At 46.3% G+C, this 70,895-nt stretch overlaps 2 protein-coding genes and 1 long non-coding RNA gene across 16 annotated transcripts; 1 reads left to right on the top strand and 2 right to left on the bottom strand.

The window, feature by feature from the left end:
* Window positions 1–7,662: 7,662 nt before the first annotated feature.
* GJA4 (gap junction protein alpha 4) lies at window positions 7,663–16,388 on the bottom strand. Of its 13 annotated transcripts, none has more exons than XM_077337500.1 (3): window positions 16,212–16,388; window positions 14,102–14,164; window positions 7,663–11,146 (listed from the first exon to the last, which is right to left on the bottom strand). In XM_077337500.1, exon 3 carries the CDS (start codon window positions 11,138–11,140, stop codon window positions 10,085–10,087), a length of 1,056 nt encoding a protein of 351 aa, XP_077193615.1. In that variant the 5' UTR covers window positions 11,141–11,146; window positions 14,102–14,164; window positions 16,212–16,388; the 3' UTR covers window positions 7,663–10,084. The 13 variants fall into 13 exon arrangements, with proteins under 13 accessions (XP_077193615.1, XP_077193621.1, XP_077193614.1 ...); XM_077337506.1 differs by lacking the exon at window positions 16,212–16,388 and adding an exon at window positions 15,937–16,168 and having other exon boundaries at window positions 7,663–11,143; XM_077337499.1 differs by lacking the exon at window positions 16,212–16,388 and adding an exon at window positions 15,937–16,167.
* Window positions 16,389–33,812: 17,424 nt separating this feature from the next.
* Window positions 33,813–66,386, bottom strand: GJB3 (gap junction protein beta 3). 2 transcript variants are annotated; one of them, XM_077337495.1, is made up of 3 exons: window positions 66,161–66,386; window positions 39,940–40,723; window positions 33,813–39,319 (listed from the first exon to the last, which is right to left on the bottom strand). In XM_077337495.1, exons 2-3 carry the CDS (start codon window positions 40,684–40,686, stop codon window positions 39,185–39,187), a joined length of 882 nt encoding a protein of 293 aa, XP_077193610.1. In that variant the 5' UTR covers window positions 40,687–40,723; window positions 66,161–66,386; the 3' UTR covers window positions 33,813–39,184. The 2 variants fall into 2 exon arrangements, with proteins under 2 accessions (XP_077193610.1, XP_077193611.1); XM_077337496.1 differs by lacking the exon at window positions 66,161–66,386 and adding an exon at window positions 64,660–64,745.
* On the top strand, window positions 40,630–43,904 carry LOC143837542 (uncharacterized). The gene is made up of 3 exons (XR_013231008.1): window positions 40,630–40,749; window positions 40,830–40,894; window positions 42,197–43,904. It is a non-coding gene; the product is annotated as an uncharacterized LOC143837542 (long non-coding RNA).
* Window positions 66,387–70,895: the final 4,509 nt, after the last annotated feature.

The raw sequence follows: 70,895 nt of genomic DNA, 5'->3' as shown, positions 1-70,895 counted from the left end.
TAGGCTCAGGAAAAGGACAAAACCATAGGCCTGGAAGGGAAGAATCAAGGAAATTGATTTTTAGAGTGCAATATCTGCTGTAATGCCAGCCTATTTATTCATTTTATTTTTAATCTCCTCCCCCACTGGTAGATTACGCAGTGCCAGTCGATATAATCAACAGGATGAGACATTCAATAAGTGCTGTAATAGGATTAGGATTGCGGTGATCTGAAACAATGGTTGAAGCAAAGCCGAAGTATTAGCATGACGTTAAATGATGATGCAAAATGATACAAAAATGATGCAAAACCAGTACAGAAGTGAGAAATGACGTAGAAGTCCTTCTTTTGCCATGCTTCCAAAAATGTTAACAGTGTGGAAATACATAGAGGAGGATGTATACAAGTGTGTGTGTGTGTGTGGGGGGGGAATCATGTGGTTCAATAAATCTTACAGTTAACAGGACACACCCTATGTTCCTACTAGAGGTTAACATTAAACACAAAGAGAAATCCTTGTCTTCGGAGTCTTTAATTAATTAATTAAATGTATATCCTGCCATTCCCACATAGTGGCCCATGGCAGGTCACAAATGTCTTACAAAACCCGGTAAATATATAAAATCGTAGCCCTCGTTAAAAGCTAATTAACCCCTCTCAGTGGTGACTAAACTCCCTCCCCCTCACTCAGGAGGATTGCCAAACAGCCTGTTATTTATTTATTTATTTATTTATTTATTTATTTATTTATACTGCCCTTCCCTACGGCTGTGGGCAGTTTACATAAAACATTCTGAAACATTTACATAGAACATTCTCAAAATCAATATAACAATATAACAATAACAATAACACACCAAAGACCTCATTCCAGCTACCTCAGGGTGGGGCCCAGATCATACCCACCTTGGCCTCAACCAAAGACCTGGCGGAAGAGCTCCATTTTACAGGCCCTGTGGAACTGAGAGGTCTGACAGGGCCCACAACACAACCTCATTCCACCAAGTTGGGTCCAGGACCGATAAGGCCCAGGCCTGGGTCGCGGTCAGGCACACCTCCTTTGGGCCAGGGATCTCCAACAGATTTGCACCCGCCAAACATAAAGCCCGGCAAGGGGCACAAGGAAGTGGATGGTTCCGAAGATATGTGGGGCCCAGACTGCAGATAGCCTTAAAGGTTAAACCTTGAACCAAAACCTTGAACCTGATCCAAGCTGCAACCAGCAACCAATGCAGTTGCCTCAGCACAGGCTGGATATGGGCCCCCCAAGATATTCCAGTGAGGACTCTAGAAGCCGTGTTTTGCACCAGTTGCAATTTTCGGGTCAGGGACAAAGACAGGAACTCATAGAGCGAGTTACAGAAGTCCAATCTGGGGATGGCCATTGCATGGATAACTGTAGCTGAGCAATCTGAGGACAGATTGGGTGCTAGTCGCCTTGCCTGGCAAAGATGGAAAAACACAATACGGGCTATTCCTGTGACCTGTGAGCTTCCATTGAGAGGGGAATATCCAGGATCCCACCCAGATTCCTGGCCGAGGATGAGATATTACGTTGCACCTGCCCAGCCACAGGACTTCTGTCTTGGAGGGGTTGAGTTTCAGGTGACTCTGCTCTAACCATCCAGCTGCAGCTTCCAAACATGTGGCAAATGTATCTGGGGGGGGGGGGAACCTCTATTCAGATCCCTTGTGCTCTGTTTGAATTTTTTGGCCACATGCAATCCTTATTACAAAGCTGAAGAAGTCTCACAATGAAACTAGACGTAATCTAGTCTTGTTTCGATGTCTGTTAGCTGTAAGATTTACTGAGCCACCCCCGCTGCTTGTATCCAAAAACATCAAGGCAATTCAAAGAACAATTAGAATAAAACTAAACGGAGCAAGTGAAGACGGCCTATGAAACAATGAGGAACGAGGGAATCCATCCGTTTCATCCAAATATTAATAAAGAGAAAATCAGAAATGGGGAAGGATTCTTATTTGGCATTTACAGACTGAGTGAAAGCTTTTTGACAGCCTTGGCTAAAATAAAATGTTCAGTATATTGCAGAAGGAATGAACAGACCATGAGAACAGGACAGTTATCCTTGATTTATACACAAAGTAGGAAGCTATAACTATAGTCAATGACAGGGCACAACGACACCAGATTGGCTGAGAAGTCCATCAAGGCAGCTCACTGTTGCTGTACCATTTAAGATATTTATAAAGGATCCAATTAATAAACCAAGTAGCAGACTCAGGTGTTAAAAGTCAATGGAAAGGAAACGAATTAACTATGCTTTGCTGATGGTGGAGCAGTAATGGGAGATGAGCTGCAGAGCATATTTAATGCAACACAATTCATTTTTCAGAACGATCATGGGGGAAAGACAGATTGGTGGTAAGTCCCCCCCCCCCACCTCCCAAAAAAAGCTTCTTTTATAACTGTTGTAAGCACACAAGAAGTAAATGGAGCAGCTGCAGAAATTTAAATATCTGGGCAGCAAAACTACTTTTATAGAAGTAAAACCAGAATAGCATGACAAAACAGGTCTTTGAAAGCCTATGCGGACTAGCGGTTAGAGGAAACTCAGGCTCGAATATCTATTCTTCCCAGAGGCCTGCTAGTAGACTTCGGGCTAGCCACTTTTGCTCAGCTTAATCTACCTTACAGGATGGTTGTGAGGACAGAATGGATTAAGGGAGATTCACACATGCTACCCTGAGCAAGACAAAAATGTATTGGATAGAAGAAGAAGAGGAGAGATCAAAAGGTGAAAGAAGTTTGCCTCGCAAGCAGAAATGTATCAAAGCATTCACACAGGTGCAGCTATTTATTTATTTAGAATAATGTATATGCCACTTTTGCAGAACCTGCTCGAGGGTGCATACGTCTCACCTCACGTAGCCCTTGTGGAACCAGAAGTTCTGTCGCACTGGATAACTTGAGTCCTTTATCCATGTCCATAACTATTTGCATCTCAGTGAATATCACAGAAGAAGGTGAATACACCGAAACTTTTCATACTCCAACAAGCAAAATAAATAAGAACTTCAAGAGAGAAAGAAAAAGTTTTCTTTATTCCTATTTCCATATAAATGCAGTTTTTCCTCATTGTATTTACTGTAGAGATTTCCAGGCAAGAGATGATTCTAGGTGGTTTGCCATTGCCTACCTCTGCCTTGCAGCCCCGGACTTCCTCAATGGTTTTCATCCAAAGACTAACCTGGGCCTACCCTGCTCAGCTTCCAAGAGATTGGGCTAGCCTGGGCCATCTTGTGCAGGACCAATAAAATATGCCAGGGCTCAGAAGAATGAAACAAGCAGAGCCGTCTAAAAAGATACTGTTCAGAATGGATGGTTAGTAAAATGGAAGGAACCAACGTGGAGGCACGTGAAATATGTTGTTGGAGAAGAATGTGTCCAGAGAGTGGGAGAGGAAGGCTGTTAACAGAAAGCAAATTAAAGAAGCAGAATATGTGGTTACCTTTGCATGCCTGAAAAGGCCTGCAGAAATCCAGAGTTATAAATTCAAGAGAACGTAAAACACTATGGTGACAGGAAGGAGCAGACTTTTTCTTACTACAGGTGGTGGATCACATATTACAACGTCCCGTGGCACAATACACTCCCAGGAAACAGAAAAACAAGCACAGACAAGGGAGGGGACAGATGTTTTGTCCCTGTTGTGCTTGATTTCTACCTGGCATCCACGTTTTTGATGCAAAGGAGCGCTCGGAGCCGGAATTTGCCACTGCTGAGCACAGTTAAAAAGCCTTTTAAAGGGGGAAGGGGCAAGAGGGTGGGGGGTGTTGCCCTGTGCCAATTTAAGACTGGAGCATAGTTCCATCCCCCTCTCTTTACATCTGCAGGGGAGCTCCACTCTCAGCCAGCTCATGGTTTTTCTAATGAGTTGGGTAAAACAGTTTGTTAATGAGTTGGGTAAAACTGAATGAATGAATGAATGAATGAATGAATGAATGAATGAATGAATGAATGAATCTCGTAGGGCAGCCCCGCTATGTGGGTGCTTTCATATACAGCAGTGTTTCCCCCACTGTCCACACTGGATAACATCCTCATGTGGATGCAACTGCTGAATCCTGTGTGACAAAATGCTCCCCAACCGTTGGAACTGTATCAAGGCCCTCTGTCACTGATGAGCATTAAGTTGTCACGGAAGACCATCTTTATTTCTGAGGAGATTCCCAAACATCCGCCAAGCTACCCTGACTGACATTTTTGAGTCGCTGGAGCACTGAATTTGTCAGCTCTTTTAATAGCCCAAGCTAAACGGAGGGGAAAAAATGCACTCAAACGGAACAATTTATGCTTGGAGATTTTCCATTTGATTAGTTTTATGTTCATTTGAGTATTTCTACCCTGTACTTCTCTCTCCCACGGATACTCAGAACAGCTTACTCTTGAGGCGATGGGCCAAGGAGACCCCTCTGCCCCCTCCTCTTCAGCTTGGGCAGAAGGACTGCATCTCTGGCCATGCAGAGACTTAACTACTCAGAAGGGGAAAGAAAACAGATTCTTCTGCGAGATACATTCTCCTGACAGATACGTTCCCAAAATTCTCTTTTCCTGGTTGGTCAGAATACATTTGTTAACTTTAGATCACTTTCTGCCTTTTTTTTTTTTTGCAGTATAAAGTCTATATTCTTATTATTATTTGAATTTATTTCCTGCCACTCCCAGACTAGCTAGCTTGTGGTGGGTTATAAATGAAAAGCCCCACAACGAGACCCCGATAAAAACCCACCCAATCCACCTGGTGACAAAATAATGTAAAGCTCCAAGCCTCCCCCTCCCCACAGCTCCATGAGCCTCCTGACCAGCACCTCGATTGGGGGCTATTAGTAAGGGGTTAGCCCTATATGTTTGCTAGCCTAAGGAGATGCCCTCTGATTTGTGCTGGCCTCTACTAAATGCCTGGTGGAAGAGCTCCATTGTGCAGGCCCTGCAGAACAGTGTAAGCTCCGACAGGGCCCTCAGCTCTTCCAGGAGCTCATTCCACCAGGTTGGGGCTAGGACTGAGAAGGCCCTGGTCCTGGTCAAGGCTAGCCACACTTCCCACAGGCTGGGAACCACCAACAAATTTGCACCCACAGAGCGGAGCACCCTCCAGTGGTGGTGGGAGGGCAGAAGGTGATAGGCAGTCCCTCAGATGTGTGGGGCCCAGACTGCAGATGGCGTTAAAGGTTAGTACTGAAACCTTGAACTTGATCTGGAATAAAATTGGCAAACGATGCAGCTGCCACAGCACAGGATGGATGTGGCCCCTCCAAGATGTTCCTGTGAGGACCCTTACAGCACTAGCTGCAATTTCCAGGTTCAGGACAAGGGATGGCCCATGCGAGTTACAGAAGTCAAGCCTAGAGATGACTGTTGCATGAATTACCATGGCTAGATGTTCAGAGGCCAGGTAGGATGCTAGTTGCCTCTCTTGTTGTAGGTTGTAGGTGGAAAAACGACTCTGGTGACCTGCACCTCCATCAATAGGGAAGCTTACCCCCCCCCCCCCTTAGTTGCAGCCCCATCAAACCCTTTCTCTGGACTTTCATAGAATCATAGATTTGGAAGGGGCCATACAGGCCATCTAGTCCAACACCCTGCTCTATGCAGGATCAGCCCTAAGCATCCTAAAGCATCCAAGAAAAGTGTGTATCCAACCTTTGCTTGAAGACTGCAGTGAGGGAGAATTCACTTTGCCAAGGATCCCCTGTGGCTGTACATTCCCAGGAGAGATCAGTGCAAATCAGCTTGTACAAGAAGCGTGTCCACTATTACTGGTCGGTTTATTGAAGCTGGAAAACCTCTGTTGTAGGTTTTAGAAGTGTAGAACTTAGTATGGGGGCACATTAAACAGTAACATGTTTATCAGCTAAGGTAGCTAGAAGGTGCAGAGGCGGGGCATGGGTTAGCCTGCTAAAGTTGATAGGCGAAGTCCAGGCCCGAGTGTTGCTTTCCTCAAGGAATGACTGTCCAAGTAGACTGGGAACTAGTTTATACATTCTAATAGGGAAAGCTTTCTTTGGAGATGAACAGGGAAGGGGGTACGGGGCTGTTGTTTTAGTGCTCTCCCTAAAATGTACCCTACCCTTCACAGGTTTGACTGAAATCCTCTACTTGACCTTTCATTGCATGCCATGTGCAACAATGTGGACCTTTGGATAAAGAAAGTTGTAACAAAAATGTGATTACCTACCAGGGGGTTGGAAAGATACAGACCAAAGAAGGCTTTGCTGCTTGGGTTTGTAGAAGTGAACTGATCCTCAAAAATATTTCTATGGCTACCTTAGGGGCCTAGTGGCAGAAATGCTTAAAAGGGCCTGTCCAAAGGAAATGTTTACATTGACAGGACCAAGCTGGACATTGGACACATGCAAAGGAACTTCTGGAGGATCTCATAAATAACCTCATTTGAAAACTAGTCGATCCTTTCTTTAAAGTTGGTGCACGTGGCTTCTTCTCTTATTTCTTCTGCACAGTGAACCTAGGTTGAACCAAAAACCAGCTTGGTGTAGTGATTCGGAGCACTAACTTTTAATCTGGCAAGCAAGGTTTGATTCCCTGCCCCCCTCTCCACATGCAGCCAAGCTGGGTGATTTTGGACTCGCCATAGCACTGAGAAATTGGCACTCACTGCAGAAGGTTATTACTTGAAAGGGTATAACCTCCTGTATCTAAGAGCCAGCTTGGTTAATGGTTAGGAATGCGGACTTCTAATCTGGTGAGCTGAGTTTGATTCCCTGCTTCTCCCCCATATGCAGCCAGCTGGGTCAACTTGGGATTGCCACAGCACTGAGAAAACTGTTCTGATTGAGCAGTAATCCCAGGGCTCTCTCAGCCTCACCTACTTCACAGGGCGTCTGTTGTGGGGAGAGGAAGGGAAGGTGACTGTAAGCTGCTTTGAGACACCTTCTGATAGAGAAAAGCAGAATATAAGAACCAACTCTTCTTCTTCAAAGGTTTCACAGTCCAATGGGATTTGAACTTAGGTCTTCTCCCTCACCTACCAGATTAAACATAACATCTTCCTTGCTTTAAACAAAAATATATCTTGGTGACAGAAACAAGACAATGTGTTTACAGCCTTGGTAGAAGTGACTGATATATCTTCTAGTATTCTGTAGCTTCCAACATTGCGAGATAGTAGAAGTGGCAGAGGCTGAGAAAAAGAAACAGAATCTGCAGATTTGGGTCTAGGCAAGAAGGCCAAACTATAAGAGCATCTTCCCTAATAAAATCTCCTTTCATAGCATGGTGAGAGTAAACTCCTTGTGTGATTTTTCTCATTATTATCCTGGTGGATATAAGAAAGTTGCTAAACTGACCCTAATTAATTTGGGTGAAGCTACCCCTTTTTTCCCCACCTTGACCCATTATGCACGGGGGGAATAACGCACATTCGGGGTGGAATGGCGGCGACTAAAATAACCGATAACGCACAGTGCCGGCTGCAACTGGCCGCAGCTTCGGTGCATGCCGCCGAAAAAGCCGCGTTAGCGAAACGTGGAAGAAAGCACAGCTTCCGGGTGACCGGGGTGCAACCAAAAGCGGCGCCAGGATCGCCGTGTGCATAATTGGTTCTTATGGAACCTGCTGCCTCCATTCCCACCCAAAACATGCAGAGAACAAGTGTTCACATCCCAAACTAGAACTTAAGCACCACTCAACAGCATCAAGCATTATCAATTTTTTTTATTTTGAAAACACAACCCAACTTTTAAATATCAGACCCCTCCCCAGAATTCCATGCTGTGGAACTCCACCCACCCCCTGATACAATCTGGCTGGATTAGAGGTTTCACAGCTTCGGTCAAAAACAATTAACTAGAGATTCTTGGGGGAGCAGAACCATCAGTTTACCCCAAAAGAAACAGATTCCTCTCCCTGCACCACAGTATCCAAAGCTACATAACAGGTGAACTGCCCCATATTTCAAGAGTCCCAAACATACAACAGCATTCCTGTAGAAATGAACATTTTAAATCAAAGTGTCTCCCATTGATTTTATCCAGAGATTTCCAGGTGCTCCTACTAAAGAATCTAGAAGGTCAAAGGCCAACTTATACTGGGAGGCAATTTCAGGAGAGCTTTTTTACATTTTAAGATGATATCCCAACAATCAATGTCAAAGGCCCAATGTATCTTCATTTACTGATAAACCTTGGCTCTTAATGAACAAAAATGGACCACAAGCACAACATTACAAGACTTCCACAAACATGCTTGGTGGCACCTCCAACACATAGTATGTTCTGCTTTATGGCATTGTTGTGATCTGTAATAGGGATACACAACATGGACCAGGGCCCATTTGAACTGTATCCTCCAGGCACATCACAGGCATTGGAAGAGATGGATGAGATTCTGTGGATACATTCCATGCTTGGAAATGCTTTTCTCTGACCCAAGACATCTTCCATTGACCTAAGAGGGGCTCCTTCATTGAAGGGCAGGTGCTACCATTTGCTGAACAGATCAGCGTTCATGACAGCGGCAGGGTCTATAACTCAGTTATGAAGCTCCCAACCATGGCTAGGAAGATATGAAAAAGGGAAAGACAAACTACTGGATATTTATTACCTGGAAGCAGAAGAAATTTGAGAAAGCAGAAGAAATCAGATGAGCTGAATGGAACAAAGAAGGCAATGATGAAAGACTAGAGAGGGGGGGGGGGAGATGTTTTGGAAGGAAAGACCTCTTGACTTTTAAACTAGCATTGTAAGTTCCTAGACAGTGACCAGAACTAGCAAACTGCGCTACCAGCCTTGAAGAAAACCCCAATGTGTTATCCCATTACAAAACCCAATGAAGGAGTGAAAACATCTCACGAAGAACTGAGTGAGAATTTGTTTTAAATTTAAGGAGAAGGGTAACTTCCACAGTTGCCAAATCTGCCAATTGTGAGCAGGCATCTGAGAGAAACCTGTTTCGAGATATTAAGTCTAGTTTAAGTCAATTCCTGCTAGACTTGGTTGCAAACATATTGTGAGAAGCATCTAGCTGCCCTGTAAACCAGGAGGTTGGAGAACAAGCAAGGAGGCACTTAAACCAATGTATGGCTTCCCCCCCCACACACACACACATTTACACAGCCCCCCCAAGCAGACAAAACCACACCTGGAATTGTGACTTTTTAGGAAAAAGAATTTGTGTTTAGAATCCCTTTTAAAAATGTATTCACTGCAGGAAGTTAGAATGTGGGTAGTAATTGCTGGTATTAACAAGTACATATTTCAAAATATGAACAAGGGCAAGCTCTTGAGAAGATCTTGGAGAAGAGGCTTCCCTTTACAATTAACACAACATAGAAGAAACGTGCTTAAAGGAAGCGACCGGTTTTGCGGCCTGAGCAACCCACATTTCCTTCCACAAACCAGCCATGGTAGGAAAGTCACAGAAGGATGGAACTGGGATCGCCCTGCCTCTTAGCATCAGGGATGAGTTCACATCCAGATGTGCGCTCAGCATCTCTGCTCAGTCCCGTGCTGTAGAAATGCATGCGTGTTTGCTTAGGGGTGCTTCCATCCCCTGGAAAAGTTCAAGAAAAGCAACTTCTACCATCCAAAGCACCTCAGAGTCTCAAGACTTGTGAGACAGACCAAGAAGTACGTATCCTCCAGTGGGTTTCTTGATACGAACACATGCCCCAGATTGTTCTTCTGCCATCTAACCCACAAGCAGGCATCCCAAAGAAAAGCCAGCTCTTATAGGGAGTTACAAAGAGAGATGTGGTTTCCCCTCTACCCGTTGGGGGCTGTTGTTTCCCCCTTGCCTCCTCCCAAGTCTATGATAACTTTTCAAGAATCACCACGTAGCCTCCCACCTGAGTGATGGTTAAATGCCCATTAAGCACCCATTCTGCTGGCTTGCAAGAGCTGGTAGCCCAGTGTCCATCTGACACAGTGGTCCATGCCCATAAAGAAGTCTTAGCTACCGCTTATATAGCAGGATAGCAGGATCTAATGTAGGCAGCACCCCAACAAGAGTGTAACATTTCACTAGAGCCTCTAGAAACTGTTGGCAAGAAGGTCCATTGGAGAACACTAACTAGAAACAGTTGCCGTCAAGGCAGCAGAATTGGATCGAGATGGCTTGTTCACTAGACATACTGTTTTTTGGATGCGCTGCTGCTCGGCCGACTGGACTGTCTTTCCTGAGAGAGGTGGACTTCAGGGCCTTGTGTTGCAAAGACGTCAGGGGGCTTCCTCCCATCTTGTAAGGCCAAAGTTTCTTCAGTATTGAAATTGGCCCAGTTCTGCTCACTGGACAGCTTGTTATAGGCCGGGTAGGGTGGGTTATGCCTTTCAGCCATGGGGAGGTAGAAGAAGGACTTGTCCTGATATGGCCCATTGGGTATTTCACAAAACTTGGTTGAGTAGCTGTTGGCATCACAAGGGAGTGGTGGAGCAGACGAAGAACAACAGTCTCCTTCCTTCACGGTGTGGAGTAGGCTCTTGCCACAAAGATGGAAGAGCTCTAGAAGGTTGAGGACAAGGGAGATCAGGCCCACCACAAGCATAAAGATGATGAAGATGGTCTTTTCGGTGGGGCGGGAGACAAAACAGTCCACCAGGTGTGGGCATGGGTACCCCTCACACACAAAGCGTGAGTTCATAAAGAAGCCATACAGGTACCACTGTCCAACCAGAAATCCAGCCTCAAAGATGCTCTTGAACACCACACTGATGGTGTAAGTCCACATCAGAGGCCCACGGATTTTAATCCTCCCATCCTCTGCCACAGAGATCTTGGCCATCTTCTTCTCGACCACCACCAGGGCGTCGGCCACCTTGTAATCTTTAGACTGTAGAGCCCGTAGCTCATTTGCCCGCTCCTTCAGCTTCTCCTCTCTCCGGGAGAGGTAGATGACGTGCCCCAGGTAGACCAAGGTGGGGGTGCTGACAAAGAGGAACTGAAGCACCCAGTAACGGACATGAGAAATGGGGAAGGCGTTGTCATAGCAGACGTTGGTGCAGCCAGGCTGCTTGGTGTTGCACACAAAGTCTGATTGCTCATCCCCCCAGACGGACTCCCCAGCAAGGCCCAGGATCAGAATGCGGAAGATGAAGAGGACCGTCAGCCAAATCTTCCCAATGACCGTTGAGTGCTCCTGCACCTGGTCCAGTAACTTCTCCAGGAAGCCCCAGTCACCCATCTTCTGCTAGCAAGAGCAACGAGACAAGAGGACAAGAGTCAGTCTTCCTGAAAACCTGTTATCTATCTAATAACTTGGGATTTGGAATGGTATGGCCTGATCTTGTTAGGTCTTGGAAGCTAAGCAGAGTCAGTACCTGGATGGGAGACCACCAAGGACAGCTCTGCTGAGGTACGCAATGGCAGACCACTTCTGCTTCTCACTTGCCTTGGAAGTGCTTGGCTGGGGTTGCAATTAGTCGATTGTGACTTGGTAGCACAAGATACATGCTTGTTAACTTATCATGAAAGTAGTGGTGGAGTTTCCGTCACCCATTTCCTGAACTCATGTCCCAGAGTAAAGGAGAGGCAGAAGAAGGGACTGAGGAGAGGCAGAGAAGAAGTAAGGGAATTGGTAGAAGAATGCTGATGGAAGGAGACAGCCATACGTGACTGAGGATTGCAGAGGTGAAGAGAAGTTCAGATTAGTGTCGTGTTTAGAGACAGTGTGGTGTTGTTGTCAGGATGTTGTAGAACCTGGGAGGACTATGTTCTGATCTCCCACACTGCTGTGAAGCTCGCTAGGGTGTATGTGTGTGTGCCTGTGGGGTGACAATACATTCCAGAATTAGTTCCATCTCATTCTTTCTCACTCATATTTAAACTCTTTTTCTATTATGTTTCTATCTTGTACCACTGTTACTGAGTTCTCAGTGATTCAGTGAGTAGCTTTTTGTACTATTTTTTTTTAATTTAATTTTTGGGGGACAGGTATCCCTCCCATCTCCTCCCTCTTGGGCACGGCGATGAAGATTACATTTATTTTCTGCCCTATCTCATAAGCCTCAAGGCAGATTACAATCAGATAAAAACATATACAATTATATCCAAGATAGAGATTTAAAATAAACACATTAAATAAATAATAAATACATTAAATAAATTTATTAAATTTAAATGAATTTAAATAAATTAATTAAATAATAAATAATAAATAAATAAATCATAAATATTAAAATAAGAATTAAGCTAATTGCCCAGGCTTTTAACAGGGGAAAGAAGGGGGGATCATAAAGACAGTGGCTTGAGTTGGTTGGTAGATTCTGACAGGGAGGCCAATCATATGGTTTTTAGGCCTCAGCCATAGGCCTGGTGGAATAGCTCTGTCCTACAAGCCCTGAAGAACTGTCTGAAGTCCCACAGGGCTCTGATATCCGTTGGCAGAACATTCCACCTGGCTGGGGCCAGGACTGAAAAGGCCCTGTCTCTGGTTGCAGCCAATCTGATCACTTTGGGTCTCAGGATTCTGAGCCGGTTCTGCTGACTAGATTTTAATGTTGTCTGGGTAGGGATGCCAGTTCTCAGGTTGGATCTGGGGATCTGGAACTCGACTCCCCTGCATTTTTTTTTCCTGGCTACTTATGGAGCACAAGTGAATTGGGGACTTTAAAAGCAGGAACTTGGACTTGCAATCCCTACTCAGACAGCATTAAGAGCTGGTCAACAGAAAATGAATGTCGAGTCCCAAATAGATCGATTTTCCACAGGAAAAATGGCTACCTTGAAGGCTGGACCCTGACAAGGTCCCTCCCCAGATTTCACACCTAAATGTCTTACACGAGAACCAGCCAGACCCAGAGTTTGGGGAAAGGTTAGACACATAGAGATCCAGGTTTCATGTATTGTTTATAAGTTTAATGTAAACCGCCCTGAGCCTCCGGGGAGGGCGGTATAGAAATATAATCAATCAATCAATCAATCTCCAAATATTTTCCCCCATTGGAGCTGCTGGCAGCCTGATTAATCACTGACTGGTAAGGGTAATGCTTTTCAGACAGCTGTCAACAAGGCACAATCGGACATGCAGACCAATGGGAATTTGGATTGGAGGGTGGCAGTTAGCCAGTTAAGTGCATCACTTAAAAAAGAAGAGTCTAGCCTCATTGTTTTCAAGTTTAACAGGGCTGAGGCACAGCCTGCTGAAGGTTCAGAGCAGCATATAGAAAAGCATAGGAAGAAGAGTTCAGAATTCCTTCTAAAAGAGGTGCATGTTGGGCTTCTTCACATTGTCTTTTCCAAAGGCTTAATAGTCAGGGTGCTTCCAATTAATATGAAGCTTTCAGGAGTTGGTCAGAAGGATTAGGGCTTCTACTAGACCAGCCATTCTCAACCTTTTCTTGCCCATGGCCCTTTTAGGAGCTCTACTCAGGTCCAGGGCCCCCTGCAGTAGGCTGGCCCCTTGCACAATGAGCTAGGCTAAAAAAGGCCTAGGTTAAGAGTGAACAAATTATACTCAATGTACTTTGTCTTATATATACTTGAGACAGATTTCTAGAACCATGTGCATTTATTTATTCCCCCTTGAATGCATTAATTCAAGCACAGACAAAGGAATGGACTGCATATTTTCTGTTGGTTTCATGATGTCATATGGGACACAAAAAGGGCAGTTCATTGGTTTATTTGCCAGGCTCCCCTTCTCACATTTTGCAGTCTACAGCCCCCTTCAGATGTGCCAGAGACCCCCAGGGAGCCATATGCCCCCTGTTGAGAATGGCCGGTCTAGACAGTCAGTCCTCCTATGAAATCATAGCAGCCAAGATTAACAGGAACTCCTTTACACATCAAAAAACTCTAAATACTAGGAAACAAGTTACTCTTTGGAAAGCTTGCCAAGGGAGACTTTATGGCGTTTCATTCTTTTCAGATTTTTCCAAGAGCGGGGGAAGCAAAAGAATTTTAGGACTACTGCAAGGGCACAAACCCCTGGTCAACTTGGGCTGGCCACAGTTAAAATATCCAAACAATGCCCTTGTTAGGAGAACAGGCCAAGAGAAAGCAGGAGAGAAAGCAAAAGGAAAAAACAAGTCAGAGTGGTGCCATACTTAGACCATCGGATGATGATCTGAGAGACCCAGATCATCTCTGCTCTGCCATGGAAACTCACTGGATGACTTAGGGTCAGTCATATATACTAGCCTACCTCACAGGGCTGTTTTGAGGATAAAATAGAGGACTGGAGAGTGTGTTAAGCCTCTTTAGGATCCTGTTAGGGAGAAAGGGAAAGTGTAAATGAAGTAAACAAGAAAAAAATTTACACAGGTTGGACTTAAAGAAAGGGCCCTTGGTTTAGGGGCCAGAGCAACACAGACTCCCTGGCTGGTCTGAATCACCATCATTTTGCTTCATTCACCAGGAGAAATAATTTAAAAAAAAACCAATATTGCAAAATACTTCAGCATCTTAAAGGGCATTTGTGATCCTCTAGCAGAAGGGTATTGGTTATAAGCCTTGAGGTGCTGTAAATTAGGGTTCAAACAATCTCCCAATCTCTCAGGAACACCTTTCTAGGACATTCTGTATCTACAAGCAATAAGAAGTGATCAAACTCACCCTTAAATTGTTTATCGTATACTTAATTCAAGTGTTGGATCTCTACCAAGTTTCCTTACGAGATCTGCATTGTCCAGATATTTCTGTTGCTTCTTTTTAAACATGAAGCCAAGTGGATGAATGAACTCGGATGAATGAGCTAACATAATTTTTTTTAAAGGTCTACAGCCCCTTTAAGGTCTTAACCCCTCTCCCCCTTTGAAAAACTGCAATAAGGAGGGATGGCAGGTTCCAGGAGGATCCCCTGGAATTGCAGCTCATCTCCAGATGAGGGAGATTCCCTGGAAGAAATGAATGCATTGGAGGGTGGGCTCCACAGCATGGTACCCCACTGAGTTCCTAGTCCTTTCTGGGCTCCACCTGGATCTGGCAACCCTCAAACAAATATAAGGCCAGCCAGAGTTATCGCAGCCCCCTGCAGCCTCCTGCAGCCCCCTTTAAATTCCCTATCCCCTTTTTCTCACCTTAAAAGCATTTCTTCTTTAACCCTTCCCCACAACTTAAAAAACTCCAGTTTCTTTCTCTGGCTTCCTGTTCTTTATAACATCAGGAGCAATTAACAAAGGATCCCTTCCAGGCTTGGCTCTTAAAGTGCTAGCTGTTAAAGAGAGGTACATGCTGGGACCAGAAAAGCCAAGAAAGAAAGCAGGGTCAGCCAGGAATGAAATGATGCCAGAGGAAACATGCAAGTGTGCATTTTGCAAAAAGCTTTCTCCCCAAAGCAACTCCAAGAAAACCTCAGTTTAGCATTGCCAAAGAAATAAAACTTTTGCCTGATCTGGTGCCTCCAGATGTTCATGGACTACAATTCCCATGAACCCCTGCCAGCAAATGCAAATGGGAATTGTAGTCCATGAACATCTGGAGGACCACAGGTTGATTACCCCTGCTTTAGACAGCCCTTTGACTTTCAGGGAGCAACAGGTGAAGATTTTCATACAGTAGATGAATGTTTTCACCTGCTGTTCTGTGGTTGTTAAAGCTGTAGCGCTGATGAAGGATCTGGCAACTTTGTCCAAATTCAGAGCATGGAATCCTAGTTTATTTATTTTTTGCATTTAAACTCTGCCCTTTCCTAGAGGCTTGGGGAGGGGGGGGGTTACAGAACTTTAAAATGCAGGAAACCTAGGGCTTTCCTTGAGGAGAGATTGCTAGCCTTAGAGCTTGCATTTCATATCAAGGCTAGGCATGGGGCCATGTTTGTAGGCATGACTCTGAACATGTGCAGAGTGCCTTTCTTTTCTCCATGTAGTAAATAATTTAGTCCATTAAGGGGCAGGGGAAATCCCTGCAGGGGCACAAAGCTATGCAAAACAATTTTGAATCCCAGGATTTTTCCTTTGTGACCCCCCAAGGACCTGACCTCAGACAGGGAGCTCCTGGGATTGGAAGCCCTCTGCAAATTGAGACAATTGCAGTACTCACCAGCCAGGCAGTTTCTCAGGTTGCAAGTCCTAATTCCTGCTTTTAAAGGTCTCAATTCACTTCTGTTCCAAAAGTGGCCAGAAAAAAAATGTTGCAGGGGAGGCGAGTTCCAGATCTGTGCCAGCACAGAGACCTTTTGCTGGGAGCCAGGAAACTCCAGCGATGTTATGAAGAGATGACCATAATAACTTTTGGATGAGTTCAGAGGGGAGGAGCTGGAGGAAATGGGAGGGGGGGAAAGAGAGGTGGAGATTGGGGGGAGGGTTGGTACAGACCTTGGCTGGTTCTTTTTCAGTGTGCAGCAGCTGTTCAGGCAGGTGGACTGTGGGGTCAAGAAGGGAAGCTGGGGTGGCATCACCTGCTTCCGGGCTAGATCCTGAAAGAAGCCCTAAACGAAAGGACGTGGAGGGAAGGCAAGAACTTGGCGAGGAGAAGCTGAGGCTTCGAGGCGGGATGCGGCCTTGCAAGCTCTGCTAACAGCTTTCCTAAAGCAAGAGGAGGGCTGTCGGGGATGTCAGGGAAATAGGAAGTGTCGGAAAAGAGCCCAGACTGAAATAACAAACGTTGCAGGTTGGGAGGCCTTTTTGGCGGAGAGCAACGAGAGGGGAAATCCTGGACAAAAAGGCCTTTGCAAAGCGTGAGAATCTCGACTGGGCAAGTCCTGGTTGCAGAAAGAGGTACACAGGCTTGGGTGTACACAGGCTTGCCACTTCTTTGCTCCAAAGGGAACCCCACGTGCATGTGGGATTCCCAAAGGTGGCCTTTCCAGCTCTTTTTACCCTGTTCCCTCCTTTCTGTGGAAGTGAGGTTGAAAACCTGTGCTTGCCCACCCGGGCATAAATGTCCAATCCTAAACTGAGCTACGAGCGTCTAAATCCATAGAAGGCAATGGGGCTTACAAAGATTGCATTGTGCAATCCTGTTTAGGATCTCACAAGCCAATGAGATGTGGTGAACTTCAAGTGGAACAGTCTTACATAGGATTGCACTATGGGCCATTCAGCTTTGTGGGTTGCTTCTGAGTCAACGTGTATAGGATCAGATGCCAAGGTTTATAGATGCTTGGGATGGAATTAGTTTTACAGCTGGAATACTGCTATGGGATGCTGGCATCCCCGCCTGAAAGTCTACACCAGGGGTAGTCAAACTGCGGCCCTCCAGATGTCCATGGACTACAATTCCCAGGAGCATTCGCTGGCAGGGGCTCCTGGGAATTGTAGTTCATGGACATCTGGAGGGCCGCAGTTTGACTACCCCTGGTCTACACCTTAGACCAGGGGTGGCCAAACTGTGGCTTTCCAGATGTCCATGGACTACAATACCCATGAGCCTCTGCTAGCAGTGGCAGGGCTCACAGGAACTGTAGTCTATAGACACATGGAGAGTCACAGTTTGACTATCCCTGCCTTAAATAAACTCTCTTAAGAACTCCATATGGTCCCCCTCAGTTCAGTAACCATTTAAAAGTTCCTTGCAAAGATGTGGTGGCCATAGGTTTTGAACCAATTTGATTAATTTTTAATTTATTATTATATTAATAATAACAACAATAATGTAATTTATATACCGCCCTCTCATGCAACTCAGGGGAACCTAAATTAATATTTATGTTTACTATGTATTTTGGACTATTCTGTACGGCTGTCCTGACCCTCCTGGGAAAGGTAGGGTATGAATCTAAAAATAAATAAAATAAAATAAAAAATAAAATAAATAGGAGGCCCAGCTCCTGTTCTGACCCCAGTAAGGGTTACTGTGCTCTTTCTCCAGCCGCCATTTTGTCCTCTCACACATGCCTTCTTACCTCAAGCAGACCCACAGTTCCGTGAGGGAATCTGTGCTTTGCGATGCAGCAGGCCCCCTTCGTTCTGCATCTGACCCTGACTTGGGAAAGTCCTCAAGATTTGGGGGGTAGAAAAGGATGGAGATGGGCTTCATCTGGAATGTGATGTCCTACAATCCACCTTCCTAAACTGCTACAGGGGGACCCAGCTCTATGGTCTGGAGATCAATTGCTATTCTGTGAGAGTTGAGTTCTCAATCCCAGTCCTCAGAAGGACTTTACCCAATGGCTTGAGGCCTTACTGAGGTCCAAACAGTGTGAGACTTAAAAAAAAACCCTTGTTGTGTCTAGGTCCCCAGGCCTGACTTGCTTTCCTCACAGCCACTCAGTAGCTGTAGAGAACAACATTTTAAAAGATTCTGAGGGGCTGATTTGGCTACGGACTGTGGTATGGGGAGCAGGGGGGCCTCTATCCAGCATGGTGCAGTGGTTCAGAGCACTGGCCACTAATCTGGAGAACAGGTTTTGATTCCCCAGTTCTCCTCCACATGCAGCTAGCTGGGTGACCATGAGCTGCTCACAGTTCTCTCAGAGCTCTCTCAGTATCACCTACCTCACAGGGTGTCTGTTGCGGGGAGAGGAAGGAAGGTACTTGAAAGGTGTTTTGAGATTCCTTCAGGTAGTGAAAAGTGGGGTATGAAAACCAAACCTTCTCCCTCCTTCCTTCCTCATTTCCTGTGACAAAACCTGCCCAATGGGGGCTGGGGGCGTGGCATTAACTGTCCCATTTTGGAGCCGGGTGTGCTGCGTTTCCGTATCAAAAATGTATTGTGCACTTTGGCCCAGATTCACTCCGAGTCACAGCAGGCAGTTCCGTAAGTTGGACAGCTGTGGGTATTTTGAAGAGCAGGCAACAGACCAGGAACCTCAGGATGGATCCTTGGACTGAATCAACTGCTAGCAAGAACCCAGGTGGATCTGAGGATAATGCAGAGTTCTCTGGAACACCTGCTGCCAAACTTGCTGCGTTCTAAAGTAGGTATCAGATGCCCCCCCCCCCCCATCACTCTGGTCCATTCATGCCTGGCTGCTGAGCTGATTTGTGTGGGGTTCCCTAAAACTGCCTGTGAAAAGATGCTGCCAATTCAGGTTGATCAGTGGCCATTAGCTCCTCCGAGGACTACAAGTCAGCACCAGGTAGGCTTTTATTGAATCGCAGCAGTCACTGATGACTGATTGATAGGATTTCTGAGTGGTCTAATTGTTTGTTTAAACAATTGCCTGCTCAGCGTGGCAGCATTGCAGGCAGGATGGGAAGGGGCTGCAGAAGTCAGTCTGCCTGTAGGAGCACATGCATGTTTGAAAATTCATTGGTGGCCAAATTGCAATCTGGGGATGAGACCACAATTTGGCCAGCTTAAAATTCTCTCTCCCCCTCCCCTCCTCAGGCAGCAGAGAGCATCTCTGATCCCTAAGAAGGTGATTGGGGGAAAGTGCCCGCCAAACTGCTGACCTGTTATAATAAGCTGTTTGGTGGGCCTCCCGCCTAGACTTCTCAGGCATGGGGACACTCTCCATTGCCTAAGAAGGCTGCGACAAGAGGAGAGCATGTGATCTTGTACCCTTTAAAGGTCACGCCCCTGCCTTCACAGCTGAGACTCCTTTAAAGGGTATGATGCGTCTGTCATTATCAGCTGTTTAGTAGTGTGTTACCCTTTAAATGCCCCCCCAAGCCTTCATAGGCGGTTCTGCCACTTAATGCATATGTAGAGATGAACTGGTCCTGGATTCATGACGGAGGTGGGGGAAGGAAGAGGGAGGCTGATCCACGATGACAGCTTGAGATTGCCAAGAAAATATGCCAAGGAGACAGTTTACTGTGTCCAGGAACTGCTGAGGTGAGAAATGGAACGTTTCTTTGAAATAACCAGCCAGATCCTTGGCTGCAGATTTTGAGTTTGTTTTTACAAGGTGAAATCAAAAGGTTTGGGGGATTCTTGTGGTTGCTCCTGGACACTTGGTGTTTTGGCCTGACTACATTAATTAGTGTCTTCTTAGCTAAGGCAAGACACTGTACATTTAATTTGGAAGCAGATCCCATAGATTTTGGTGGGATTTATTCCAAAACATGGCAATCCGCATTAGAGCGGACAGGATGATTTGCTTCTTTATCACCCAATGAGAACTCATGGCTTTATTCATTATGTTTTTGCTAGACGTCATCCACCGTGAGGTCATTGTATCAAAAAAGAGCAGTCATGGAAATTATAAGAACACTCACTTTCTTTCTCAGAGCCATTCAGTGAATGGCCTTTTGATGACTCAGCAGATGGCCTGACTTTATTTGAGCAGATCCTACAGGAGAGGAAATACAAACGTAGCATTAGTGAGTCAGCGGAAGTCCTATTTTGCAATGAAACAGGTCCCATTTCCTGTTCTACCTGAACCTACTTATGTGAAACTCTTTGTTCTTTCAGCAGGGCTCAATCTGCACTGGTCTTTTTAGCCCCAGTGACCTTGAATTTAAAAAGTAATCTACACATTATTGGATTTCCATTCTGATAGTTAGCGCTTAAAATTTTCCCTCTGCAACGTCTATGATTGATCTGTGGTTTCCCTCATGATATCCAGCAGCAGATATAAGTTGTTACATTTGAGGAAACTGCTCCAAAAGCCTCAGCAATAAGTGTAGATGTTCTGCATTTTGCTGGATTAACTTCCTCCCTGGTGCCTCCAATGCTGACGTAGTGAAGCAGTCTGCCGCTGATTGGTCAGGATGTCAGTTCAAAGATTGCCTGGTTCCCAGTTGCCATTCCCTCTCAAGACTTATTTTTGGCCTCACTTCTAAAGTAACTGTGCTCCAACCCCGCACTTCTATGTGCTGAGATTTGCCTTTTGGATTCTCCCCCCCTTGCTTGCTAAGGAAAAGAAAAATAAACAAGCAGCCTCGTGCTCCATCTCCCCGCGCCCCCTGCTTGTTTTGGCTGTAGAATGGCAGGAAATAAATCCCTCTCCTGCCGTGGTCTCCTTCAATACCGGCTGGAGCTTCGTGACCAGCGCTCCCCTCCCCCTCTGAGCTTCCTAATCAACAGGAAGGAGAGAGCAGCCATAAAAGTGTAGAACACAGTCTGTTTCAATTTGGGAAAAGGAAGGAGGAAGACCCGGGTTCAAACTGATCTGAATTCAGCAGGATCGACAATGAGGGGGGGGGGAGTAAGTACAGAACCAGCCCAGGTTCAGGAGGGGACTTGGCTCCATGGTGGGGCATCTGCTTGGCATGCAGAAGGTCCCAGGTTCAATACTTGGCATATCCAAGTCAAGGATCAGGTGGTCATTTTAGGTGGGTAGCCATGTTGGTCTATATAGTAGAAGAGCAAAATAAGAATTCAGTAGCATTTGGAAGCATTTGGGGGGGGGGGGAAGGGGGGAAGGCCCTGGTTAACTTCATTTTCTGTTTTACCAGGGATGGCTGCCCACATAATGCAATTTGCCCCTGCCACCAAGCAGCGTTCTGTACTTCCTCTACCGTTCTAAGTTCTGCCTCCTCTACCGCCTTTCTCACAGCATGGCCACTCCTCCTTCACATGCAGCCAGCTGGGTGACCTTGGTCCAGCCTCAGTCTTGTCAGAGCTGTTCGCACAGAGCAGTTCTGTCAGAGCTTTCTCGGCCTCACCTACCTCACAGGGTGTCTGTTGTGGGGAGAGGAAGGGAAGGCGATGGTAAGCCACCTTGGGGACTCCTTCAGGTAGTGAAAAGCAGGATAGAAAAACCAAACTCTTCTTCTCTGCTGAGAATATAGTTTGAAAGGCACACTCTCGATTTCAGTTTGGCTGCTATAAAATACTACCTGGATTATGCAATGGTCAAGCACAGTTTACAATAAACAAGCCTGTAACAAACTCAGCATCATTTGCGACATTCATCTCCCAGGGTGGGACCCAAAGGAAGCAGAATATTCTGACACGTAAGGACACAGTGCCACCTTTTGGTGAGCAGCTGCAACAGCAACCCATTGACCAAGGAGTTGCTGCTTTGGGGCTGATTTCAGAAATCCGCAGTGGGTTAGGGTTGCCAACTCTCGCTTGGGAAATTCCTGGAGATGTGTGGGTTGTGCCTGAAGAGGGTGGAGTTTGGAAAGGGGAGGGATCCAAGCAGGCATGTAATACCATAGAGTCACTTCTCAAAGTTGCTGGTTTTTTCCGGGGAATGCACCCAGGAGACCTCCAGGCCCCCCTGGGCTTGTGGCCACCCCAGCAATAATGTCTTTATTAACACTTTTAAAAGTTTCTCCTTCAGTTGTAGAATCTGTTTCTTGGGTGCCTAAACTGGTTATTTTCCAAAATCAGTAAAGACAGGGAGTTGTTACCCAGATCGCTATTCACCTGTAGGTCCTGTAACTAGCAAAAGCCTTTGCTTGCTAGCATGGAACCAAGAGGCACATTGTAGGGCAGTGGTCCCCAACCTTTTTATCACCGGGGACCACTCAACGCCGGGGACCACTCAACGCCTTTTACTGAGGCCCGGTGGGGGGGGGGTAGTTTACTCCTCTACTCTCAACCACTGCCTTAGCGCTGTCCGATCGCTATGGTAATGTTTAAACATCCCTTCAAAATAAGATACAGACACGCCACAACAATGAAGCGTGTTGTAAAGGGCGGGGGGGGGGGATGAAGTAAAGGGCCGGGGGGGAGGGGGAAGGCATCCTTCGGGGCCCACCTCCAATTAGTCGAAGGACCACATGTGGTCCGCGGCCCACAGGTTGGGGATTGCTGTTGTAGGGTATTAAGCACTGAGATCTTTAACCCTATGTAACCCAAGGTCCAGATTCAGACCAACACACAAAAGAATGAGGGAAATAAGCTTTACAAAATAAAATGAGCTTTTATAAAACATGGGGGAAAAAGTAAGTTTAAAAAGGTTAAGTGGCTTTTGCAAAGTAAACAGCAATCTTACAGAATGGACAAGCAAGAGTGTTGGTGAAACTGAAACCGTTGGAATTGCAATCAACAAGTAATGTGCTGAAAACAACCCTGAAGGGCTGTTGTTAAGCTGTTTAAGATCCAGTTTGGTGTAGTGGTTAGGAGTGCAGACTTCTAATCTGGTGAACTGGGTTTGATTCCCCACTCCTCCTCCACATGCAACCAGCTGGGTGACCTTGGGATTGCCACAGCACTGAGAAAGCTGTTCTGACCGAGCAGTAATTTCAGGGCTCTCTCAGCCTCACCTACCTCACAGGGTGTGTGTTGTGGGGAGAGGAAAGGGAAGGTGATTGCAAGTCGTGTTGAGATGCCTGGTAGAGAAAAGTGGCATATAAGAACCAACTCCTCCTCCTTCTTTGCACCTGTGTGCTCACTAGTGGTGTGGATGATCAGTGCTGTGAATTGTAGCAATGAGAGGTAGAAAGGTCCCCAGCATGGGCTTTGGGGATTCCTTTGTTTAAGGAGGGCTCCTGCCCACTTCCTCTTTCTCCAGGAAGAGCAGCTCAGTGTGTGTGCTTTTACCAAAGCAAGTAGCCCTCATTAGGCTCTCTGTTCTCTCCATCTAGTGATGTGTGGCATGTAGTCTGCTTGCTGCCTAGCCATAGGGGGTTTGCAATGCATTTATTTTGTAACTACTTTTTGTTACTACTCATTAAGCTTTTGTGCTCTGCTGAAACAGATGGATATGCTATATGCTTGCAAATAATCTTTCCCAGTAAAGATTATTCTCTCTTAAACCTCAAAGCTCTGTTAGTCTGGATCTGTGCCTCAGCCACAAAGCTAACTAATAACTGCATACTTTCAAAGTGCTCTGTTACCCTGCAGCTCTGTTTCTCTGCAGGGACTCAGGACCAAGCCAAGTCTAAAAGTCCCAACAGTAACGTCCTAATGAACTAACTGCCTTATTGCAGAGGTGGGGGGGGGTAAAAAAAGGTGGAGAAAACCAAAAAAACCTACACGCCTGCTTTTGGAAGTTTGCCATGCATCTCTGAAGAGGGAAATTGGCCAGAAAGGAGAAGCTCAGAAAAAATAGAGTGGAGGGTGGAGCTCAGGGTAGAAAAGCAGTCAAGCCAAATATATACTTGGGGTAACAGGAAATCATCTGAAATGGCTACAAATTGGCAAGATGCTACTTCCCAGATCTATGTGGGGGGGAAGGCTCTGTGTGGGACCCCTGGAAGCATGGGACCCATAGCACATGCTACATGGATAAACTGCCCCTGATTCTGCACCTGCTATCTGAAATGATGCAATCCATCCGATCATCTGTTGCCCCATTTGCATTGATCTTCATGGATGCTTCTTCCGGTAAACTCTGTCTACAAGTAAACTGGTTGTTCCAGTAGTTGTGTTGATGGGATCTGTCTAGAAACTCCAAATCCTCTTGGAAGAGTTGAATTTTAAGAGAGTAGGAGGAAGGAGGAAATATGGACTTGATCATATCAAGCTGGACTGCTTAGTCCACCCGTCTGGCCGGGTTTAGCAAAGGGCTGGGCAGCACTTGAGGACGGGCTGGTCTATTGCCAAACGAATCTTTGTCAGCATTACTGAAAGGAGTTTCCCATATTTGCCGTTCAGTATTGGAAATATTATTTTGGCGAGACGAAGAGGTTCGAAATCATTAGCATCAATGGCTGGGCGGTTTACATGACTGAGCAAGGAGGACAGAGACCATCTTGCTCTACCAGTTGGACAGCCGTTGCCTGATGCTTTGGATATTTGGGTTGTTGGATGCGATTGTAATTATCAGGGATTGTAATTATCCAGGGTCCAGATGGGCTTTCTGCCCAATGGTTGGAAGAGCTGCTGTCCCGTTCCTTTCATGCACTCAAACATGTCCTTTCGCTATCTGTTCGCTATCTTTAATTCTGAGGCCCATGCTAAGATGTGGATGGGATACAGAGGGATAAAAAATGTGGGCCCTGAGGCATGGTGGAGAGGCTTGAGGACTTGTGGGGGAAAGGATGGCCTCCTCCTCTTCTCTTGATTGGCTTGATCTTCCTGTTCCCCAGTCCACTGAATTGCCTGTTTATCTCCCCATTCCCCTACCCACCTAACTTGTCAGTACCTCCCACTGTCTCTACTGCTATGTTTTTGCATTCTTGTGAAAAAAGGATAACTATGTCCATACCACTTCACAACCTTCTGGTTCTCTCCCATAGGTACATAGGTACAACTGGAAACAGAAGAAGAGTTGGTTTTTATACTCCGCTCTTCACTACCTGAAGGAATCTCAAAGCGGCTTGCAATTGCCTTCCGTTCCTCGCCCCACGACAGACGCCTGCAAGGTAGATGGGGCTGAGAGAGCTCAAAGAGAACTTCTTTCTGAGAACAGCTCTAACAGTACTGTGACTAGCCCAACGTCACCCAGCTGGCTGCATGTGGAAGAGAAGGGAATCAAATCTGGCTCTCCAGATTAGAGGCTGCCTCTCTTACCCACTACACCACGCAGGCTTGGGAGGAAATAACACAACAGTCTGTTTTTTATTGGGGATTTAGGTGTTTCAAGCATATAATTGATGTTCTCTTGCAGCCTTTAATGATAACCCTGTAAGGCAGGTCAAGATTAATACTTCCATATAGCAGAGGGAGGCTGAGCAGGGGGAGCTGGTAGAAGACCACCTTGTGACTTCACTGCAGAGGGAAGTGGTAGGCTTTCTGGATTTGCCACTATGTTTCATTAACTGGGTAAGCAGTGGGCCTGCCAAATAGGGTTGCTATCCTCCAAGTGAAGGGCAGGCTCTCTGGCAGAGGTGGCCAAACTGTGGCTCTCCAGATGTCCATGGACTACAATTGCCATGCGCCTCTGCCACCTTGCAGGGGCTCATGGTAATTGTTGTCCATGGACATCCGGAGAGTCACCGTTTGCCTACCCCTGCTCTATGATATTATAGCCTGCTGAGGTTCCTCTCCCCCAACCTCATCATGCTCAAACTTTCTGTATGCAGAAGGCTAAGCATTCCCAAAAACATTGTTGCACAGACCAGACCCAGACTGGCTTTGTGGTTTTCTCCCTGAGGTGCTACCTTTCTGCTTGCAGGGAGTTTTTAATTGTCAGAAGCTTTAATTAAATAAAGGTATCCTGCACCTGCCATCTGATGTAATTCATCCTTCCATCTAGTGCCCTATTTGCATTGCTCTTCACTAATGCTTCTTCCCTACTCCATGGACGTGATCACCTATTCCAGTAACCCCTGTCTATAAGCACACTGGCTGTTTCTGAACAAACTTGGGGAAATGGGACTCTCGAGAGCATTTTGCAATGGTTGAAAATGCCTTCAGACTCTCAGAAGGCGAGATTCCGCCCAGCTTTCCACTGGGTGGTGCTAGAACAGCAAAAATTTGCTTTTTAAATAATAAAAAAAAGATTTCACTTTCCAAATGGTGGTGTCCAAAAAAAATTAGTGCGTCTGCTGTTTTAAATAGACAGCACTCGCTCTGTCAGTCTGACTCATAAATAAACCTTTTTTGCTGAGTTTAGGGAACAGACTGATGCGAAGGCTGCTATGCAATTAAATATGGAGAGAGCCATAAGACACCATTAAACTTTTACATCAGGCTGTTCCCAGGTTGGATCGTTGGGAGCTTCTGCTTGAAAGCATTGTTGCACCTGCAGAGCTCCTTTGCCTTTGAAAAGTGGGAAAGGGTCTGTGGGGGGGAATGATTTGCATGAAGCAAAGGCTCAAGGGCATGCCAGAGGAAAAGTGCAAAGACCAAATTGCCTAACAGAGATATTCTAGGTTTCCAAACTGGGCTGGAAGGCGATGTTTCAACCTCCGGAAGACTTTCTTGTAAACAGGGAACCTCCATGTGCAGAGGCAGTACACCTCTGCATATCTGAGGCAGAAGGCAAACAGTAGGAGAAACGTGTCATTGTCCTGAAGTCCCAGTGAGAAAGCCATGCTATAAACAGATACAATAAAACACTTGGATTAAACCCCAGTCATATCAAGCATAACAGTTCTTATGATCTTGTGTGTTGATGTTGCAGCCGGTTACAGTTGCTTGGTGGTGAAAGGAAAATACTCTGCACATGGTCGGAGATATATTTCCCTAATTAATGGTGGTTAAGAGTACCATTGAATTGTCGCTGACCTATGGCAATCCCATAGGGTTTTCAGGGCGAAAGGTGACCAGAGGTGAGATTTGCTATTGCTTGCCTCTTTATAGCTACTCTGGTATTCCTTGGAGGTCTCCCATCCAAATACCAGCCAGGCCCGACCCTCCTTGGCCTCCAAGAGCTGATGAGATTGGGCTAGCCTGGGCTATGTTGAGCCCTAACAAATGTTAAAATAGGTTCCAAAGGACAGCTCTGTTCAAACAGGGCAGCATCACGACAAGTGGTGTTCGAATGTTTCTGGATGGATGTGCTGAGGATGGAATTAGGGAGCTGTGGGCTGGGTTCTATGCAGAACGAAACAAGCCCATGGAGCCGTCAGGGGTGTGGTGCTCAATCTTACACTGCTCAGAAGGACAGTGTGAGGTATTTTGCAGGCCTAAGCAGATGCATTCTGTGATCTGAACTGTGTGGCCAAGTTTTCTTGCGGTGTCGCAGAGAACGCTGGGTAGAGTTGTCAAAGAAATCCAGCAAACTGAATCATTGTTCTTGAACTGTTAGTCTGAAGTAACAGAAAAAAATTGAGTCCAATGGCACCTTTAAGACCGACAAAGTTTTATTCAAGGTGTGCACTTTTGTGTGCAATTGTCTGAGGAAGTGTGCATGCACACGAAAGCGCGCACTTCGGATAAAAATTTGTTGGTCTTAAAGGTGCCATTGGACTCAAATTTTGTTCTGTGAAATCCAGGTTTGTGAAAGGTGCTGTACTGTTTATATTTCAGAGCTCTTTAACTGTGTAATGCAGTTTTATTTCATGGTTGGCCATCAGTATTATACTGGTCGTTATTGCATTGCTTGTATAACTCTGTAATCTGCCTTAAGCCTCAAAGAAAAAGTCAATAAAGAAGATAAATAAATGTTTCCATTGGTTCCTGCAGCCACTTGACATTCCTATGGTATTTCTTTATGTAAACTTTATATCCCTCATGGTGAAATATCTTCTCAAAGCAGCTGTCCAAAAGCATTAAAAAATCCCACCACCATTACATCAAAATACTGCATTGCAGATGATACAGCTTGAAGTCTCTTAGAGCAGGGGTCCCCCACTTTTTGGAGCCTGCAGGCACCTTTGAAATTCTGACACAGTGTGGTGAGCACAGCCACAAAATGGCTGCCATAAAATATCTCCCGCAACAGTTAGAGCCAGCTATAAAATGGCTCCCGCAACAGAAATAGCCAGCCACAAAATGGCTGCCATAAAATGGCTCCCACAACTGACAAAGCCAGCCACAAAATGGCTGCCATAAAATGGCTCCCACAACTGACAAAGCCAGCCACAAAATGGCTGCCATAAAATGGCTCCCACAACTGACAAAGCCAGCCACAAAATGGCTTCCACAACTTACCTCCAGTCAGACAGTAAAGAGACTTGTGCTGCTGTGGCAGTTGCTGATGAAATAACCTTTAAAAAAAAGTTTGCACAGTGGCTAATGACCAATCAGAACCCTTGCTGAGCAAAAGATCCACCTACCACTGGCCACTCTAAAAATACTTGGCAGGCTCCAGGTAAGGTGCTAACAGGCGGAAGGTGTCTCTTCCTTGGGTCCCTCTTTGTCATCATTTTCTTTGCAAACCGCAGCACAGATGCCCAGATACATTCAAAAGAAACAGCACCACTTGGGGTTTGCATAAGGCTTCATGAATTTTAATTTTGTTGTGAACTTTACGACAATCCTGTCAAGGAGGCCAGTGGAAGAACTGAGGATAATAGGGCTGTGTCTTGAAGTCATCTGGTGAGTTCCTCGTGAAGATGTGATTCTAGCCAGGGACTGTATTTAACTTGGTAGGGTTCACAGAGAAAGCCTCTTTGGGAATTTATTTTATTTAGTGCATTTTAAAATCCTATCTTCCAGGGAGCTCAGGGGGGCATACATGGTGCCCCCTTTCCCATTTTATCCTCCCAACAATCCTGTGAGTTAGGTTAGCTGGCAGACTGACTGGCTCAAGGTCACATGGCACACTTCATGGCCGTGGGTGGGGGTGGGATATGATTTGATGGGGAGGAGCCATGGCTCAGTGGTAGAGCATCTGCTCAGATGCAGAAGGTCCCAGGTTCAATCCCCAGATTCTCCTGTTCAAATTATAGGGTAGCAGGTGATGTGAAGTACCTTTAGTGGACCCTGGAGAGCCACTGCCAGTCAGAGAAGACAGTAGTGACCGGGATGGCCCAATCAGGTCTGATTCGGTATAAGGCAGCTTCAAGGGGCTTTCCGCACCGGGATCCTTATAGCAAATTGTTTGCTGAATGAAAAATCGCCATTTAAAATAGTGGAATTCGTCATTATGCATACCTGACTTTGTAGTGGAATCCAGTTGCGTTTCTATCGTTTCCCAAAGGCTTCCGGTCTCAGCAAAAATCGCTAGAAAGGAAGCACTATTGCCAAGCTCGTCCCGCCCCTGGCCGTCAAGCAGCCAATGGGCAGCCGTTAGCATGCTCCCAAACAGCCCCTTTCCCTTTAAGAAAGGTTTTTTTTTTTTAAACACACCCATTGCAACGAATCTGTGTTGATTCGTTGCAACGGAGAGACCCATCCAGCTGGCAGGTGTGTTTGAGCTGTCATTTCATCGTTGCCACGCTCCTCCCGAGTAAAAAAAAAAATCCCCCCCCTCACGGGCCCGATTTTCGGCCGAAAACAGTGTAAAAAATAAAGGGAAAATACATCAGCAAACGGGCTTCTCTGTGCTTAGTGACTAAACAGCTCTGGGGAGGGACTGAAGTCGGGGAAGCCTCTAAACAGAGGCTCGCTGGTGGGTTGAGCCCCGCTCGCTCGGAGAAAAAAAAATGGCTATCGCTTTGCCGGAAGATCAGAGGAGAGAGCCAGGGGGAGGGACTTTGTAGAAACCACAACAATGGTAATGCACAGAACTTTCCCGCTAGTGTTGCAGATTGGTTGCAGGAGTGTAGCGCTTTCCGGAGGGTGAATCCACTTTTGGGGATTTCCCTGAAAGCGCTACAAGGAAGCGCTTTTTGCGGATCGGTTTCAGGTGTGTGGCAGATTGTCAACGACGTTGTGCATAATGGCAAATCAGTAGCGTTTTCAATTGGCAACCATTGTGCGATTTTGAAGGCGTGCGAAAAGCCCCCAAGTATTCCTGTGTGAATCTGGGTCTTTCCCACATCTAACCACGATAGCCCATTGGCTATCATGTTGTTCCTTCAGAGAATCCAGAGTCTCTCAGTTTAAGGAGAGGATGGTCTGCCTGTGTTTCCTTTAGTCTATTATGAAGTTTTTTTAATGGTGTAAATGAATGGCCCAGGTGTGTCCAATCTCTTCAGCCCTCAGAAGCTAAGCAGGATCAACCCTAGTTAGTATTTGGATGGGAGGCCACCAAGGAAGTCCTGGGTTGCTTTGCAGAGGCAAACGATGGCAAGCCACCTCTGAACATCTCTTGCCTTGGAAACCCCATGGGGGGTCACCAGAGGTCAGCTGCAATTTGACACCAGTTTCCACCAAGACCATCTGGAAACCAGTGAGAAGTTCTCTCTGGCTGAGTTGAGAATTATAAGTCATCTCCAGGCAGCAGAGATCAGTTCCCCCAGAGAAAATGGCCGCTTTGGAGGGTGGGCTCCATAGCATCATATTTCACTGAGGTCCCTCCCTGGCCCAAATCCCACCTACTTCTGGCTCCACCCCAAATATCTCCTGGTATTTCCCAACCTAGAGTTGGCAACCTTAGTTGAGAAGAGATAATTGATGTCCATGGGTGTATTCGCTCCTTGACCTGAAGCAAGATAAGATCTTGGAGGGGAAGGGTTAATGCCTGAGCCATTCCAGACCCTGCAAAGAGGTGAGGAGGAGGAGGGGAAGGCAACCTGCCCTTCCCAAGTATGGAAGAGTCTTCAAGCCCTCTTTCAGAGTCAATGAAATGGAAATCTTTTCCACTTATTGTAATATTTATTAAGGGCTTAGTAAATTATTGATGCTGCTCCGGACTGGAGTTCCTGGGACAGGTTGGCACTTGGTTTGACGGAATGAAAACTTAATGAAGCTTAGCAACCGGGCAAGCCCTAAAGAAAGATGTGGGTGCTAGGTGTGGCCTTGAAACTGTGGGATGGTGAGTGCTGAGTGGCCCAGAGAGTTGGAGGTAATCTGATGGAGCTGGTCTTATCCCGCTGGAAGTGAAGTATTAGCTACTAAATGAACCACAAAACTTTTGGGGGTCAGAAACAGCTTTCCAGGTGAAGCAGAAAAGATTCTGATGGTAAAAATTCATGTCTCCCTTCTCATTTGGTGCTATTACTTTCTCTTGGTTATTTAAAAATATTTCATACATTAATTCTCTACAAAAATGTGCTTAAAGTGTTGTACAATAATACAAATCAGTATTAAAAGTAGACCAAAGATTTAATCCCATAACCAACCATATACACAACATGCAATCAACAGCCAAAAAGGTGGGAAAAAACCAGCAGCAACAATACCTTAAAGAAGAGAACAAATAAAGGATATCCAACAAGGGAAACCAGCTGTGGCTCAGGGGTAGAGCATTGTTCCTGCAGCATTCAGAATTTCTCAGATTCAGTCCTGGAATTTGCTCCAGTTTCAAGGATCAAGTTATAGGAGACATAAAAGACTTCCTTCTGAGACCCTGGAGAACTTACTTGGGGAAACAAGGTAGATCTTGATAGGCCAAAGATCTGACATTATAAAGCAACTTTATATGTGGATTGCTAAATCTGTGCATTGGGGACACACAGAGGCTATAAGAGATTTTTCTCCAAACTTGGGGGACCTCCTAGGTTTGCAGAAAAAATTGAAAATTAAAAAAAATGCACTTGGGGATTCAGTTCAGCTGGACCTTGCATTGGCAGTATGGCTGCCTAGGAGCTGCTGCACTAGGCATGGCAGCCGAAGAAGAGGCTGCTGGGCTTAGGAATCACACCGGACTTGGCATGGGGTGGTGGTGGTATGGGATTTCCCCACTCCAGCTTGGATGCCTGGTGGAGGAGGACACTGGGCCCAGGAGCTAAGCCTGGGTCTGTCCTCCTTCCTGCAAAGATTTCCCCCCTGCAAGTATAGGGACTGTAAGTAGTGCGGGTTGCCTCTTGGGTGTTCACATTCCTGTGAAAGGGATTGCTGCTTGCAGTAGAACATCTCCTTTGTATGCAGTTGGTCTCAGGTTCAATCCCCAGCCTCTCCAGGGACAGGATCAGGAGGCTCTGCAGAGCTGGTCCCAGTCCGAAGAAGCAAGAATGACTTTTACAGTCTGACTCGGCATAAGGCGGCTCCGAGTGTTCAACCTTAAGTAATAAAAAAGAAAGTGGGTTCCTCTTTGCGTGACATTCAAATGCCCTTCTTCCCCTTTGGAGGATTGCTCCCTTCCCTTTCCTGGATCAGCCATACGAACAACCTCAGCCGCCAATCAGGGTTTATGTGGTAGGCAAGATAATCTCCTAGTCCTAGGGAGACAATCAGGTGTGGCTGTACAAGACTACCTGCATAGTTAGTGGAGACAGACTCTTGAGACAAGGCAAACAAACAAGGAGATCCTTCTCAAGAAGGAATGCTGTCAAAATACTCGTGGGAAATGCAGCATTGGGGATTAGCAGCCCTCTGTTCAAATCATTCCTCATGGCACAGGCTTATTTGGGGGTAGAACATAATGTCAAGTCACGCCTGATGTATGGTGATACCGGTGGTGGCCAGTCAGTGCTGGCCTTTGTGTAGGCCATTCGACTCTGAGCAGGGCTGATCCGGCATGGTTTTTGAGATCTGATGAAATCTGGCAATCCTGGTCTGCGTACAGGTTTCCTTACGCTCCCAGTAAACCATTTGTCTTTTTCACTACATGCACCATTGCTCTCCATATACCCAATTATTGTTCATCTGTCAGACCTTCCCAGCAATTCCTTGGCTGCAACCCTGGGAAGCAATTTATATGGGTACAGTTCCTACCGTTTACAAGGTAAGAAGCTATTTGGCCCATCCAACCACTCCCCCTTCTTTCCCACAAGCAAGCAAAGTATGTGTGTTGAGGGATACCTTTTTCTTTCTGTCTTTGGGAACTGTTTTCAAAGAACTGGGCTTTGCCTAGACCAAGGTATCCTCAGGTTGAGGTGGCATTTGAACCAGAATCCTTGCCCTTATTTTATGCTACAGGAGGGCTCCAGTCCTCAAACTCTTTCCTGGGAGTAAGCCTGATTCAATAACAAGAGACTTGTTTGTGGCTAGACCTGACCTGCTTAGGATCATCCCCTAACTCAGTGGTTCTCAATCTTCCTAATGCCGCGACTCTTTAATACAGTTCCTCATGTTGTGGTGACCCCCAACCATAACATTATACAAGTGTTCTTTCACAGAAATTAAACCGAAACTGACCAATGGCGTGAAGATCCATTGTTCAGGATTTCTGGCTCTTGAACATCCGGGAGAAAGGGTATAAATCTACTGGGCCAGACCTACATCCATAGCTGGCTTCCAAAGTTAACAGCCTCCGGCATGAAAGAGCAATACTGGGCACTTGGGAAGATGAATTGGTAACTTTGGGATAAGGATTGACACTGATGGCTGGGCTGGTTGAGCTGGTGTGCAAAAGGGTGTGCAATGTGGGTACAATTCACTGCTGGGAGAAATGACAATACCCCCCCCCCATAACTCTGAATGGGAGCGAATCCCCACCCCCACCCCATGATGAGTGTTCCCTGTCCCCTCCTCTGCTTTTGTGCAGGTGTTCTGTCTAGGGTTACTAACCTGTCAGTGCTGGCTGGAGATTTTCTCAGATTAAGGCTGTAGCCCTTCAGGATTTACAATGTTCTAGAAGGAGAGGGGGATTTGGGCTGGGCACTGGAATTTCCCAGTCATTCCCCGCCAATCGAACATAAACCTCCAATTCCCTCCTCCCCAGGCTCCATTCCTGTCCCCCCCTCCCCATCATTTTAATAACTTGACATGCTTCTGTACAAACAAAGTAACATTTATTTGACCTTTCGCATTACATAGTTCACCATGTTCACCCCCCCCTCTGGAGTGGTATATAGAAGTAATTAAAAAAAATGTTCGTCATAATTTTTTTTTAATTAAAGCTTTGAGTTTTTACATTGCATGTCCCCCCAAAAGGATACTGAGTAACTGGACTGGTTTCCATTTCTCTGAATGTGCTTCGGGAATGCTCTTTGTGCTTTAGGGCAGGGGTGGGCAAACTGTGGCCCTCCAGATGTCCGTGGACTACAATTCCCATGGGCTCATGGGAATTGTAGTCCATGGACATCTGGAAGGCCACAGTTTGCCCATTTCCTGCTTTAGGGAGTACACAGCTGGGGTGTGAATCTCTACCTGGTGCCAGCCTCAACCACAAGTTGAGGATTCTCTTCAGTTCCTTGATTCAGATCAGGATTACAGAGCATTTGGAGAAGGGGCTTCTGCCTTTCCCTGCTCCATTTGCCCAGCCTGAGACCACCCCGGGGTGGCAGAGCAATGGGCATGTTGCGGAAACTCACCTGTATCCCAGGGGACTCAGGTTCAGCAAACAGCACAGACTGGAAACCTGAAGCCCCTTCTCTATGTATTCCATAATCTTGATCCTAATCATGCATCACAACTTGTTTGATTTGGGAGTCCACAGACCCAGTAGGTGTATTAGGGTTGCCAGCCTTCAGGTGGGGCCTGGAGACCTTCTGGATTTCCCACTGATCCCCAGATTGCAGAGCTCAGTTCCCCTGGAGAAAATGGCAGCTCCTGAAAGTGGTTTTTTATGGCACGATACTCCACTGAGGCCCCCAAAGTCCAACCTCCCCAGTCTCCACTCCCAAATCTCCAGGGATTTCCTAACCCAGAATTGGCAAGCGTTAGGAACATTTTTTGAAGATGAAGAATGTGCTATCAAGTTGCAACTGATTCCTGGCTAGCCTCCCAGACCTCCGCAAAGCAATTCCCATCTTCCTTGGAGGTCTCCCATCCAAGTACTAACCAGGGCTGACCCTGCCTAGTATCCCAACCCTGACAAGTTCGACCTAACTGTGCTAATCAGGATACTAGTGCGCCTTACTCTCTTGCAAGTAGTTCCTTGAGCTGCCCCCAAATTGACACCCCCCCATCCCTATTGACAGGCTGTTGAATTCCTGCACCTCATCTGGTTCAGCTTCTGCTCTCAGCCATTCCTTGCCTCCGACCTGATTCATCTGAATTTTTTCTCCCTGAGCTTGTCCCTTCTGCCTTCTGCCTTTGCATTCCATATGCTTCTGCAGATTAGAAAGCATTTAAACAAACAAACAAAGCCGCATTGATTGATGGTCTCTCCCCCAACCGTCTTATGGAGAAGTCACAACCTGTTTTTACCCCCTTTGAAGAACAGGTCTCATCAGTGCTCTCTTTGTTCTCAGCAGGGAATGAGCCCAGCCAGAGCAACAAAGAGAGAAAGCATGAACTTCCTGGACCCAGAAATTGCCAAATACACCACAGTGTTTACCTGGGAGGGTGGGGACAGTCCAGGACAAATGGATGATAGACTCAGGTATGGGCTTAATCACTGCTTTTTCTATCCCTTCAGGCTAAATTTCCTTCAGCACCGGGAATGTGAGCTCATTTTAGTTCATTCATAGCACAGCAAATGACTAGGGTTATCAGGTTCTCTGCAGCTCCCTTCTCCTATCTATTGCATTGTTCTACTAGTCTTCTCCCAAGCAGCTCAGGGCGGCATATGTGGTGCTCTGTTTTCTGTTTTATCCATAACAACTCTGTGAGGTAGATTAAGTTGGGAGGGTATGAGAGGCCCAAGGTCTTGGCAGAGAGAGGTTTCAAACCCCCATTTTCCCTTAGACCAGTATTCTTACCGCTGTGCCCCCCTGTCTCCTCACTGATGTATGGAACTCTGGCAGGTGAAACTTCCTCTCACTGAACTGCATCTACTTCAGGCTGATCACCGAAGGTACAGGAATAGCGGGGAATGTTGGCAGTTTTACTCAGAGAATTAGGTGTCGAGATTTAGGTGGTGTACGCAGAGTTGTAGAGAGCCAGCAGGCTGTAGTGGTTAAGAGCGGTGGCTGCTTCTCTGGGGAACCGGGTTTGATTCCCCAATCCTCCTTCCTCCAGTTTGGCGTAGTGGTTAGGAGAGCCAGTTTGGTGTACTGGTTAGCAGACTTCTAATCTGGCAGGCCGGGTTCGATTCTGCACTTCCCCACATGCAACTGGCTGGATGACCTTGGGCTCCCCATGGCACTGATAAAACTGTTCTGACTGAGCCGTGATATCAGGGCTCTCTCAGCCTCACCCACCTCACAGGGTGTCTGTTGTGGGGAGAGGAAAGAGAAGGCGACTGTAAGCCTCTTTGAGCCTCCTTCGGGTAAAAAAAGCGGCATGTAAGAACCAACTCTTCTTCTCTTCTTCTTGTCCACATGCAGCTAGTCTGGACCAGTCCCAGTTATCTCAGCCTCCCTTCCCTCACAGGGTGTCTGTTGTGAGGGGAGGAAGGGAAGGCAATCGTAAGCTGCTTCGAGACTCCTTCAGGGTATTCAAAAAGCAGGATATAAAAGCCAGCTCTTCTTCTTCCATTCTGGGCAGCATTCATAGGGTTGCCAGCCTCCAGGCTGGTCTCCCGGAATTACAACAGATCTCCAGGCTACAGAGATCCCTGGAGAGAACGGTAGCTTCTGAGATTTGATTCAGTGGCATCACATCACTGCTGAGCTCCCCCCTTCCTTCTCCAGACTCTCCTCCCCCCCACAAAAAAAAAATCCCCAGGATTTTTCCAGTCCAGGACTGGCAACCGTATTCTTCTTTTTGCAAGTAGATCCTGTTTTTGTCCTGCCGAAATGGAGCATGCATTCTTATTCTACAGGTCCTTAAAAAAAACCACCCTGTTAATCATTATTCTGCACCTATTAGAAGGAGCTCACGAAAGGTTGCGGTACGTTCAGATGGGGATTTTGGGGAGCTCAAGTGGTTAGTGATTACGGAAACAATTGCCACGGTGCATGTTGCTGTTTGGCTACGAGCACTGATAGCAAGCTGACTGACTGAGTGCTTTCAGTGCGGAAAGATAAGCTTTCCTTTACGTGGTTGCAGAAAGCATGTTTACAAAGCATGAAATCTAGATTAAACAAAGTTTAACAGCTGGGCACGGTTTCCTTGCTGTCTGAGGAACGATTGGTCCACTGGCTCTCTCAGATACTAAGAACATCACCAAGGCTGTGGGTAAGTGCTGGTTCTTCTTGGCCAGACGAGAGCCCCGTGCCTCGGACATTGAGGAGAGACCCACAATGCATGTAGATGCCTCTGCTCCAGATGCAGAAAACCCCTTTGGCATCTCCAGACACAGATAACAGGGATGAAAGACCCTATTAGCCTAATGATGGGGAGCAGAACTTCTTTTTCCAGAATTCAATAATTCCTCTTATTCTCTTTCCATAGAAGAATGTCTCATTCGTTTCTCCCTGGGGTTTTCTGCTATGCTTCTATGCACCCCTTTGGGATTTAATCCTTTCCAGGGGCGCTGCATTCCATAGGTGCTCTAACAGGAGAAGGTTTTGGAAGACGCTGCCTGCCTCCGAGCAACTGCGGAATGAAAATAAGACATTTTGTGGAATCTCCCCTCCTTCCTGCTTCCCTTCTTTTCAGATTTCTCTTGATTAGAAAGGAATGGATCTGAAACAGAACCGAATGTCTTTAAAAAGAGAAGAAGAAACAGGTTGTTGGATTGCAGAGGGAAAATGGGTAAGGAGAATGTCTCTTAGCAGCTCTACTAGCCCTAGAATGCAGCCCTCGGCTAGACAGACTAGTGGTCTGACTCAATATCAGTTGGCTTCCATTTAAGAACATAGAGTTGGGCAGGCCAACTCATTCAGTGCATTGCCATCTGTTGCCCTGGTTAATCTCATGGCAGAACACCTAGAACAGAGAACCTTCTGGTAGTCTGGGTAGAAAGGAGCTCAGGAGTTAGGAACTAATACCATAGGCTCTCCCCTGAAAGCTTATACTCAGAATGAAACTTAGTACCACAGGTCTTAAACTTCATTCTAACATCCCCTTGCTATTCTAGCCCTTTGCCGTGATCAAGGTTGAAGGACCACCGGGTGACTGCTAACATGGGAGGCCGTAAGCAACCACTAAATTTTTGCTGCATTGTGGATCCAAAGAAAGTATTCAAGATGCCGGAAGAAAAACATGGCCATTCTCTCCCAGAGAAGGAGCTTCTTTTGAATACCTTTTTAGAATGGCATATATAGCTCCTTTCAGATGCACCGTTGCTGTGTGGTTTAACCTGGTCATAAAAGATGATTGATTTGCATGTTAGAATGTGTAAATCTGATCCCTCCCCCCAATGCCCTATACAAATAAAAGAAAATTGCCCTGGGCAGACTCCTGTGTAAAAGATTCTACTAGCGAGATAGTGAGGCAAATAATGTCTATTTGCTAGGGACATTACTAGGGCTTCTGCTTTGCCTGCTACCCTTGAATGATGGTGGGAGAGGGAAAAAAAACAATGTAGGTTTCTATAGTTTGATCAAAACTTTTTTTTTTTTTTTTGCCTTCCTGCCCTGTTCCTCAGATGTTTGGCATCCATATTTCACTTTAGGACCACTCTTTTTGCTGCCTCATGATGCGCACAATCCCCCTGCCCTCAGAATGTTCCTATCCTTATAAGAAGTCTTTCAGCTTCCACTGAAACTCTTCCTAGGGTATGCCAACACAGTTGCCAGATGGCAACTCTATGGTTTTATCAGAGATTCTGTCAATTCCTAGAGAGGACTCCTATCACTTCTGGGTTTTCCCCTAGAAGTGATGTCAAGCTGTTGGCCATTTTTATTTGTCTTCCACCACTGCTCCGAGGTGGGGAGCAGGTCAGCCCCTGCACCCACTGGTGGGTGGGTGGGGGGAGGACTGGAAACCCTGGAAGAATGTCCAGTAACCTTAACTATGGCTCAATGGGTGAAAATTGGCAGTGGAAGCTTTTCATGGTGTAGAGGTAAATGACATCACCAGATAAATCACATCCAATTAAACCTGTATTAAAAAGATAAAACATTCTCCGAATACTTGGTAACCTTATCTCCCCTGAAGTGGAACATCCCAAATCTTTTTGAAATTTCACTGTAGGTCCTGAGGTGAGTTTCCAGAGGTGAGTTTAACCGCTACTAGAGTAAATCCCTCTTCATTCCTTTCCAGGGTGCTCCTGTTCTACCACGGGAAATGGAATTTGCTTCCTCCCAAGAAAGCATAGCAAAGACGTAACTCATAAGCCTTCCTTTAGGTGAAACATGGTCTTGCGTATAAACAGTGTGTAGCCAGTTCAGAAATAAGGTGCTTGCTCTTGGATAGTCCCCTCAACAGAGGCATCTACTGCTGTTACACTCGTGTGAACACAAGGGTAGTGATGAAACAGCCCTTTCCTTCCTGCAAAAAGTTTGGCTTATGGCATCTTGGGTGGCTTCTGTCAAACTGTCTCAGATCCTTTGTCTCTTTTTGAATCGCCTTCAGGTGAAAGTTTGGTGGCAGATCCACAGGCATGTCCAGTTGATTTGTGTGGCTTTGAGTTTTGGACATCAAGGTTGTCTTGGAGAAGGCTGGCCTGCGGGGGAAGGAAAGCCAAATGAGGTTTGCTCCATCAATCTCTCTTAATTAGCCAACTAAGCCCTGTCTTAGCAGCCCCGTGCAGCACTCTATAAACATTTATATGAGTCAGAAGAAGGAACCGAAGCTCAGTCCCATCTTCTACGGGGTCTTCTGAAGACCGCAACACATGTTAGGCAGATGTAGCTCTCTTGGCAACTATCTATTAGTCATATCTTTACAAGCCAGGGACATAAAACCATTTGGAATGCAAATATATATATATTTTAGGATTTAAAAGGGTTGCAACATCCTCCAGAGGCACACAAACAACATTTTGTGCTGGAATGTCTGAGCCGTGCGTGCGCTTCCTCTCAAGAGCAGCCGCGGCTTCATGTAAACAGAATGAAAGGACCATGTCCTAGTCTTAAAGCTTTAGCAACATGGTGGTGCTGCTCCCTGGTGGAAGAGCCAGTTGGCAATGTTTTGTGGAGGGGTGGCCTCCGTTCCAAACCATCTTTCCCTAGTCTACATTTCTGAAAATGGAACCGTCAGCCATCTGGGGCTCCTCCCATCCCCTCAAATTAAAGTCAAGTTAGGGGCAGAGGCTCTGAGGGCCTCCGGGGGTGTCAGCTTTACTTTTCCATCCAGCGGTTGCTCCAGCCGCAAATGGCACTGGCAGGTGGATGCCTTGCTGTACGAGAGGGACTTCTTGTTCTTCTTCCACTTCTGCGCTGACCGGACCACCCGCTTGAAGATGAGGTAGAAGATCTCGCACACGGTGAGGACAATGCAGATAGCAGAGGCTCCTACCATGAAGTACGTGAACACCCTCTTCTCCGTGGGCCGTGCAATATAGCAGTCCACGGTATTTGGGCACGGGGGCAAGTTTTGACATTTGACCAGACGTGGCAGGTCAAAACTGTTCCATATGCTGTGAAGAATGTAGAGGAAGACAATCTCAATGGCTAACTTGAAGAAGAGGGTGAGGAGGTAAGTCCACCAAAGGCCACCGTGCTTCTTGCCTGTGTTGCTATAGAGCTTGGGACAGTTTTCTCCATTCTTCTGCCTATTCTTCCTCTCCCGGTCCTCGCGATAGGCCACGTGCATGATGACCAGCAGCGAGGGGCAGGTGACAAAGATGAGCTGCAGGGCCCACAGGCGGATGTGAGAGATGGGGAAGAAGTGGTCATAGCAGACGTTGGTGCAACCAGGCTGCCGGTGGTTGCAGTCAAAGTCCTTCTGCTCGTCTCCCCATACCCGTTCAGCGGCCACTACGAAAACCAGGACCCGGAATACAAAGACGACAGAGAGCCAGATACGGCCAAAGGCTGTGGAATACTTGTTCACCCCGCTCAGCAGGCCCTGCAAGGTCTTCCAGTCCATGGCAGCAGAAGTCTATGGAGGCCCTGCTCACGTGAGCCTGGGGAAAGAAATGAGAAACAGCAGGTCAGTGCCTTCAGACAGACCATAAAAACAGAAATGGGCAGTGAATAACTTGTGATTGGCTGCTTTGTTTGTTTTCATAGAGTGACTTATGGAATGGAATGTACTGGTGCAAGAAGACTTTCTTGGCTACCTTTGATAGTTTCAGGTGGGTCGACATGTTGGTCTGAAGTAGAAGAACAAGTTCTGAGTCCAGTGGCTCCTTAAAGACCAACAAAATTTCCAGGCATAAGCTTTTGGGAGTCAAAGCTTCCTTCGTCAGACTCTGGATATCTGTAAGGTGCCACTGGACTCAAATCACTCCCAGGCCATTTTTCTGGGGTACCTTTTGTACCTTTTGGATTGTCCACTATACCTGGACCCGAGAACCAAATATATTGAGAGATTTTTGAATGACCAGAACTTCCCTGCGAATTTAGACAAAATGATATTTTTATTATCAGATACCAACCCCCTAATCAGTTATTATTTGCACTAGCAGCAAGGAAAATTCGAGCCAAATTTACGCCACCAGAAAGGTAGAGACCCGAATTCTTATCGTCTTTCATTATCTATGGACCACTGCATATATTGTTTTAATTGTTCTATTGCTTTTTTTTATATCAGCTGCTATGATATTGCTAACATTGTAATGTCCTGTGGCTGGAAACAATAAAGTCTTATACATACATACACTGGACTCAAATCCTGCCACAAGGGGCCTATCCCCCCTGGGCGGCCAGGTCCACAGGTCTGGGTTGGGGTCCCCCACTTTCTAGATGCACCTCACCCCCTCAGCTCCACCTCAAATTGGAAGAGTGCCGCATTTAACGCAACATGCTAATGTAACCCGGAAGTGATGTTGGCACATCGGGGGTTGTGGTGTGTGTGTGTGTGTAAGAAGGTCTGATTTCTGGACAAAACATTATGGTTCAAAGCAAAGCTTCTCAACGTCATCCCCCAACATCACATGGCTCCCTGAGAGCCCCCCATCCCCCACCAGCCACGTTGGTCGATCCGGCCCCCTGCCCCCCAAATTACAAGTGATCTGCAGACTAGAGAGATAAGCTCCTCTGGAGGAAATGGCCACTTTGGAGGGTGGACCCGATGGCATTATCCCCTGTGAATGTCCCTCTTCTCCCTAAGCCCTGCCTTCCACATGCTGTACCCCCAAATCTCCAGGAATTTCCTAACCTAGAGTTGGCATCCTATCTTTAGGGATTTTGATGAGTCCTGCTTCTCATGCCTCACACTTCACTGGATTGAATCGGTATATCTTACTCTACTCATCTGTCCACAGCTAGGAGTGGCCCTCAGCCACTCTGAATGGACTAATTTCTCTTTGATCAGGCATTGTTTGTTACAGGCCTCCCTTCGTAGTGCCTTCTTTCTCTGTTGCCTGTGCCCTGATATATGCAGTATATCTGCTATGGACTTATTTATCTAGCAATTTTTTACGCTGTCTCTCCAGGGAACCTGCCCAAGGTGGCTTCTAAAATAAAAACAAATGACCATGCCAGACTCAAAGCAAACAAGAGGGTTGTTAAAAGCCTGGCTGAACAGGCACGTTTTGACTTGGTGCTGGAGAAAAGCCATGCTGGTGCCAAGAAAGCCCCAAGCAAGGTGACTGCTGATGTCTGGCTGCCATCCACCTCACCACTGAAGACAGGAGCACAGAGGGCAAGGCTGGTGAGGCAGATGTTAACTGGAGCTCTGGGCAATATGGGAGAAGAAGACGATGATGACGAAGAAGAGCCACTGCCCGAAGGAGCCTCAAAGCAGCTTACAATCGCCTTTCCTTACTCTCCCCACAACAGGCACCCTGTGAGGCAGGTGAGGCTGAGACTCTGGTGCTATGGGCCCCACAAATGCTTAAACTGGTTTGGAGAAGAAACCACCATCATAAACAATGTCAGGTGCTGTGGGGGACTGAACCCAGAGTCCATCAGCACCAGAACCAATGCTCGGTGCATGTGCACCATTTATTTATTACATTTGTATACCGCCCTCTCCTAAGGCTCAGTTTGATGCCGGAAGAGTTTCTGGAGCCATCTCCTCTGCACCGTGGCATCCTCCAGTGTCAGCAAAGAAGAACACCTGGAGTGGTGATGGTGGAAAGAAGCTTGCAAGACCCAGAACTGCTTTCTTTTGCCTGTCCTCTTGGCTTACTCTGAAGATCCTGACTTCTGTTTTGACTGCTGGCTGACTCTGACTTTCTGCTTAGCTTTGAACTTCTGTTCTTTGGAGGTCTGCCCCCAGCATTGTGGACCTGTTATTGACCCTTTTTTGCCAAGATGCAAGTTGGGTTACAGAATAAAAGCATAAGACATCCAGTGAATGATGCAGCAGTACAGAATTAATTGACAATGGGAACAACAAACTACCCAAAGGCAGGATTTACTATAAAGGTGTATCAGAGGTGGGGCATGTGTTTAAAACAGCCTCTGGTCAAGGCAAGCACTTTCAGTGTCCAATAAGTGTCTTGTAATCAGGAGCCAAGCTTCTTCCAGTCTGCTACAGCAGACTCTGGATGAAGGATGGCTCCTGTTTTTTGAAATATTAGAGGTCTCAAATAGTTTTATCTGGCCTTCAGGTCCACAGAATTGACTATAGGTCCATAGGGTTCTGAATATATCTTTTAGTGTAAAGGAGCCAACTCGCTGTAAAAATTATTGTATATTTTATGTATGCTGGCTTTATTTGATGCCTGACCATTGATAAAGATGGTAATGCCGAAACGTGTCTGGTCTGTGGAGGCATTAGTATGCATGTATGTATTGATTTTATTGAGGCCATGCTCAAAGCATTGGGTTTTTAACTTGATCAATGAATACTGGTATTATATTTTTATAATGGTGTTCCATCCTGTATAAGCTTAAGTTCATTTCCTTGGTGTTGATCTTTTTAGGTTCTTGACTGTCAAGATATTTTCTCCTTTTTGTTTCGGGATGTAAGACATGACAGGGTAAGCACCGCTGCTATTAACAATACAGTTAGTGGAATTAGAAGGGAAGGTAATGCAGGATAAGCCCTAGAATAATCATTGCAGTTCTACTTTGGACTGTCCCATTCTGTCTAAGCCAGCCTTCCTCAACTTTGAATCATTCTTCAGGCTTTGAGAAAGCCCAGAAGTGGCACAATCATGCAGAATATGGTTTGGGCAGCATAGCTGTGTACACACCCACCCAGGGCCCCTCCGATTTCCACCCCCTCCAACCCCATAATTGGCCATCAACATGACCATATATGGTCATATCATCTGATAAATGTTTAATAAATGTTAAAAATTAACTAAATAAATTAATCAAATTAATTAACTCCCACCCATTCAGGAAACCCTTCTATGGCTGTCAAGAAACCACAAGCTTTTCCTTTAAAATGTCATCTTGAACCTCAGTGTTTTGCACGTTCTGCATTGTGCGGGTCCATAAACCAGTACAAAGTATTCTTCTTCTACCCTTCTGACAAACAGGAGTTGGGGTTGGACTTCCTTGTACTCAATGGGGAAGGTCTGGCCAGGGGCATTGCCTCAATGTAACTCAGCCATGAAGTGCTCGCCAGTCTGAATAGGACCATGGTTGTATTTACCAAGCTATCCGATGGCCGCACTCAGAGGCTGCCCTGCCAAGACTGCTCTCTGGAAATTGGTCCAGACCCTTGGGTCACTGTCCTCCCCAGCATAAATTGCTCAGTTCTTGATTAGGCTGTTCTGACAGTGTTGGGCCAATTCAACATAAAGATCTATTCATAGCCTGGTGGTACTGTATCTTCCCAGAGGAATGGAATCAGCCCAGATTCTTATTACAAACAGGTCTCCATGGCCTCCCTGAACATATTGACACTGACCAGAGCTCTCAATTTATTGCCAAGGTCTGGAAAGAAATCTGCCATCTGCCAGTAGTTTAGCCTCACGCTGCTACTGTTTATCACCTGAAAAGTGAGCTGTCAGAACAAGCAAACCAGGAGCTTGACAAATAGCTAGGATACTTCCTCAAGCAGTGCTAGAATAACTGGGTCAAGCTACTCCTACAGCAGAATTCGCTTACGACAGTGCAAAAACTCATCCACCTGCTAGGTTTCATCCTTGGCAAGCCACAGGTGTTCTCCTTAGTTCCACCCATCAGTTACAATTCCAAGCAGCATTCCTGGTGGAGCAGAATTGGTCTAGACCATCTTTAACACACAGCCTGCAAGAATACCTAAAGACAGCCAAGGAACAATGTATTTCCTAAATGAGTAATTAACGTCCTTGCAAATATGTTCAGCAGGAGAATGTACCATTTTCAGCAAGGGTTACCTGTCCCCCCCTGCCTCTAATTCCTGTTTCTACTGCTGATCAGAGTGGAAGAATTTTTTTTTTAATGGCCATTGGGCCTATGGCATGATATCACTTACAGATAAAAACCCAGGTGTGTCATCATGCTTCTCTAGGAAATGCCATAAACTCTTATCTATCTATCTATCTATCTATCTATCTATCTATCTATCTATCTATCTATCTATCTATCTATCTATCTATCTATCTATCTATCTATCTATCTATCTATCTATCTATCTATCTATCTATCTATCTATCTATCTATCTATCTATCTATCTATCTATCTATCTATCTATACCGCCCTCCCAGCAAGCCAGCTCAGGGCGGTGTACATCAATTTCTCACAACGTATAGTAAAACATTTAATTAAAATTTAAAGTTATAATTACTGTAAGCTAAAAAATGAAAACAATTAAAACAAACTGAGCAAGAATAACTGCAGCCAACAGTCCCTGTTGTAAAGTGCAATCAGTTTTTCCGGAGCTAGATTACAGTCTGGGGCATCTTACAAGTAGGGAGGGCCCCCATGGATGGCAAGCTATGGCACTCATGGCTGTTTTTGCATCTAAAGAGTAGAAGAAAAAATACCTCTTTACGGTTGCCAGCCTCCAGGTGAATCCTGGAGTTCTCCTGAAATTATAATTGATTTCCAGACTATATTGATCAGTTCCCCTGGAGGAAATGGCATCTATGCAGATAAGTGTCTACGGAATCACATCTCTGCTGAGCTCCCCTCCTCCCCAAATTCTGCCTTCCCTGGCCTCCATCCCCAAATCTCTTGCCAACCCTATTCTTCTTCCAGCATCGTGGATGGCTGTGTTGGGTGATGAAATGGAGGGAAGAAATGCAAATCCCTTAAGGATGCGCAAAAAGCCCTCATGCACAAATTAATCTTGAGACCTCTGATTTAGAATAATACCAAATAATAAGATTTAAAAAAAAGAATAGAAGAAGAGTTGGTTCTTATGTACCGCTTTTCTCTACCTGAAGGTTTCTCAAAGCCAATGCTGTTTTAGAGGAAAATTTAGCAATGTAAAATTACAGCAAGTTGTGGCAACACCAGGCTACCTTGTTCTCCTCCACCCCTTGCCTTTTGGACAGCCCAAACAGCCATGGACATGCTCCATAAAAACATAAGAACCACCCTGCTGGATCAGAACAGTGGTCCATCAAGTCCAGCATCCAATCTCTCACAATGAACAACCATTTCCTTGGGAGGTCCAGGCCTTCCCCTGATGTTGCTTTCCACATCTGGAATTCAGAGATATACACTCTTTGAATGTGGAGATTCCCTTGAGTCGCCATGGCTATCAGCCACTGATAAACCTGTCCTCCATCAATCTCATTCCCTTTAAAGGCACCTAGGCCTGTGGCCAACAAGACATCCTATGGAGCAGATTTTTAGCTGGATACATTTCCTTCAAGCATGGCATCGGAGGCCATGGGATAGTTCAATGGCTGCTGTAATATGTTACTTGGCTCCAGAGTTATGCACCAATACTGGCAAACTGAGGGCCAAACTAGATGTTCAGGTTTTTAACTAGCTGAGTCTTGAGTTCCCCAGGCTCAGCATGCAGTTCTGGGGCAGGGGTGGGGAAACTCCTGCCTCCCCCCCCCAGACATTTTTTCTATACAGAAGCTATACTGTAGGGAGAGTTAATCCCTCATTTTTGCTGCTCCACTTTGAACATTCTGTATGCATAGATCAGCAAAAACTGGCTTGTGGGGAGGGGGGGGGGCAGAAGCAGTGACTGTAGGGAATCTGAGTTTGGTTCAGAGAACCCAGACCAAGCTCATGAAAAATCTGATCGTGTGGCTTGCCTTTGCATGGCTAAAACACCAGTGATACCATCAGTATGCAGGACCCATAGGTCAGTTCCATTCCTTTGGAGCTAGTTGCCAAGGTCCTAGAAAATCCACTAATCTATATCAGATCTCAGTGCACTACGGGCAAGAGGCAAGATAGGAGTAAATATGCATATGTTATTCCAACCAAAAATCAAGAGGCTCCTTGTTTTAATCTCCCCATCCAGCTGATTGTTTTTAGATTATTTTAAATCTTATAGCTGTTTATACATTCATTGTGTTTGTTTTTATGATTATGTGGAAGCCACCCTGAGCCGCAACGCTAGGAGGGGCGGGCTATAAATCCAAAAATAGACAAAAGAAAAAAGAAATAATGCGTCTTCAAAGCAATAAACACATTTCTTTCGATGGGTTCAGGAAAGCCTCACTGGGGCGGAGTTCTGAAAAAGTGGGGGCCACATCAGAAAAGGCTCCGCAATGTTTCTACTCTTACCACCCAAACAAGGAGTACTCTCCATCGTTTTAGAGGACATAAGGCTCACATGGATAGTTAGGATCACATGATGCCAGGAAAAGGTTTCCATTGGACCCCTCATTATAGTTCATGGTCTTTTTAGCTTTTGCAAATGGTCATTTTTGTATTAGTGAGTTTTGAGCACAACCATGTGGATAGTGCTTTCACATCCTTAAAGAATACATCCATGCAACACAGCTTTCCATAAGTCTCACTACAATTTTTTAAAACATTTGTTTCCAGTATCGTGTTTTAGGTGGGATGTTGCAGTGAACTCTGGGCCTATCGTGGCTATAAAGCTACCCCGGTCTCCTTAGAAATAAATTAGGGCATCTTATCTAATCTAAATCAGGGCACCTAGTTAGAAATAAATTAGGGTCCTCACAATGTTTATTAATCTGGGACGAGTGACTTGAGACAACTAATTATTAGGTGATCGTTTCCTGCTGACTCACAGCCTCCCTGGCTGTTTGGAGCATCATTAGCTAACCGGGAAGCACTTTATGAGAATGCAGGTGAAGAGCAGGGGTTTCGCTTGTCACACCCTGTTTCAAATGCAGGATCTGACACTCAGGCAGGGATGCTCAGCAGCCGGGAAGGGGGTGGGGGAGGGAACTAAAGGATGTAAAGTAGGAATTAAATAAAGTAGTTCAGCAGTGGAATAGGCTGCCTAAAGAGGTGGTGAGCTCCCCTTCACTGGCAGTCTTCAAGCAAAGGTTGGATGCACACTTTTCTTGGATGCTTTAGGATGCTTTGGGCTGATCCTGCGTTGAGCAGGGGGTTGGACTAGATGGCCTGTATGGCCCCTTCCAACTCTATGATTCTATGAATTCAGGCTCATTGCCGAAGAACTAGAGTGCTTGCACTCGAAAGCTCACGCCTTGAATAAATCTTTATTGGTCTTAAAGGTGCCACTCTGTTTTTTGTTTTGTTGTTAAAACCAATACATGAGATTCAGAACTCCCGCTGCACTTTTTGGGCCTGCCCTCTTTCCTCTTGCTAGTGGTGTATGTCCTTAGACAATGTGGGCTTTAGGTCTCAGAGGCCCTTCGGCAAGTTGCCATCACTGGCCCTCCTTCTCCACTGCTGTGCCCTCCCACTATGAGCCCAGCTCCTCCTGCTGTCCAGAGACTGTGGAATGAACAGTGGCATCTACTCCTTCTCCTCATTATTGACACCGCATAGCAAATGTGGGCAAACAGGCAGTACTTACAAAGAGAAGCAAAAGAGCCAGGGTTTAGGGCAGCCCTTTTCAATCTTTTGACTGTGGAGGAGCCCCTGAAATGTTTTTCAGACTTTGAACATTTCAGACACTTTTTCAGAAGTGATGTCAGCTGGTCACTCCCTGCCACACCTCTGGAAGTGACATCACTATCCAAACCTTTAGCCCTCCTTTTGTCCCCCCCCCCTCGCCTTTAATACTGCTATGGGGGCTCCGCCTCATGTAGGCTGGAAAGAGAAGACAGCCTGGACCACCCTACTCCAGACGTCCTGCAGCCCCCCTTCAGAGCTCCTGCAGACCCCTGGTTGGGAATCCCTGGTTTAGAGTGTTGGCGTAGCCCCTTGCAGTGTGTGTGTTTTGACTGGAGGCATTTCTGCCCCATATTTACTTTCCAGTTTTTCTTCAGCCCTGCTTCCTTCTTGGCTCATCCTGCATGGTCAAGAGTGGCGGTCTCTAATTTGGATAACCAGGGTTGCTTCCCTACTCCTCCACCTGCACCCAGCTGGCTGACCTTGGGCTAGTCATAGTTCTCTCAGACAGAGCAGTTCTATTAGGGGTCTCTCAGCCCTACCTAACTCATAGCATGTCTGTTGTGGGGAAAGGAAGGGAAAGGTGTTTATAAGCCATGTTGGGATGCCTTTGGGTAGTGAAAAGCAGGATATAAAATAGCTAGCTCTTCCTCCTCCACTTCTTCCTCCCTGTCTCCCCTACCCCTTGTTTGAAACCCCTGCTTGTCAGGCTACTACCTACTTTGTTCCTACTTCTTTTAGCCTTTCTGTCTTTTGACCAAATTTCCTCACACTTGTCTGTCAACAGCATCTGGTTCTTCCTGGTTTTAATCACTATGAATTTTCGCCCAGAGCTTCCTGTCCAGTTCATTTGGTCTTGACCCAGTTCAGGACTGCTGCTACGTTCCAAAAGCCCCATCCCCCTCTAACCCTTTTCCTTACCTGGTTCCTTACCCACAATCTATTGCTTACTCTGCAACTTCTTCTCAGATTCATGCCCTTTACTTTCCTCTTCCCAACCCTCATCTCATTTTCAAGTGAGCTTTCAGTTGAGATTGAACTGATGTTCTCCACTAAGCCTAATTAGGGACCCAAATTGTTTCCCAAATGACACCGCCATATTTCACTGTGCACCTAAACAGTAGTACAGCTCATTAAAAAAAAAAGTTTCAAAACTTGCCTCCTTCATCCTGGCAACAAATGACATCATCATCTAGTAGCCAATGAGATTTGACTTCATGGCAATATCAACAAGAGTAAGAGTAGCTGGTGCTGAGAGTAAATGCCTACTCAGGAGGAATATTCTCAATAAGCATTGTTGGTCTTCTGTGACATTACTCATATAGCGAAATCCAATTGGGTGATAATGCGACATTACTAAAATGAAGTCTGATTTGGAGGGGGAAATTATACTGGAAAATGGAACTGACAAAAGAAATGCTTTACCCATTTAAAAAACCTCTGTTAAAGGTGTTTGATATGTTTCTCCAGGCCTGAGAGCTGCCAATTTAAGTTTGGGAAACCCCTAGAGATGTGGGGAGTGGAACCTGGAGGACTGGGTCTGGGATTAGGGAGGGATCTCACTGGGGCATTTCACCCTCCAAAAAATGCATTTCTTCCGGGGGGAACTGATCTCTGTTGTGTGAAGATCTGCAGTAGTTCTGGGTGGATATATGGGCATTCTGGCTGCAACATCTGTCACCCCATTGATCTCCAGGGTGGTTTTAGCTGATCTAGCTGGCAAGTCAGGCATGCCCTACCTCCCTCACCGCTCCATGTGCATCCCTCCCTAAGCTGCATGTGTGGTGGAAGAGAGTAACGATTCCAGATAGTAATTCTGGGGGATCTGCAGGCACCACCTGGAAGCTAGCAAGCCTATCTGAATGCCAGAAATGAGAGGAGGGTGCCTGAACACAGGCAGAGCAAGGCTTTCTCTCTGCAGTGCAGCCTGTGGAAAAATATTCACTGAAAAAGAAGTCCTTTCAAAACATACTGCAAAAGGAGTGATTCGTTGTGGAAGAACCCCCCCCCCCCCAAATGCATCTCTTAGCCAAACCGTCAAGTCCCTTTTCATTCACAGAATCTGGACTGGAAAATGTCAAGTTCCTTCAGCACTGGGCCTTTTGTTTCCCTACACTAGTACTGCCAGTCAGTGTCAGAGTATTTACAATTGCACCAGAGTACGAAGATGTACCTACACAACTCTATTGATTTATAAAGATGTTTTTAAAAGTTTGTAGTCTTCTTCCCTCCCTCCCTCCCCAAGTGGAGGGCTCACATCCTCTAACAAAAGAGTAAAATACCAAGGATTCTGGCATTGGACTGGCAAAAAGCAGCAGGTGAGCAGTCAGGTAGGATTAAGCAAGGCCATATAGTGATTCCTTAGCAAGGATGGTTTTGGCAGAAGAGACAATGGTTTGGGGAGAAGGACTAAGATGCCGAGTAGGAGTCCCCAGTCTTGCTGAGCTGGTGGACACTCCTGGAATTTTGAGAATGGGGTGTGGATGCCACCACAAAACAATGGCTTTGGGGTCCTGGGGCCAACCACAAAATGTAGGGTGCTTGCATGCCAAACATTTGTCTGAAATAGAGTAGGTGTAGTTGAATGAGTTCTGAAGAATCGGGAAGCTTGCTTAGGACAGTCCTATGCTCTCAGCTCAACCTACCTTGCAGAGTTGGGAAAAGCTTAGAGGGGAAAGGCATTAAGTCCCCCCTGGGGAGGAAGGTAGGGGATGTCTGGATGGATAAAGAAATAACATTCAGGTGGGAGAGAGGCAGGATTAGTTATTTTCTGTGAGGCCCTGCCAATGCTGGACAAACTATCTCTTGATCCCAAATTGGGAGCAACAAATCTGTGTATCCAAAGCCCGTGGCTAGTTGCTGTGCCATAGGCAGGTGAGCTACATAGGCTTGCCAACCTCCAGGCGGGAACACAAGGGAACAGGATCTGTCAGGGTGGCAAAGAAGCGGAAGATATGAGGAAGCAACTGCTCCATTTGAATTCTTCAGAAGAAATGTCTTTTAATCTATTTTGATTGTAGCAAAGCCAAAATGCAAACCGGTTATTACCACGTTGTCAAATGATTTCCTCGATGGCTCAGATACTTGTTATGAATTTCCAAAACTTGTCCAATCAGGAAAAACCTTATCCATCTATCATTCTCAAAAAGAGCAAAGCTAATCTTAGCATAGAAGAAAGTTATCTGGGGGACAGGGTATTTATTGAAGGATCCTCTCTAAATCTCCAATGTCCTTGTATCTTTCGCTTAACCTCCAGGCCCCACCTGGAGGTTAAGAGAAAGATATGAGGACATTAGAGATGTATAGAGGATCCTTCACGAAATACTGGCCTGGTGATCTCTCAGAAATACAGGTGAACACCAGACTACAGAGATCAATTTTCCTGTAGAAAATGGCAGATGTGATGGGCGGATGCTATGGCCCTATCACTGCTAAGGTCCCTCCCCTCCCCAAATCCTTCCCTCCCTAGGCTCCACCCCCCAAATTGCTGGGAATTTCCCAACTCAGAGCTGGCAACCCCAGCAGATGCAAGATATACAGTGAGCAGAAACTTCATTTCCAGAATTCAGGACATAATTATTGCTTGGCTCAAGAGGTAATCTCAGGATTGGCAGCCTGTCATTTCTCCCTAAGTGGCACCTGAAAGCTGCAGGGGCCCAGCCCTTCTCTGCCCCTGGTCACCCCCTGGCTCTAGGCTTCTCACCTAGCTAGCTCAGCTGCACCTTTCACAGCTGCTGGGTGCACAAATGCTTGCATTTACCAGCATCCTTCAAAAAATTTCACTTGCAATTTGTGTGTGTGTGTCTTTTGCACTTCAAGATGCTGTTAACATCAGATGCACCATCCAGCCTGTCTTGTTCTGGTCCCTTAGCCATGCTAAATCCCTTCCCTCATTTGACCCAAGTCTGCCTTTTACTTGGATTGTGAGAAAGTTTCTTTCTGAAGGAAGCTAGTTAAATTTCATGGGGCTGCTTTCCATTCTTTAATAAAGGGCTTTGTAAGCTATTAACTGGAGCCTTTCATATCCCTGGAATGCCCCAAGTGAGTTAAGAGTTTCATCTTAACTCTGCCCTGCCTGACTCTCCCTCTGCTGAGATTTCACAGGTGGCTGGTGATTTATGTTCCATTTGCTTTGGGAATGTTCTGGGGGGAAAAAACCAAACATTTACTAGACCCCATAGGATAGATCGGTCCTCGGAGTGGCAACCCTTGCCTTGATTTATCGATTTGCGAAATATCTCTGGCCCTGGGAAAGCTTTGCTGTGTCACCTTGAAGAAAGTCAGGGCATTGTGGAAGAGTCTGGAGCAGTTTTTATGAGGCCGCGCAGTCAGTCCCTGCAGACTTTGGGCTGAGCCTGTCATAACTCCTTGTTGCTACCTGTGAACTGTGAATTTGGCACTTGAATTCTGTGACTTCACATCCAGGCACAGAACCATCAGTGGTATGCAGTGCAGAGCTCCCTGGGTTATTGGTCTGTTCCCCCCTCTCATATTTGTGTGTCTTGGTTAAGTGGAATACTGGCTCAGTTAGAGAGTACAGTAAGAACTGCAGACTACGTGAGGTCTCTTGTCCTGAAACACCACCCTCCCCTCCCCTCCCCTCTCCTCAATATGCAGCAAGCTGGTTGACCTTAGGGCAGTTGAGCTCCCTCAGCCCCACCTCCCTCACAGGCTGCCTGTCGTGGGGAGAGGAGGGGAAGGAGATTGTGAGACTCCATCAGGTAGTACAAAAAACCAGCTCTTCTCCTCCTCCTCTCCTCTGCTTGCTAATGGATGTTGTTTTGAACACACCTGTCTCTGCTGCTTAACCCTAAGGGAACATCACTCTTCATTTGTGATTTACTGATTTGGATTCATTCACTCTGCCTTACCTCAGTTTTTAGACTTCTGTATTATGGATTGATTGGGGAAGGCTGCGTATGGTTTTGGCTCCTTTTTCGGGAGAGGAACAACTCGGCCCATTAGAACTATAGGACAGGTGAAAGTTCAACAGGAGCAGCCCCCCTCCCCAATCTTTATGCCAGGAAAGCTACATCTGCTAGATTAAAAAGCAGTGTCAGGCTGTAACATTTATTTACTTGAGTTACACTTGAGGGGCTTGTATTGTTCTCCTCTACTTTATTTTTTACCACAATCACCTGGTGAGGTAGGCAAGGTTGGGGGTACAGGTGACTAACTCACAGCCACCCATCAAGCTTCTCTGGCCGAGAGGAGATTTGAAGCTGGGTCTCTTGGATCCTAGTCTGTCATTCTAGTCACTATAAAACACAGATCACTACTGTTCCAGATAAGATTACATTACTTTGTGAGGTAATTCTGATTGAGTAATGTGAATATATATATATATAAACCCATTATGCCTGTAACAGGATTGGGAAATGGTGGGGAAATGACACCCATTTGCCACTCTTTAATTTATCCTGACTCATCCCCCCCCCCCTCTCCTGGGGAGGCCGGAATCCTTGATGAGACGGGAAAATCTGGGCTGTGGCTCTTTTGGCTGCAGGACTGAATATAAACATGTTCTCCTGTTAAAGATGCCAGGCTCCAGATGGGACCTGGGGATCCCCTGGAATGATAGCTCACCTCCAGGCAACAGAGGTCAGTTCCCATGGAGAAAGGGGCTGCTTTGGAGGGTGGACTCCATACCATTATACTCCATGGAGGTCCCTCCCGACCTCAAATTCCACCCACTCCTGGCTCCACTCCCAAAGTCAAGGTATTTCCCAGTCCAGAGCCAGCAACCCGAATGCCTGTGCATTTCTGGGAACGGGCTAGGAGACATACTGGTTTTCTATACACAGGGCATTTAAACAACAACAACAACAACAACAACAATAATAATGGGGCATTCCGTCACAAGTCAATACACATCTGCAATCCTCACTGTTAACTCCCTTCATGAAAACTAGTCCATTGCACAGCCTGAGCACAGAACCAGGGAAAGGCAGCTACTTGCCATTAACTGAAGACTGGCTGAAGAGGCCAGGAGATATGTGATGCTGCTCAAGCTGTCACCGGCTCACCATGTCATGAAAATCTTTACCTGCTAAATCCCTCTCTGGGCTGTTAAAGGCAACAAAGGAGGACCTGTTACACAAAGCAGCAATCCTGACTGTCAGTTTGTGCATCCATAAAGCTGGTGGTGCAGATTAGGGTAACCAGGTCCCTCCTGGCCACCGGTGGGGGGTGGGGTAGTAGGGTTGCTGGATCCACGTTGGGAAACTCCTGGAGATTTGAAGATGGAGCCTGGAAAGGACAAGGACTTCAGCAGTGTACAATGCTGTGTAGAACCCACCCTCCAAAGCATCCGTTTTCTTTAGGAGAACGGATCTGTGTAGTCTAGAGATCAGCTGTAATTCTCTCACTGTGTGTGTCTCTATCCCATGTACAAGTTGAGATCTAAACTGCATGTCTTGGATACAAGGATTTCTGCCTGCAAAATGTGGCTTTCTTACATCTCCCCTACCATGGCAGCCCAAGATGGCCCCTGAACTCTTGTTCCTGTGGGTTCCCTGATACCAAAGACGGGATTTCTAAGCCATTTCTAACTATACTGGGAAGGAGGACACAATTAACTCATGCTGCATGAGTGGAGATCTATGCACCTGCAGAAACACTGGTCAAGATTCAATGAAAAGTCTCTATTTTAGAAACACTTATCACAACATGGTAAAAAATGACTATATATATATATATATATATATATATATATATATATATATATATATATATATATACACACACACACACACACACACACATATATATGTTACACACACATGAAAAGCAGAGTAGTTTGGATCAAAAATAAGTTATTTATGATTATTAGGCAAGAACTTAGTTAATCGTTGGCACACTGAGCTATATCTACAATTGCCATTAAAAAACCCACACAAAATTCATATGATCTAAATATAGTACACATACTTTTAATCATGTATTAATCGTGTATATTAGTTATAATTTTCCTGTTCCAGACACTATTCTACCACATTGTTCTAGCCACTCTAATCAAATCCATAAATCTTTTATGTCTTGTTAGTTTAAGTAATTTGACAAGATCTCACTTTTTAATATACCAATCTATTTCCCCAGGATCTCTCTGTCTTTTCTGTATTGGATAATAATTGTCCATGTTCCCATTGATGGATTCAATATTGCTTCATGATATTCTTTGTTGCCAGCATGATTAAACAAGAACATTTCTGTTTACTAAGGAGAGCCAATATTTAAAAACTACTCTCACCATTGAAGTTTGTGTTCAACCAAAACCTTCCCTCTCCTAACTTAAGCCCATTAGAACACCACAACCTCTAGAACAGCAGAGAACACTTATTTGATTTTTCCCTTATGGTTTTATATGTATTCCATATATATTCCAGCTTGGTGTAGTGGTTACAAGTGCCAACTTCTAATCTGGCAAGCCAGGCTTGATTCTGCGCTCCCCCACATGCAGCCAGCTGGGTGACCTTGGGCTCGCCATGGCACTGAGAAAGCTGTTCTGACTGAGCGGAAATATCAAGGCTCTCAGCCTCACCTACCTCACAGGGTGACTGTTGCGGGGAGAGGAAAGAGAAGGCGACTGCAAGCCTCTTTGAGACTCCTTTGGGTAGAGAAAAGCAGCATATAAGAACCAACTCTTTCTTTCTTTCTTTCTTTCTTTCTTTCTTTCTTTCTTTCTTTCTTTCTTTCTTTCTTTCTTTCTTTCTTTCTTTCTTTCTTTCTCTCCTCCCCCTCCTCCCAATGGGGACCCAAAGTGGCTTACATTTTATCTTTACAACAACCCTGGAAGGTTTGAGTAGGCTGAAACTGGCCCAATATGCAGTGAAGGGTAGAATTGTTTTAACTGTTAAGATTTAATGATTTATTTTTATAACATCATATGTTGTGTGATGTAACCTGCCCTGAGTCTGTGGAGAAAGGGCTGGTAACAAATAATAACAATAACAATAATTCGGTGAGCTTCCATGACAAGCCCTGGATTGCCCAGATCCTACTCCAGCATTTTAGGCAATGCGCTAAATTTGCTTTTGTCAGCAGCGCTTTGCAAAGTAGGGAGACTAGAATCCTCACCTGCTAATATTTGCAGATTAGGACATTCTTAAATGCACAGGACGGGGCGTAGGCTGGGAAGATGGCAACTGGTAGCCTTCAGGTGACTGGATGTAATACATGGGAGCAGAGTATTGAGTCACTTTCTGATTTTGTATTAGTCAGGGCTGCAATCATAACTCAGTTTCCTCCTTTTGCCTTTCTCCGGTCCATATGAATGGAATAGAATTTGTATTTGTTGCAACACGAGTGAATTTGCATCCCTGTAACCTGTACTGGGGAAAGACTCATTCTTGTTTTCTTACAGGCCGTTGTGATTTGCACCCTCCGATTAGCAGGAAGCCAAGGGCACGTTATCCCGAGTGAGGCAGCGTCAATAAAGCTTGGTATTGACAGAGTGCTTTTCAAACCACTTCAGATAAACTGACCTGCGTTCTCTCCTTCCCCACTCAGCAAAGTCTGAATGCTTCTGCCCTTCGAAGAGCCACTTAAGTTGGGGGGAAGCTTCTTAGGCAGGAGGAAACCTTCTAACTTTGCTGCTCTCAGAGAGCCAGTGTGGTGTCGGGATTAAGAGCAGGAGCCTCTAATCTGGAGAGTTGGGTTTTATTCCACGCTCCTCCACATGCAGCCAGCTGGGTGACCTTGAGCCAGGCATAGTTTTCACAAGGCAGCTCTCTTAGAGCTCTCTCAGCCCCACCTACCTCACAGGGTGTCTCTTCGGGTAGTGACAAGTGGGGTATAAAAAACCCAGTTCTTTTCCCTTTTTTAAGTGGTGGGATGCAGGCTTTTGCCTTTTCTCCCCATCATAACAACCCTGTAAGGCCAACCAGGATAATGACCTCTCCCAATATGTACCGATGTGGCAGTTGTTTCCCTCACAACAGGGCCTCCAAACACACTCTGTTAAAGGCTGCCAACTTTGGGTTGGGAGATTTCTGAAGATTTGGGGGGTGAACCTGAGGAGGGCGAGGTTTGGGAGGTTATTTGGTGGGTGCATGGTACCATATAGTCTGTCATCTGAAACTGCCATTTCCCTCAGAGGAACGGATCTCTGTATATCAGCTGATACCCCTGGAGATTGCCAGGCCCCACCTGGAGGTTGGCAACCGACAGTGATAAAATCTCAAGCCTTTTTGTATGAAGCTCCACTGTTATTGACCCAGCAGGCACACTTGGGGTCCCCTGAGGAGGCCAGAGATCCTGCTTGAGGCAGTGTAAAGAGGACAGCATAATAAACTAGGGTTGCTAGGTGCCCCCAGCACTCCCGGTCACAGATGGGGGGGGGGGGGTAGGGTGGCTTGATCCAGGGTGGGAATCTTATGGTGATTTCGAGATGGAGCCTGGGGAGGACAAGGCACCATGCCATAGAGTCAACCCCCCCCTCCCAAGCAACAATTTTCTCCTGGGGAACTGTTCTGTGTAGTCTAGAGAGAATATATAATTCTGGGGGATCCCCAGGTCCCACCTGGAGGCTGGCATCCATACAATAAAATGCTAAAATGCCATAAAAGGTGTTAACGATTTCAAAAGCCCATCATTAAAAGCCCATCTAGAGCATAGCGCTATGTAAAGTAACGTTGTCACGACCTTAGATTCCGACTCTGTTGGGAATAAACTGTGGTCTATAAATATAAGTTATCCTTATGTTGCAGTTTGGAGGCTCCTGAATTCTCCCTACTGGAGGAAAGCACTTCCAGTACTGCGACAGACTGGCTGGATCCGTGCCTCTGTGAGTCCACCCAAAAGCTGATATTTAAATGGGGCCCCTCCTGAATCATGACTCTTCCTATTAGTTCAGTGTGTTCTCAACCTGGGAGTCGGGACCCCTTTTGGGGGTCGAACAACCGTTTCACAGAGGTCATGGCAGGGCAACCAGCTTGGTGGCGGGGGGGGGGGTGCTGCCACTGTTGCTGCTCCTCCTGCAGGGGCCCACGCTCGGCCACCAGCCGCTCCAGCAGTGCCTCCATCCCAGCACAGTCTCCCGCCAGCTGCTCCAGGTGGCACCGTAGCTCGGGGGGACAAGAGGCAGAACTGAACTGAGAAACCCCCAGAAAAAAACAATGTATATACAATCATGAACAATGGATCTTCATGCCATTGGTCAGTTTCGGTTTAATTTCTGTGAAAGAACCCTTGCATACTTTTATGGTTGGGGGTCACCACAACATGAGGAACTGGATTAAAGGGCCGCAGCATTAGAAAGGTTCAGAAGCACTGTCTGAGTTCCTAGCTACACCAGCTCTTACTAACCGAAATCTCATCAGCTTTCAGATAGAAGAGTAACAAAAAAAGCACCTCTGCCCTGACTCTCAGCTTGGGTTGTTGACTCCGGTTTGAGAAACTCCTGGAGATTTCTGGGTTGAATCAGGGGAGGGTCTGCAGTGGGATACACTGCCCTTGAGCCCACCCTTCAAGGCAACCGTATTCTCCAGGGGAAGGGATCTCTCTTGTAATTCTGGGGAGGGGGGGGGGTCTCCAGGTTCCACCTGGCAGTTTGAAAGTGGTAGCAAAAAAATGAGGACCCACCAGCTGACAAAAATCACAGATGATAAGAAAGCTGACAAAATGGCTATATGCAAACAAAGAATCTTCTTCATTTGTGACATAAAATCCGAAACTAGATCCGGTATTTAACTTGTTTTCAAGAAGACTCATCCTCAGTGGCTTATAAACATGTCCACAATTTTTGGGAGTTCTATTTCATTGTCCTGTATTTTTTTTTTTTGTCATACGTCTCCAGTGTAGAGTCACTTTTCAATGAATCACGGAAGTGTGGAGTCACTTACAAGGATGCGTGATTCATTGAAATGTGAATATATTGAAAACTGAGCTGTTTTGTTGGCTTTCTTCCCACCTGGAGATTAGCAACCTTATACAGAGCTTCGAGGTTGGTCGCTTAGTCCTTCTTTTGCCTGCAAACAGTCCTAGCTCTAGCTAAGCAGGGTTCATACTTGGAAAGAAAAAGAGCTGTGTTTTTATACCCTGCTTTTCACTACCTGAAGGAGTCCCAAAGTGGTTTACAAACACCTTTCCCAACAAAAATAGATAGGGCTGAGAGAGCCCCAAGAGAACAGCTCTGTGAGAACAACTCGAAGAGAAGATTCAATGAGTAGCCGTATTGAACTGAAGTAGCACAATAAAATCAGAGTCCAGTAGCACCTTTATGACCAACAAAGATTCAAGGTGTGAGCTAGTGACAAAGAATGCTTGCACTCAAAAGCTCACACCTTGAAAAATCTTTGTTGGTCTTAAAGGAGCTACTGGACTCTGATTCTATTGAGCTCTAAGAGAAGCATGACATGCTCAAGGTCACCCAACTGGCTGCTTGTGGAGGAGTGGGGAATCAAACCCGGTTCTCCAGGTCAGAGTTCACCCCTCTTAACCATACACCAGCAAGAGACCACTAAGGAGGACTCTGGAGAGGAGGGCAATGGTTAAAAACCCACCCCTGTTTCTGCCTTGCTTTGAAAGCCTCTTGCTGGGGTCACCATAGTTGGTTTTGACTTGAAGGCACTTAACATACCTAAGGAGGAATCTGAAGTAGCTCCAATTTACGTCTGTTATTTACCCCCAAGCGGGTGCTCTTAGATATGCGGCCATGGACTTGAATTCCTGAGAAATGCTACTGACCCTTGCCCTGTAGATCCTGTAGATTGCTATCTGATCCAAAGATTAATAGCAGCTTGTTCTGCAGAAACCAGCAGGTCAAAATAAGGAGAAGAATGAACACACATGAATGGCTGCAAATCAGGTGGCTACAGGAGCTGGATTTAAAAACGATCCATTGGCCATCTTGCCCTCCACAGACATTCTTAAGATTCTCACTTGGGTTTCGTCCTTGCTGGGCTTGCATTTTAAACAACCATCCTAGAAATATCCCATTTTAAGGTTGCCAGCTTTTAAAACTGGCTCTGCTCCTTTGCATTTAAGAACACAGAAGCTTAGCAGGGGAAGCTTTCCCAGTCTTGCAGACAAACCAGGTAAGGAAATGCGTCTTGTTAAATTCTGCACCTTGGCCCGCTGTTCAAAAGGTAGAAGCAGGGGGATTTTAAAAAGTTGGCAACATTGCTCCTAATTTGCTTTTAAGGACACTCCGGTGCCTGCAAGCCAGCTAAATAGCTGAACTCCTAGCCTGTACTTCTTAAATCTCTGGCTTCCAAGCACCTTGCTTCTTGACACACAGAAGCATTTTCTACTCTCACCAAAACCTGCTGGGGTTCTTAACTCTGCTTTCCCTGCATTCCAGGCAGTCCTTAAGTGGGTGTTTCCTGGTTAGGGAGTGCATTGGAGGTGAGCTGTTGGTCTAGTGCTCAAGGTGCAGTTAACCTCTTAAATGCAGTAGCCGTGCGGACCTGCCTGCCAGCCGTGTCCTGGTTGGTTTGCTCCTCCACAGGAGTGGCTTGGAGGGCCCAAAGTGAGGCCTGGGACATAGAGAATGGAACTTGGACCAGGAAGACCCAAATGCAAATCCTGTCCCTCTCCAAGGGTTCTTTCTTGATAGCTGGGCAAGTCCTTTTTCTCCTGATCTCCGTTTCCAGTGAGAGAAACCAATATATAGTGACAACCCTACCTTATGGTTGGTAGAGTGTCAGACTGCAGTCTGAGTGCCCCAGGTTCTTGCAGGGAAGCTCACTGGGTAGGGGTGCCAGAACTCCTCAACAGGGCACAGGGGAAGGAGTAGATTTGTGAGATCCAGGTTGGGAAACTCCTGGAGATTTGGAGGAAAGAGTCCTCAGGGGGCACAATGCCATAGAGTCCCCCTCCAAAGCATCCAGGGGGACCAACTGCTGTAGTCTAGAGGTGAGCTGCAATTCTGGGGGGGGGGGTGTATGTGTCTCCAGGTCCCACCTGATGGCTGGCATCCATATCACTGGGTGACTTTATGCCGCCCTCTTAGTCTAATCCAGCCTCCCTCAACTTTTTTACCATTAAGAACCCCCCGAAACATTTTACAGGCTTTGAGAAACCCCAGAAGTGCAAAATATGGTTGGGAAGCATAGCTGTGTACATGCCCACCCTGGGCCCCTCCCCTTCCCACCCCCTCCAGGTACATCACTGGCCAGTTTGGTGTAGTGGTTAGGAGTGCGGACTTCTAATCTGGCATGCCAGGTTCGATTCTGCGCTCCCCCACATGCAACCAGCTGGATGACCTTGGGCTCGCCACGGCACTGATAAAGCTGTTCTGACTGAGCAGTGATATCAGGGCTCTCTCAGCCTCACCCACCTCCCAGGGTGTCTGTTGTGGGGAAAGGAAAGGCGACTGTAAGCCGCTTTGAGCCTCCTTCGGGTAGGGAAAAGCGGCATATAAGAACCAACTCTTCTTCTTCTTTTGGGAGGAGGGGGCGGGTCAACATAGTCATATCACCTTATAAACGTTTAACAATTTTTTAAAAAATGAATTAACCCCCACCCGTTCGGGAAACCCTTCCAGGGCCATCAAGAAATCCCTGGGTTTCACGAAACCTGGTCTAATTTATGTCACTGGGTGGTTGGGAAGACAAATATGGTGAAGGGGAGCATAATGTAAAGTGCTTTGGGTATCCATTGAGGAGACAGATGGGGTATAAATGGAGTATATATAAACCAATAAGTCTGTAAAGTAGTTTGCAACTGTGTGATGTTGCTGGAGTGCTGCCATTTATTGTCTGCTGAGCCAATTTATATGCCACTTTATCTCCCCTAACGCAGAATCCCACATGGCTCGCCAACCATAGATAATCAAAAATCTTAATAAGATCGCTCAAAGTCCTATCCCTTTAGCCCAGCCACCCGTGTCCCAAAGCATCTTCTCTCAGGCTCTCGTTCACTAATAAACAAGTTTTGCATTTGTGCCGTGCCTTGTGAGTCTATTTCTCCCGCTGCTGATGAATAATGTGCTACCAAGTTGCTGTTATGGTGACTCCAGATGTTCACAACAAGAGATGAGCAGTGGTGGTTTTCCATTGCTTTCCTCTGCGCAGAAACTCCTGTCTCCCTTGGTGGTCTCCCATCTGAGTATGAATCCCGGCCAGCCCTACTTAGCTTCCAAACTTGGACAAACTCAGGCTAAGCAGGTTTGTTCTATTACTACTAGATTTAAAGCATCTCAGAACTCAAAAACAAAAGACAGGCTCAGCTACGGTTTCCAGCTCTGGGCTCGGAAATACTGGGAGACTTTGGGGGAGGAGCCAGGAGTGGGCGGGATTTGGGGCAGGGAGGGACCTCAGTGGAGTATAATGCTATGGAGTCCACCCTCCAAAGCAGCCATTTTCTCCAGGGAAACTGACCTCTGCCGCCAGGAGATGAGATATAATTCCAGGGCATCCCCAGGTTCCACCTGGAGGCTAGCATCCCTAGTCTCAGCTTGCAGATTTACCGTTAATACAGCTACACTCCTTCAGATAACGGTGCCCTCCTCTTAGATTTGTGAATGGGTGTGTGTGTTGAAGAGCGCTGAATTGTGCCTAGCGAGACTCATCATTAAGCCCTTTCTGCCACCATTAAGGCCTCTTTCCATGAGTCCTGTGATAAGCTAAACCAGACAGAGTGTCTGTAGGCAGAGAAGAGAGGGATCCAAATGTTAGATCTCTCTGGATGACTCAGGCAAGTGAGCCACAGCACATGCCCTAGAACAGGGCAAAAAAGGAACTAGGTCAGAGCAGACTGTCCTGCGCATCCTCTATGACTCCTCCGTCATCTAAATGAAGTTGATTGTAGGTTTGGGACCAGCCAAAGGAAGCACTTCTTCACCCAGTGCATCATCCACCTATGAGTCTCTTGTCACACACTGATGGCTGTTCGTAGAACATTTCAAAAGTTCAAAGGAAGGGGCAAAAGGCAGCCTTTGAGTATCTGGTGGGAGAGGATGGCTGCTGCCTTCAGGGCCCGTCAGTGTATTTCCTGAAGTCCATCTGCTTGATCACTGCTGGAACCAAGATGGAGCTTTGTTTGGGTCCAGCAGAGCCCTTCCCAGGACTTTGCAAAGGGGGTAACGGAACAAGCTTCAAGGCTGCAGGGTGGCAGGGCCATTCAACTCAGCAGTGCCAACACTGGCCATTGGCTCACACTCTGCCTCTTCCCACAAGCCAGTAGGATTGTAAGAAGTGTCAACTGGTGGCCTGACACCGATTGTCCTTGATTCTGAAAGGCCAAGTGGTCCATAAGGCACTGGGTGAGTTTCTGGGGCTCAGCTCTGCTTGTTCCTGGCCTCTAGTGGCCTCTACCAGGTGCTCCACTGCTGTTAGCAAGGGATGAGAAGGTAGGGTAATCAGAAACTCCTGGAGATCTGGGGATGGAGCTTGAGTAGCATGGAAATGTCAATTGAGATGTCAAGGCTACTTTTCTCCTCTATATTCTGGAGATGAGCTGTAATTCTGGGGGTTCCCCAGGTCCCACCTGGAGGTTGGCATACCTCCTAATGGCCCCCAACGACAGTGGTCCACTGGGACATTTCTGTGAAAGTTAAATGGCTGGTCCACTTGGGATGTTGGCCCTGGACTGTTCTCAGCCCTTATAATAGGAAAAATAAGCCCACATGTAGTATCCCCATTTTGCTCTTTGCCCACAGCAAATAGAACATGTATGTCTGGGATTGGGGCCATGAGGTTCCAAATCAATGACTGAGACCAACCCCTCCAAACATTTTGGAAAATCAAGCACTATGTCAAGCAGCCCAGTGTAGTGTAGGGGCTGGGTCAGGGGTGCCTGGTTTTTTAAAGCCTGTAGACACCTTGGAATTCTGACACACAAAATGGCTGCCACAGAGGGAAAAAACAATGGCTGGAGCTTACCTTCAGTCCCAGGGAAGACTGTTGTGCTCCAGTGGCCAATCAGAAGCTTTGCTGGGCAAAAGCCCCACCAAGCCATGCCCACTTTCTAAAAACACTTGGTGGGTTCCAGGAATGCTGTCAGTGGGTGTCTGCATCAAGGAGACCTGGGTTCAAATCCCCACTTTGGCACTGACGCTTGCTGGATGATTTGAGCCAATCATACACTTTCAGCCTAACCTACCTCAGAGGGTTGCTGTGAAGGTATAATGGAGAAGAGAATGACGTCAGCTCCTTTGGGCTCCCACGGGGGTGAAAGTCAACGCAGATCTGAAGTCAATAAATATGTGAAGTATAGAAGCAAGAATCTTGACGGGCAGGTTCACACAAATATCACCTGGTGACTTCAGCATGAAGCAATAACTGGTAGGTGGGAATGGTTTGACTGATCAGTGCATTTAGCTTGGCATGCAGAAGGTCCCGGGTTCTATCCCCAGCATCTCCAGTTAAAAAGATCAGGCAGCAGAGGATGCCAAAGACTCCCACCTGAGGATCCGAAGAGCCACTGCCAGTCAGAATAGAAAAGTCTACCCAAAGAAGAACCTGGCCTTGCTACAGAGGGTCTGACTCATTATAAGGCCGCTCAGTGTGTCCAGATTTTCAAGGGAGACATTTACATTGTCCAGAGCCAGTCACTGAGTGTATGGTACCCACCTTAGAAAAAAATTAAGGAATGCATGTTTACAACCATAAATTCACAGAATCACCATGCGTCTTCCCCCTTTTCTCAGTATATATGTGTGTGTGTGTGTATATCAATAGTATATTTCCCTATCACCTCTCCTTCTCACAAACACGGATTTCAGAATCCCCCCCTGGCCAGCAGATGTCTTTTGTTCCAAACCTCTCTCTTTTGAACACAGTATATTTCAAAAGTATGTCGCGCCACAGAACTCTGAAAACAAAACAAAACAGATTCCATCGCTCCCTAAGAGCTTTTGTGTTTTTTTTTCCACTCCCTAAATAGTGCTAGTCACTAACACTTTCCTTGGTAAGGAAAGATATTCCCAAGACCGTACCGGTGACCGGCTAGCACTCTTTTCCCAGTTTGGAAACAAAGAAAGAACAACGTCAGTGTTAAAAGCCTTGCTTGACATTCTCTGATTGAAATCAAAAGTACTTCAGCATGCTAACTTGGGCTGGCTCGTATCCAAAAGAGAGCAAGGTCCCCGACAGCCTGAATTCTGCAGCATTACTTCTGCCTTAATCTCTCCCCCCTTATTTGCTCTTTTCAGATTTCCAGTTTACAAAATCCACCGACAGGTAAGGTGAGTGGAGCAACTTAAAAGGTGAAACAGACTCTTCCTTCCTGCAGACATCAAACGTCTTTTCATTTGAACAACAGTGCCCAGCTGGGGTGGACTTGCTGCTTGGCAAGCGGATGGCCCAAATTTCTTCCAGGCCGACCCAGAGGCGCAGTGAGAAAATTGGATACAGAGAACATATGTCTCTGTGTCAAAAACACATGATTTGAACTCTGCTTGGTTGAAATGATCCAAATCCACTTGTCGGTTGTGATAGATTTTAAGCATGCTCTTACGGGAAACATTTGTCATTAACTGTGCATGTCAGGTTGATCCCTCGCTACACGTTTGTTTCAAATGAAAAAGAAATCTCTGTCTGTCTGTCTGGCTAGCTATCTTCCAAATCTTCCACACAGCACTAACACGTGAAATTCCACTTACCAATTCAGAACCGTCCTTGGTCTTCTCCCAGTTCTTTCAGCCTCAACCCCAGAAGAGCAGCAGGGAATTGCCCTGTGAGGCGAGACCAGAACCCCCTCACTGGAGGGCTTCTGCCATGAAACTTTCTCTCCTACCCGGGCAGGAGAAGCGCCGAAGGATCCTCCTGGGCTCCTCGCATTGCAATGAGCTGCCTCCTTCTCTGCTGAGCAGAGTAATGTAGGTGTGGTCTTTTTGAGGTTGTGCAAGGAGAAAGGAATCCTTTTTGCGAGTGGCAAAGGCGGGAAGGGGGAGGAGGAGGAAAGGCAGAGCAGAGTTTCACTTGGCTGGTTTTGCAGCAGATCTTGGGGTCGCAGAAGAGTGGGAGAAGGCCAGCAGGAGATGCTGGTCTTCAGAGGACTGTGGAGCAACTGTGGCATACCCCTTCTCCCCTCTTATCCTAGGATGAGGGGTCCCACATTTCCTCTGCAGATGGCACCTGCTGAATTGGCCTAGGAGAGTCGTTTGCTCTCCTAGGTCACAAATCGGGTGCTGCACAGTGTGGGTGTTAGCTGCTGCTCCTTGGAGTGCCTGATGGTATGCGGGAGAGGAGCACCCTGCTTGGGATAAGGTTTCTTCCCTTAAGAGCTCTGTAGAAGCTTAAGTGTATAGAAGCTTAGGGTTCCAGCAGAACCTGAGCAAGAATTACTGGTCTCTGCCCCAAACAGCCTACAGTCTAAATGTCAAGAATAGAAGAGAAATGGGGGGTAGGGAGCACTGGAGGTGTAGCAAGGGAGGAAGAGGACAGCTGGCAAAGGAATAGTTTTCATTTTCATTAGGAGAAGAACCTGCCCTATGGAGATGGGTTTACAAGGAGACCAGTGGCTAGATCAGGGTATCTCAACCAGGGTTTTGTGAGTGGCCCTAGAAGGATTTCCTGAATGGGTGGGAGTTAATTAGTTAGTTAGTTAGTTAGTTAGTTAGTTAGTTAGTTATCTGATGATATGGCCATATATGGTCATGTTGACCCACTCACCTCACCCAAAATGGCCAGTGATAGGCCTGGGGGCGGTTGGGAAGGGGAAGGACCCTGGGTGGGCATGAACTCAGCTCTGTTTCCCAATTATATTCTACACAATCACACCACTTCTGGGGTTTCTCGAAGCTTGAAGAATGTTTCAGGGGTTTCTCAATGGCAAAAAAAGTTGAGAAAGGCTTGGCTAGAGGAACGGAAGCCACTTTTCCTTGGAGCATCTGACACCATTAGTGTGGTGCAGTGTTTCAAGTGTCTACTAGAATTGTGTGTATATCTGTGTGAGTGCTCTTCTATGGAAGCTTGCTGGGTGACCTTGGGCCAGCCTAACCCACCTTACAGGTTGTTGTAAGGGTAAAATGGACAAGGGGAGAATGATGTCAGGCACTTTTGATCCACATTGCAAAGAAAGTCATGTAAACAAAGTGAATAAATACACTTGAAGGATAGACAACAGCTTTCCCCAAGGGAGAGACAGTATGAGAAGCTTTGCTTGTTGAACTTTGGCCCGCTGTGTTGCTTTTTATTGATTTAATTTAGTTTAGTTTTTAGTTATATGCTGCCTTATTAGAGTAGCAATCAATTAAAACAATAAGTTGTCAAGGCAGAGAACAGCAAGCTATTTAAACAAGCCATTAAAACAGAAAAGGACTAAAGGAGGGGTAACTGTACTTCCCAAAGCATCGGATCAGGAACAGAACTTGAGGCTTCCTGGCCCATGTTCAGCTACTCCTCACTATTGCAGAAGAAAGTCTGAGCAGCCTACACTGAGCCCACAGGCTCCATCGCTCCACCTACCCTGTTGGCCTGGTTGTTCCCCCTGTTCTTGTCCTATAGGCAGTGCCAAGTCTCGCCTGGAGCTGGCTGGGGAGCAGACAGCATCCACCCTTTTGGTTGTCATCTCTACAGGCTTTCCAAGGTCAGGTTGGGAAATACCTGGAGATTTTGAGGGTGGAGCCTGAGGAGGGCAGAATTTGGGGAGGGACTTCAGTGGAAGTATAATACCATGCAACCCAACTTCCAAAGTTGGCCATTTTCTCCAGGGAAACTGATTCCTGTTGCTTGGAGATCAGGTATAATCCCAGCAGATCTCCATTCAGTGCCTGGAGGTCAGCAACCTTATTCCAAAGGAACCCACTTCCCTGTATTACTGCTCTCCCCTCACCCACCCTTGCTGGCCTATCACATAATAGAATGAGGTTAGGTCGGGCCTTGAGATCTCCTAGAATTAGAAATGATTTCCAGACTATAGAGAGCAGTTTTCCTAGATAAAATGGCTGCTTTGGAAGGTGAACTCTATGGCATTAAATCCTGACTAGCGAGAAAGCCCTTTACAATCAGGAATGCAATGGGCACTAGGACCCAGGGGACACCGGCAGGTGCAGATCTCTCTCTCTAGCAGCAGGAGCCATAGGAGGTAGTAGCAGGGAAGCAAGGGTCATCTGCAGTTTGGGGCACGTTTGCAGTTTGTCTCTGTCTGTCTATCTCTCTTTCTTGCAGCAGGAGCCATAGCAGGTAATCAGGGGTTGTTTGCGGTTTGGCAGGGCTCTCTGTGTCTCTCTCTCAGGCATCTGAGAGCAAAGTGGCTAGTATCCAGGGAAGGAGGGCGGGAGCTGGAGAGGGAGGGCCAATCAGGGTGCGAAGCCAGCCATACCCTGATTGGCCCTATTCCATCTCGGACACCCAGGACGCTCTCCATCCCCGGGGCTTTTTCACAAATATTTCACAAATATTAAGAGGAACAATGGATAAGGATGAGGTCCTTCTCCTCCCCAGACCGCACTGTATCCAGACCCCCAAATATCCAGGAATTTCCTTTCCTTGGCAACCTCACTTCAAGAGCTTTTTCCTCCTAAAACGGCATACCTGAGACAAATAAACATATTTTGTACTCTGCCCATTTATCTCCTGGACCTTGCACAGAGGAACAGAATTTCGATTTGTTCAAGAGTTGTTTAGCTACACTGGTGAGGCCTAAAACTGGAGCTGTTGACCTTGCACCTCTCCTGCTTCCTCAAAGTAAAAACGAGACAATAACATCAAAAAACATCCACTACTAAGAATGATCAATACTAAAACAAGTCCTTAAAAAATAAGCCAGGGATTCAAAGCATCCTCAAAGGCCACTCAGTGACTCACACAGTCTTTACAAGCAGGCCAACTTGAAAAGATGGAACCCATTAGTTGAAAGCCTGTGTGTAAAAAAGAATGCTTTTGGCCTGGCCCCTGCAGAACTGTGAGTGAGTCTCATGGGGGTGGATGGTGTTCCAACAGCACTAAAGAAGCCCTGGTTCATCAGCCTCATCTCTGCACACAAAGGATAGGCAGGAGTGGCCTTACTGGCACTCCAGATGCCCATGGACATGCTGGAGGGGGCTCGTGGTAACTGTAGTCCATGGACAGCTGAAGAGCCACAGTCTGGCCATCCCTGAAATAGAGCTTGGGAAAAAGTGTCTTTACTGGCAAATTAGACAGTTATGGAAGGAAGTAGTCCTGAAGCCCTTTGTGGTGTTAGCATAAAACGGCTCCAGGAACGAGACAGGCAGTCTGCGCTGATGGGCTGAACGTTAAAAATGTGACATGTCTCCTGCAGTTGATTTTATAACATCTTCACTCTGTCAGCTTAATCTCTTGCGTGCGTAGAACAGCCTCTGAACTCTCTGGCTGCCTGTTCAGCTCTGACTGGCCCTGCCTGCTAGACTTGTGAGGGCAAAGCTGCCTTGACGCTCAGAGAGGCTGGCATTCTGCTGGAACTTCCACTGGTCTTCAGGTGCCAAAGATCAATTCGCCTTATGGTTGGCGATTCTAGCCTGAGCGATTCCTGGATATTTGTGGGTAATGCTGAACAGGGTTGCCAGTCCCCAGTTGGCGACTGGGAATCCTCTGGTCTAGAGACTCTCCCCCTGTTGTCAGGATCTCAGAAACTGAGGGAACTTACCAGCCCTAGGGAAGGAAAAAGCAGGATGTAAATGCAGTACGCTGATGTCACCTGGAAGCGACGCTGGCATGTTGGTGATGTCAAGGGTGACACTCTGGTATTTGGGCAAAACTCTATGGTCAGAAGCTAATTCTACCACAGAGTTTTGCCCACAGGCCAGAGCATCACACTTGACATTGCTGGCATGCCAGTATCCCTGCCGAGTGACATCAGCATGGAGGAACTCAAACGTTGAGCTGAACAATAAAAATAATGTAAAACTTGTTAATTATTTATTATAGTGCACAGTTAAAAACAGAATAAAAACATCTTAAAAACGATACCGAACTAACAACACATAGGACCAAACGCGTTTCGACCCTTCCGGGTCTTCCTCAGTGATCAAAATTATAATAATACACTATATAGCACTCTCTATAATGTGTAGCTGAATGGTTGAGTGGGGACTGTAACTGTGACATCAGCATGCCACATTAATTTTTGACACTCCTCTTCACTCTTGGAATGTGCACCCCGCGTTGGGGATGGACTCCCCTACAATCCATGTCAGACCATAGAATCCATCCTCCAGAGCTGCCATTCTATCTCGGTAAACTGATCTCGGTAATCTGGTCCCTAATTGTAATTCTGGGATAACTCCAGGCCCCATCTGGAGGTCAGCTTCTTTAGTACCCCTGGAGAAAAAGTCAGTGTTGAAAGGTGGTCTCCATGGCATGATATCCTTGCTGAGCTCCCTCCTCAGACCTTGCCCTCTCCATGGCCTGCCCCAAATCTCCAGGAATTTTCCA

This window comes from Paroedura picta, chromosome 5, assembly GCF_049243985.1.
Source record: "Paroedura picta isolate Pp20150507F chromosome 5, Ppicta_v3.0, whole genome shotgun sequence".
Taxonomy (NCBI): domain Eukaryota; kingdom Metazoa; phylum Chordata; class Lepidosauria; order Squamata; family Gekkonidae; genus Paroedura; species Paroedura picta.
The sequence above is the reverse complement of the archived record's forward strand: the minus strand, read 5'-3'. Positions and strand labels throughout refer to the sequence as shown.

Bases quoted from the DNA above. Each gene is read 5' to 3' on its own strand.
- GJA4 (XM_077337500.1), bottom strand. From the start codon at position 11,140: ATGGGTGACTGGGGCTTCCTGGAGAAGTTACTGGACCAGGTGCAGGAG.
- GJB3 (XM_077337495.1), bottom strand. From the start codon at position 40,686: ATGGACTGGAAGACCTTGCAGGGCCTGCTGAGCGGGGTGAACAAGTAT. The intron at 39,320-39,939 runs GTAAAGCTGACA...CTTCCCCCGCAG, and splicing joins AGCAACCGCTGGATGGAAAA to GCCAGCCTTCTCCAAGACAA.